Source organism: Daphnia pulicaria, chromosome 4 (assembly GCF_021234035.1).
Source record: "Daphnia pulicaria isolate SC F1-1A chromosome 4, SC_F0-13Bv2, whole genome shotgun sequence".
NCBI lineage: Eukaryota > Metazoa > Arthropoda > Branchiopoda > Diplostraca > Daphniidae > Daphnia > Daphnia pulicaria.
In genome coordinates this window covers 10,008,531-10,074,803 of record NC_060916.1, presented here as the reverse complement: position 1 = coordinate 10,074,803, position 66,273 = coordinate 10,008,531, and the positions used below count along the sequence as shown (strand labels likewise).

At 38.7% G+C, this 66,273-nt stretch overlaps 1 protein-coding gene and 1 long non-coding RNA gene across 3 annotated transcripts; both read left to right on the top strand.

The window, feature by feature from the left end:
- The first annotated feature begins 16,869 nt into the window (after positions 1-16,869).
- Positions 16,870-17,960, top strand: LOC124336769. Of its 2 annotated transcripts, none has more exons than XR_006917174.1 (4): positions 16,870-16,993; positions 17,204-17,397; positions 17,481-17,736; positions 17,808-17,960. It is a non-coding gene; the product is annotated as an uncharacterized LOC124336769 (long non-coding RNA). The 2 variants fall into 2 exon arrangements; XR_006917173.1 differs by having other exon boundaries at positions 17,065-17,397.
- Positions 17,961-49,600: 31,640 nt separating this feature from the next.
- On the top strand, positions 49,601-50,533 carry LOC124337684. Its single transcript, XM_046791721.1, has one exon. The coding sequence runs from the start codon at positions 49,601-49,603 to the stop codon at positions 50,531-50,533; it is 933 nt and encodes a 310-aa protein (XP_046647677.1).
- Positions 50,534-66,273: the final 15,740 nt, after the last annotated feature.

Genomic DNA, 66,273 nt, shown 5'->3' with positions numbered 1-66,273 from the left:
GCTTTTATACCTCGCGATTGATTGATTCTTCGTGCGTTTATTTTCCCTCTCCGAGCTCTCTCTCTCTCTGTGTGTGTGTCTGATTGTGTAAAGTTATAGTGGAGGGGGGGAACCACCCTCCACTAACTAGTTTTAATTTTTAAAAGAGGCCAAAGCCGGCCGGAACTTGTTTGTTTATATCGAAAGCGTTCGAGCTGGACATTTTACAAATTTATCCATCTCCCACCAAGTTTAGAAAGAAAATTAAAATGTTTCTGTTTGAATGATGGAAAACCAAACCTCGTGTATGGACTGTTTTCTCGCCAAATTCGTCGTCTGATCACAAATCCAATTTTACAAGAATGTAATGGAAATTCAATAATGAATTTTTTTTTATTATTTGTTTATATTTCACATTAGTTTTATCTACGTCAATGGACAATTTCTGTCAATCAAAGGCTTTAAAATAAAGTTTAAAAATAAAAAAAAGGTTATACATCGTCAGGCGTCAAATAACTACGCTTCCCACATACAACAATCTTCCACAGTTCATATACTGAACCAAATGATACAGATACAGTACGGTATATATAAAGAATAAAATCTAAGAAACCCTTGTAGCGTATATACACGTATTCCAGATTTCTGTTAGAGATGTTAAAAATGATAACACTATACAATCGAGAATAAATAACCGCCCACAACAAATTTATCGTACCCAAAGAAGCGTCGTCGTATAAGTGATGTTCATGTATTATTCGGACGTCATGAATTGAGAAACAAGCGCCGTTTTACCAACGCCAGCCGCACCTGTGTGGTTAATATATATTAGGTTTGTTAGAAAAACATAAAATGTGTCAAAACTATCGGTGTAGCACATATCCTTCCATAACTTGTATTTTCAGTTTCAGACACAAAGACAAAACTATAGTAAGGTGCAACGTTGTATCGTAGAGGGATTCAACTTTTAAACGAGATAAATAGAGTTACCTTTATGTAGCTTATTATTAACTATTTCAATTTTGAAGTCAATTTTACAATAGTAAAACTGAATTTTATAGTTTATACCTAGCATGACTATACGCGATACTTTGTGTTGTAAGTATCACAGCTCTCTTCTGACGAGACATAGCTCGAACCGCAACAAGATCCGCCAAAAGAACGCTCACCGCTCCGGCTCCTTCCGCTCCGACTGCTCAGCCTGCTCAATATTTTAATGAAAGCCAGCAGCACATAAGATTACGAGATGAACACGATTTGTGGTTCCAATAATCGACTAGACAGAGACATGTAGAAGTAGCCTACGATTAGCTTGGACCCCAACTAGATATGGCGTTCCGTATACTACAGATATTAGAAATATACTCCAGAATCCAAGTTAATGCGACAAATGCGTGGTACGGTAGTATATAGATATCTAATACCTTGAGAGCGTAACGCACTTATGACTTTCCACATCAGTCAAATTATTATTTTTTGTTTTGTTTTTTTCGTTTTTGTCATGCTCTTCCGTCCTCTCCGGTGTACATGTCAAGCCCAGCTTAGCGTAAAAACCAGTAAAAACTCGTTCTACTGCACACGTGAATACCGGCAACTCAAATCCTGGATGATCGACTTTTTTCTTACTAGCGAGATTATACTGTGTCCGCGTGTAATGTATAGGCTACTACTGTCGCACAGTTCTTTCGTCAATTAGCAAAATAGTTTCGTGTACATCATTAAAATCCCCCTCTTTTCTTTGTCGTTCATTGTCTCTCCCTTTTTTTTTCTTGGCAACTGGAAATTGAAGTAAAAAAATGTTTTCTAACTGTCTGTGTTTGTCACGGGTTAACTTTTAAACTTTTACTTTTGAGAAGAGTATTCATCATTTAATATTTTGTCAGGATTCCAGAATAACAAGTTTCCCATTTTTTTCACCCTGCTGGAAATTAATCATTCGGAATTATTGCTGCCGTCACCAGAGTATGTGCACGACGCAGACAGAAGGCACATTTCGAGTATATATCAAATGTAACCTTATATTTCAGTCTAAGTAGATATTCGGTACATAATAGGTGGCAAACTCGGTTGACGTCCCGGATGCGCTTGACATATAGGCCGCACACTTCCGCTTTTTCTTCCGTTTTTATTACACGTTTGCGTGCACCTCCATTCATCTCCGTGACTATATAGAAGAGGTTAGAGAGCTTCATATCAGGGACACCACTTGAATAATTCTCCAGCCCTGTCTAGTTGATGAATGGATTTTGGGGGGAAGCTTTTGTTTCCCATTACTGAACTCTCATCGAGACGTTCGCGAAGGGAATATAAGGCCCCAATTGGATGCTGCTGCGTTGTATATAATATAGATTTTTCCTCCTCTGAACCAACAATAATAGCGACGATCCCTTTAGGTTGGCCCTGTCTGCAGACTGTGTGTTGACTGTTGACGACTTGATGCATAGAGACACACAACCGATGCGAGCTAGCTGCTAGCCCGATGATCAAAAACATTGAATCCTTTTGCCTATACACATATCTACTTTAGAATAGCAACCCAGTAGGTTTTATTTTCCCTTTCCGAGCCCCGGCCGGAGATACACTTTATAACTGAGCAAGGGACGACTGTTGTCGTAGCAACGGCAAATCACGACCGAATGAGTCAAGTCATATACCTGTTGCACGCAATATAACATATCTACCAGCTGTGCGCTACGCGGCTCAATCTATTCAGGGAAAGCTAAGAAAAGAAGGACCAACCCATTGCCTTTCAAGCCTCAACTTCAAAGGTAGAAGGATCTTTTTGGCCCGTTCAAGCAACTGAGCCCAGATCCCTGTGAATTGTCGCCGTCGTCCTGGTTTGCCTACTTCCCCCTCCCCGTGCTTCTTGAAGATAAGATAAGATAAGATAAGTTACTTAACGTTTCTAGTCCCCATATAAAAATTTTTTGAGCTGAAAAATGAAATGGGGAAAATAAAATAAATAAGAAAGATGCTGAAGTGAGAAATGATTTCGGTTGATAAGGTGAAAATCGATAACAGATCAAAGACGTTAAAAAAAAGTAAAAAGAACCAACGTAGAAAAAAAAAACGAAGAAAAAAAATAATATTAAGGGAAGGATCACACATTTGATATATTTCTCATCTTTGGGCTGTAGGACCTTATAGCTTAGCTAAAAGTAGTCCTTGATGATCCGCACTGGTGCCCTTCTTTTCCCGTCTCCCCCTCCTCTCTTTCTCAATCTTTTTTACGGCCCTACACAAACGCTATATCTATAAGAACCGGGATCGATCCAAAATATTTCTGGCAGTGACGAACATTTTTTTTTCTTCCTTGTTTCCTTTTTTTCCCTTCTACCTTATTTTCCTTTTATTTTGTTTGAATTCTCTTCTCCTTCCAGGGAGAGTATGGGACTGCGTAGATATTATAAGGACAAGGTGATGTCGGGGAACAACTCAAGGAAGATTTGAGAGACCTATGGGGCCGGCAGACGAAACATGTCCGTCGAAGCCGTCGAAGCCTCGAAGGGGTGACGCTCATCTCCGCATCTCCCTTTTTTTTCTTTTAATTATTTTGGTGAAGTCCAAGAGTCATGATGATCAATAACGGGGCTGGTTTACAAAGGAAAGTAACGAGACCTTTCCTCTCGTTCTTTTACTAATTATCTGCCCTCTATGCCTGTTGCCTGGGCAAATGAATAGCTCTTTGTCCAGTAGACCGGGCGTTTGCACCAATATTTACCCAATTCCGCCCACTTCCCATTTCATTCATATTTGAACTGTGCAGTAGGCCTACGTAATAAGGTAAACTTGAATGGGAAATTTCTCTAGAAATTCCGTTGGATTGTATAATCAAATAATTCAGAAACTGTAAAGGGGCGGCGACGTAAAGAATTTAGCATAGAGTAAATGGTGTTTCTTTGATTGCTGGTCTATTGGCTGTCCCATAAATAATTGAATTCATCCTCGATCTTTCAACTAGACTCCACTTGCTTCTTGGCTGGAAAATCGGATTTCGGGTTTTTCCATACAAACAACAACGACAATTGCACAGATATCGATCTCTGCAGATGAAATGCACCGAGCACCAGATAACTGGAATGCCGAGGTCGATCTTGAAAGAAGATCCGCGTCACGTCTCGAGCCTCTCGCACTCGACGTGCTCAATAACCCTTTGAGGTTATAACCTCTTTCAAGACCTCTTTGGCGGGGTGGATGAAAAAGGAGGATCTGTGAACCACCAACGCCCTGAACCCATCGATTTTATTCTTGCAGTGTCGATCACGTTGACGCCCAGGTTGACGCGCACTTCACAGACAGAATATGGGGAGAAAGTCACCGGAGGTTTCAGGGAAATGTTATATGGATGACCGAGACTGAAATACGCAATAGAGTCCCTTTTCATTTTTTCTTATTTCTTATTCTTGTTTCCCCCTGAACCTTCGATTAACATATACATAGAGAAATTCATCTAGATTGGAAATTATATGTTGATGTTTATCAAAGCAAAAGCTCTCGGAGAGCTTATCAATGCAATCTTATTTTGGGTTTTCTAAAAAATCAATTGTTCTACTATAATTTTTGCAGGAGATAATTTTTCATATTCAGGAGGAATATTTACAGAATGTGAAGAAAAAAATAGGAACCAAGATTGCTGTTTCCATGTATACAGAGAAATCGCGCTTCCATTATAGCAGCAAATTCACGTGGTGTTTCTCTTTGCTATTCATAAGTGTTGCGCAATAGTGAAAGTCCTAATCAATTTTAGCCGGTTCTAAAAGTCTTTGGAATGCCGAGAGGATCTTATGCAAATTAGGCCACTTTGGCCTTTTTTTGCAGTTGAACGGCTAGGGCTAGGGAAACGCGACTTTTTTTAAAAATCGGCCTGCGTTAGCCTTATATCAGGTCTGATTTTCAATTTTTCCGCTCCCATCCCGTTGTTTTTTCGTTGGCGCGAGAGAAAACAAAGCGATGGGAGCAGAAAAAATGGAAATTCTACCTTTTCGTTTTTTAACTTAAAATTCAACTGAGATAATATAAATGAAAAAAATTGAAAATGAAAATTGAAGTTATCTCGTACTTTAACGTAATGCACCGAAAGACTTAATGAGATTTTTTGATTATTTATAAGTTTGGAAACATGACGAGTGTTTCCGCCCTTTTAACACGGCGGCTTACGGGCCAAAGTTTTCACCTTTTTTTCGCGATAACTCAGGTTTCAGTTATCGCAAAGAAAAACTAAAAATATACTCTTATAGAGGGAATAACAAGCTTTCACCATAATTTTTTTGAAATCATGGTGAGTAGCAGTTTGCCCGCAAATTATTAGATTTAAAGTTTAAAAACATCGGCGCTACCGCCCTATGTTTCCATGCTAAAGTGTGTGTAAGTTAAAAAATTGTCAAAAATTCAAATATAAATATTTACAAACGGTAGATGACATAGTCATCTACTTTTGGGCAAAGTTTCAAATCATTTAAGCAAAATGCTAATATTTGGAAATTTTTAAAAAATCACATTTTTGTTTCTTTCTGCGTCGCATGGAGCTTTTCCTGAACCGAGGGAAGAATAGAAGATGGAAAACCGCCAGACCCTTTTTTTCTTCCCTATTCTCTTCCCTCCATTCTTCCCCGGGGCTTGGACTTCGCCCCGGCGCCACGAAAATTATTCAACATTTTTTCATTAAAAAAATCGCCAAAATTAGCATATCATTTAAAAAAATTGAAACTTTGCCTAATTTTAGATGGCGTTATGGACCGTTTGTGCAAGTTTCAAGTCAAAATTTGTATATTTGAATTTTTGAATTTTTGGCAATTTTTCAACTTACACACACTTAAGCACAAAACAACAATTTTAGCGTTTTAAAAGCGCGGAAAAACTCGCCATGGTACGAGTAGGTGAGAGGGCGCAAATGGCAAGAAAATGGGAATCGTCAAAATCGGCCACTTTGGCCGGGTGTGTAGCAGAGTAGTCTACTTACAACATGGGGACTTATGGGACTACCCTCTTTGAAGCCCTACATTTGTGTGTTTAATTTTTGTTTTCAACTTGTAACATTTTTATGTGTAAAATAAATTTCTATGCAAAGTTCATGTAATTAATGAAAGGAAAAAAATGCCGAAGTATTTTTTTAAAAATAAAGAAAGTGGCGAAAGGGCCGCCACAAAGAAAAAAAAAGGGGGGGGGGTCTTCCTTGTCATTTTGGCGTAAGAATCAGGCACTGTGCGCAAAAAAAAAAAAAAAGTTGCAGTCACTGATTTTAAATGATCGGTGACCTCATCACAAGCAACCAATTCTTTTTCATCAAAATGGCATTTTGCTTTGGAAGTTTAAAGTGATTTTTAGTTGGGATCCCATTCTTTTCTGAGTAGAGAGGATCTTAGGAAGCCCAATTTCCTTATTTTTTTAATGTCTGTAAGTGCAGGGCAGGAGTAGGTATCTAATAAGTGAGCTTTGCTGCAGTAGTATATGTTGTAGGTGGACCATTCCTTATCTGGTGGATGGAGCCTGCCTCACGTTTTGAAGCTGTATGAATAGTGGCTGAGCATGAATATGGTGTTTCCTAATCGCACGAATTTTTTGCACTTGTAAGGGGTAGGGATAGATACTTGGATTTTGTAATTCATTGAGAAAATGTAGACTTTCTCCGAGATTGTAGTGGTGAAGGTAAGTATAACTGTTTCCGATGCGACTTTTAGGTCTGGCCAGCATTAGGAGGCGTCTAACGTGGTTAACATCGTCCTAGTAGGGCCTCTAAGATTTTGTCCTCGTGGTCACAGGTGTGAACATCAAAGATAACTACGTTTTTTGTGTCCACCGAGCATTTGGGGAATGAGCATTTAATTTTCCTGTATACCAGATCGTTGATGCCTAGGAGGGAAGTTTGTTGGGATTGTTGGGGTCGATCATTCTTCTTCTTGTATCTCTTGAACTCTCTCATATCCAGTGGCAGGAAAAGCGATCTGGCAATAAGGAAACAATTTCGCAATTTTTTTATTTTCTTTCGAAACAAAAATGTTTTAGCAGTAGCATCCACCGCAGTGGATGAGCCCATCCGAACGTGATCCAATTTCTATAGCTCCATCTATCATCGAGAGAGGGACAATATCTTAGCTTTAAAAGAATGTTGGTACGCAACTTTGTTTACACAGTTAGAACTTATAAGAAGGATGTAAAACGAAGGGATTGATTCGTGATTGACTCGGTAGGTAGAGTTTTTAAAATAATGTCATTTGGCATCCTTCAAAGTTGTACTCTTTTATAATCGGAAACAGTGTTTTACCTGAAATAGCAAAAATTTTAATCTTCAGTCTCGATGTATGTCACTGTGTACGCTTCATTTTAAGTATGAGAACAACAATTGCGTAAAAAAGTTGCAAACAACAATTACTGCATGCTGGAGTGAGAACAGTTTTCTGCTAACTTCCTTATCGATTTCCAATATCAATGGTGTGTTCTCATCATTTCTGTCTCAATTTTCTTAGGATATGTTACTACATGGTCAAAATAACCACTGACCACGTGACCGCGGATGTGAAGTCGGGCTGACTCAGCGTATGAAAGCAATCAATCATTTGAAAAGGTTTATGGAATGAAATTGTTGAGAAGTTTAGGTAAAATTTTCTCTAAAATTTTCATTGAACCTTAATTAATTTTATATACAGTACCCTAACAAAGTTTGGAAACACGGCGAGTGTTTCCGCGCTTCTAACACGGCGGCTTACGGGCCAATGTGTCTCCCTTTTTTTCGCGATAACTAACGTTTGAGTTATCGCAAAGCAAATTTTAAAAAATCATCTTGGTGAGGAAATAATTTCATTTCGACGGTGACATAAGGTCACCTTGGTTTCCCCTACTTTTTAAGACGACCCCCTGTAGACGTAAGGTTAGAAGAGTTTGGCCTAGTCCGGTGTGGGGGTCTCGCTGTTTTTACTTGTGTTGGGCACCGTCGTCGGTATGTAGTGACGGTAGTGCATGTACTTTTGAGGAGACTGGGCTCGTGCAATCATAGAGCCAGCTCCGTGAAACTGCAGCACTGGTCGGCTAAAGCAACGTGAAGCCCGCGATAACTCGTTCGTGACAATATAACTGAAAGATAATTGAGTTTTCCTAGCATACAATGACACCGGATCGATTTATGTTAGAACTATTCTGTTTTCCTATTGAGAGTTGTTTCAGAATTGGATAACTTGGGAAACAGGAACGTAGAGCAGCTAACAGGCTGTACATAAAAGATAGGGGAAGATAGTGTTCGGCGATAAACAGTAATAAATTAACTGCTATCGTAACATCTTGGCTGCCCAAGTTTGATCACGTATAATATATATCCATTTTTTCGTAAAGATATTATTTCTCTGATAGTAATTGTTTAGACCTAAGATTACAAGTCATTTTGCAATGTTTTTTCAGCACAGATTTTCTATTTTTCTTGAATTCGTTTCACATTTTAAAATTTGCAACGTAACTATTTCGACCACCATGAAATCTTCTTTTCAGCCAATCACTGAATTCGGGATTATCAAGCCATCCTTTGACAAAATTTTTTCATTATTTTTGCTTGGTTTTCACTGACATGGAGCGAACTTTCTTTTTCTTTTTTTAGAATGACTGGGACTGAGATGCTCGCCCGATGCCTGATAACTGCTTACTTCACATTTAATTTCGTTTCTACCTCCAATAGGCTTTCTTTCTTTTGGCGAAGCGTTCCCCAATAGTTGTTCAAATTTGGATATTTTGGTTTTCAATTAAACTGCAGTTGAAATTTCATCCGCTGGTTTTGAATTTTTATTCGATGCTTCTTGATTAGTTGGATCAATGGGAAATTTTTCAGTGTCTAATGTTTTTGCTTTCAGCTGAGCCATAACCTCTTTAAACTTTTTACTTTAACCTCTTTTACTTTTGTCTTCCCCAGTTAGAGAGTAACGGTTTCGTGTGGAACTGTCAATTTTGCAGTCTTCTCTTTTTCTTCGCTCGACGATGGTTCTTTCCTATCGCAAACTCGTGTTTGAACAACCAATTTCTTTTGGCCATCCAATTAAGATTGCTATTCATTTTTTTCGGTGACAAATGTGGTTTTGCAGCAGCTTGTTGAACTCGTGACTTCCTTGTCCATTTCTTCACTGGGCTATTCCATGTGTAAAGAGGAGAACGACGAGGCCACAATAGCCTAAGTTCCGTTTTTCTAGTCCGCACAACCTCACAAAATTCAGTAAAGTCTTAATTAGAAATAAAGAAATATTTAGAAAGATAATAATGCATTGTAACCATGGACCCTAAAAAAGTTACATACAAAAATCCCTTTAACCTAACAAACCAAGGGTCAGACACTGAAAAGAAAAAATTTCAGGACATTAGCATATTCTTGCTACATATGCATAGCACGTGTTCACACTAAAGAAACAGATTAATAAATTTGTACACTACCAATGAGAAAGATTCGCCCTGTTTTATCAATGGCGAGTATAATTTATAACCAAGGCAAATATAGCACACGTCTTAGATATACTATAAAGAATTCTTGATTGTTTTCAGGTCTTGCTGTGGTTAAATTCAACAATTTTTAAGATTATTTTGATCTCCTATTAGGAAATAATCAAATAATCATCTAGAGTACTTTGAAAGCTTGGATCTGAACCAATTTGTTTGGTTTTCAGTACTTTGCATATAAATAAAATTTCCCGTGACGAACTATGTGTGTTCGTGACAAAAATGATGGAAACCGTGCTCTTTTGGGGGTTTAAAAATTGGTACAAGTAATACCGACTCGCAATCAGATATTTAGCTGAATTTTTTTTAAAAGAAAAGTTGTAGATTCAACTACTGGTAGAAAAAAAGTTGAAAAAATAAAAAAAAATATTACACCTTTGTAAGAGGGCCCAATCAACAACGTGAACAATGATTTTCCAAAATAAGTTTGTTTAATGGGTCATGCACTGCTGGTGTCTATAAACAGAGTGAAGGACACATTAATTTTTTTTTATTTTGGAAATGCGTTATCAGATATGATATTTACCTCTTTATTGTTATTTCTAAGCGATTTTGCAAAAACGGAAAATAATGGCAGAAAAAGAGAGGCTGGGACACAATGTTGGTACTAGTTTGGATTGAACAAAAATGAAAAGTTCGGCTAGTATACATATTGAAGAATGGCTAAACATGATAACTTTGAGGACGAGTCTTAATATCACTCATCATTTGAGGCGACAAAAAAAAGTGGAAGCCATGGGCAGGAAATTGTATTGTTTTGGATTAGGATTTGAATTTCGTGCATTAGTCAGAAGTTTAAGAGGCACTTGGGTTTTAGAGTAAAATCATTTAGAGCAACGAGAATTTGGATGAATACGTAGATAATTCAGGGAGCAAAGTTATGTTATGGAAATGATTTAAAAAAATATTTGAAAAATAAGCAATATCAGAAATAAATCTTTTGTTTACATGTATCGCGCCGTAAATGGGGTATTATAACCATTTGAACTCTTCGACCGAGTGTTGTTGGTTGATGGTAACTTTAATTATGAGAGTATTAAGTATTGTTGTAGCTATGATATAGCAGCATCCAACATTAGGCTATGTTGTGCTATAATGTAATCCTGTTGAATCTAGTAAAAGCAAAAAAAAAATCATGGAGCAATACCAGTTTCAAAATCTTAATGTTATCGAGAAAACTTACTTTAATTAAAGGATTTCTTTATATTAAAATTCAGTAGTCTTACAATTCCAAAAATTGAAGTATTAGAATTTTATGGTCAGCACCCAATATCTGTTGACAAAGTGTCAACAATTTGTGTGTCAACTGTGTCTTTATATCCAATCTATTCACATCAATAAAATTCTCGTACGCTAAGATTTTTTTTCAAGAATCATAATTCCCCATTTGTTATTTTACCAAAGTTTGTAATCAAAACCGTGGATTCATCTTCCATGATGACGGAATTGTTTGGTTTTATTGAATTTTGATCTTTATTTATGAAACAATGCTTTCTCATATTGCATATCCCAATTGTCCTGTGGAGCAGGGGACCTTTAAAGTGCTCATGAATTAACTGAATGAAATCTGGATTTCGGCGTTAAGTTCTCTCAACAGGAGAATTGTTACGTCCTTCCATGATTCGATTAATAATCTGTTTTAAAGGCTTTCTACTTTTACTTTTCTTTACCTAGTTCTTAAGTTAACCCAGTAGAAGTGCAATAAAAGCAACTAAAATTTTTAAGAGCGTCCAATCGGCGAAATTCCTTCAACAAATGAAAAAATTATGATCGTTAGAAGTAATTAATTTATCACCATAAATGGGTGGACTTCGATTATTAAAATTAATCAAAAGAATATTATCATAATTGAGGTTTTCTTCTGTTTTTACACCGGTTTCACAAGATAAAATACGAATAGTCACGTGAAGGAGCATAAAATGGTTAAATAATACGCCAGGAATTCTTTTTCCAATGTTAGAGGTAAAACATACAACCAAACAAATAAAAAAAAATACCGTCGCCTTGAATCATGACAGTTCCCATAACTCCTTCTCTTCCTACTAAATTCTATTGGGATTATGTATTCAATAGTGACAAGCAAGCATGATATTTCAATATTTAAGTGGGAAGATTTTTTTTCATGCTTCTTTCTTTCATTATCCCACATATCAAGTAGTTGGTCATACATGCATTTAGCATGGATAGACAAGATGCATGGGATCAATGGAAACAGAATAAATTAAATCAATCGCTAGATTTTCCAAAATGGATAATCCATCATAATCCTCAACGAGATCACAATTTCGAATGGATTCATCTGTTCTGAGCAATGTGTCTACTTCTGGATATGTTACCCTCCCATCTTTCCCTCTTCCGTTAAAGAAATACTCTCTTTGAGTTTCAGATTTAACGCATGAATAGTAAGACCTAAAAGGTTTTACCCTTTTTATGAAAATGAGAGTGGGCGTATCACAACAGAATTCCAAAATCTCAAATTTGACGTGACTGTCCTTGTAATCACAACCATTTTCAGCCAAGTTAGTAATTTCAGTGTGAAAGCGGTTAATATAGTTGTTGGGGTGATCAGTCTTAGATTGCCATTGCCAAATCCATATCAATATAAAATCGCTTGGCACCATCTAATTTTAGGAAACCGAGACTTGGCCAAAATTGACTATATTCGTAATCTTGCTAGCATGCATTTCGTCACGTCCAAAAAACATTTAAACGGCAGCTTCGCGAGATTCAAAAGAAACATTTCAAAAGTCTGAAGAAGTTGCTTTTCCTTCCAGTATATCAAACTAAAAATACCACCTTGGCTTAATTTCAATTGTGTTAACTTTGTATGGGGTGTACCCAACAGAGTCTTGGAGAGAAAAGAAAAAATTTGATCTGTACGAAATACAGCCAAAAGCTTATTTACACTAATTCTGCAACCTTGGACTCGGCTCAATGAGAAATACGTTTTCTAAAAATCTGTTGCCTCTCTTCAACACAGAGTTTCTCATCCACACATTGAAGTTTAAAATCCCAATTAGTTAAATTTTCCCGATTGTCCGTGTTTCAATTATTTTGTTCCTCACCAGCTTTCCCTTCGGAATCTAGATATTAAATGCTGTCGTTATCGACGTTAGACGCATAACAATTCGCATCAACATCACTCTTAACTCGCTACGGTATGAACATTTCCCACAAAATGAACAGCTTCAGTTTGTAAAATATTTCCTCCAATTCGCCAGACATTACATTTACTTGTTCAGACACATTTTTCCGTCTTCGCCAGACGTTACATTTTATTGTTCAGAATTTTTTTCTCCGTCATCTTAGTAAGATCTAACTTATTTAATTTATCAGCAATATTTTCCCTGGGCCTACGAGCTCTTTCTCTGCCCATCAAACATTTTTGTCTTATAAATCATTTTTGTCTCACGCTTAGCAGTCATTGCTTCTCCTATCCCAATGGTACTACTAATCACACAGAAGATGTTGGTATGTCCATCGTGAACAGACAATAGGCATGTAAATAGGGGATTGCAGTACCTTATGACTGGGAAACTGGCCCAGTTGAAAAGAGCAGGGAAAAAAATACTTATAGCTGTTGAGTTGAGTATTACTGCTCGTTGATATTGAGGATACACTGCCTCTAGAGTACCTACCACTTTGAAACAAAATTTGCTTTACACTGACATGTAAATGACTGAACGTTTCATTAATACTTTCAATGTAAGCAGCTGCTTAACTGTTCCTTTGCCGATTAGGATACCAAAAATTTTCAAAACTTTGACTCAAGCTCTTCTCAGCTCTTAAGCCCCACGCTATCCTGCATCATGAAAAAGATGCAACAAACAAGCCACCAAATTCCATACAACCGTAAAATCGATTCCTGGAATATATAACTAAAACAAGATTCCAAGTTATACGTACCATGGCGATTGGCACAATGAGAAATTATTTCATAACAATTCAAGCAAGTTTCCACATCGTCTCCACACCTTCTTCGTAGATAAGTGTTAAAGCCACACCCTCAGACAGATACAATAATTCGTAAACCAAAAATTACAGCCCACTGTTCACTGAAATGTGCAAATTCTTATTAAGAAACGAATTACTTTCAGAAAGACTAAAATTTACTATTTTCGTCGTTTCAATGCTGAACATCACAAAGAAGTTTGAACAGTTAATCGGTTGGATCTTCAGCCATGAAATAACCTGCGACGTATTTTGCACAAATCTACTTGATGCTGTTGACATAGGAAAATTCACTTTTTCAATCACATTTTTCGGCCATTATCTGATCATAATCCCACCGTTGGGTTAGGATGTCCTAAATATTAGTCAGACTGTTCACCTTGATGTAAGTTGATGGAGATCAGTTTTCTATTTACGCTACACATCACTTAAGACTAGACACACGTTAGGCCTCTTTCGGGGTTTAAACTCATGGAAAGTGGCTGAAAAGGGACTGAAATACTGTAGCTTTCAAAGGTAACATTCCCCAGGTAACTCACTGTAGGGTCTTTCCAAGCGAAATCATCCAAAAGTGGTTGCACTCATCTAACCGATTTTGATGAAAATTTTACCAGTTGTTCTTGATGATAAGAAAAGATGGTCTACCGAGGGAAATTGAAAAATTTCCGTTGGTTCTACGTTTTGGCCGTTTTGGTTCTATTGATTTTTGAATTTTTTCGTTTTTTCAAATTGTGGGTTGTACAATATAAAAATTTCAGCTAGTTCAAACATCAAACTAAGGAATTTTTATTATTATATCTTGTGTTCAAGATTACCATATTTACTAACAAAGTTGACACAAATTCAATTTACTTTTTAAAATGATTTTCAAATATCGTGGCAAGTCTAGAAAGCTGAATTTTTTGGTATTGAAAGATCAATATTAGTACTAACTGTGCTCCAAAATTCGCGATGGTCATATTTTTTTTGTTTTATATGGATTTTTGGAAGGGGTGTAAAAAAATTTACTACTTAGATGTTTTTTGGTGTTTTATTTTTAACTTCTTACCCCTAAGTAAGTAAATATGGTTCCATAAATGAAAAAGAGTGGTTTCGCATTAGTACCACCCTTGAAAATCAAAATAATATCGGTTACTAGTTTTTTGCTTATCTGAGGAGTGCAGGTAAACTAGTTTCTTGTTGTCAATATGGCCGAAGAAAATATTTGTTCTATTGCGTTAATTCTTAATAAGAAAGATTGCAATTCTAAAAGGCTGGTTGATAATTATAGTGAGCGAAATGTGAGCGAACTGAGTCCAAGTGAAACAGAGTTGTTATTATTGAGGACCAGGTTGTCCAATACTGACAACTTAACGAAAATTTGTGAACACCACGAGCGAGACTTTTCATTAGACAACCAATCAAGCTTTATTGTGGTATGATTTTGAGAAGTTGTTGTAATCCATTTTATCTTCATGCTAGGAAACGTAAAGGTATGCTAAGTCACGTCAAATCATCTTCATGTTATGCTAAAAACATTCTTTCTTTAGCCTTGAAGGTTATTTCTCTGTCCCTATCTAGAAAAACAGCAGCCATTCCTCCACTCATTGTTGGTTACAAGTTGTGCATAGTCTGTTTTCAACATGCAATGAACTTGAATGTTACGAAGTGCCAAATTGATAAAGTTGCTGATAGTATGCATCTGCATCTTCTTTTGGTTCTAATGCTAAATTTTATTAAGTGAACAGAATGCAAATGATTCTGGAGAAAAGGTTGACGCACTGTGTGCAAGCCTTGGTCTGTCACCTTTGACAAAAAAATCCAAGCTTGATTTGGAACAAATAACTCATTTTGGAATTCGGTAATTGGCGAAAATATCAGATGCAGTAGCGAATGAACTTTCCGGCGCCCTACAAATTTTTCTTTCAAACGAGACTGGACAAAACTCAGAGGATTACTTTACATTGTTAACGGAGATAAAAACAAAATTCTTCTCGTCAACGAGCTTCACCAAAAGAAAAGAACTGATTACTTTAGCCCCCGCTTCCTGGTCTAGATCAATAGTAGCCGAAGAATTTCAATGATCTGAGTATCTTGTTCGTGGGGGCCGATCCATTCATTCAAAATTTGGCATCTTGCCCAAACTAAGTAAAAAGAAACCAGGCAACAAAATTTCTGAAGAAACCAAGCTGATGGTCATCTCATTTTGTGAAGAAAGCCCACGAATCTTCTCAGGTCTCAAGGATACAATTAAAATCATAAACAAAGACGGTGTCCGTCGCAAAGTTCAGAAAATGATGTTGACCGAAAACGTGAGCGAAATTCTTTGAGCTCCGCCCACGATGGTGTATTTTTGCTTGTGCGCCTGGTACGCATAACGTTTGTATTTGCATTTACTATTAGAATCCTAAGTTAATACTTGAAGGAATCGACTTGTCTGAAGGCTGAAAAGATCTACTGGAAATGTTGGTGTGTTCAATGGAAAATGATTTATGCAAGTATCATCAAAGCGATCACAGAGATCGATTCGTCAATTGTCGAAGTCCAGATATTTTGATTGAATTTCTCCTCAACAATATTTCCGAAGAATGTATTAATTGAGAAGAACAGGGTATTTGTATGGTAACCAGAACTCAACATGTAGAAGAATACGCAATCAAACTGGTCAGTCTGCTAAGAAACTTGCTACTCATCATCTTATCAATCTTCGCTAATCAGCTTATTTCAAGAAACTCAAACAAAATTTAAGCAATGAAGATTGTATCGTCATGCTAGATTTCACCGAAAATTATTCACTACTTATCCAAGACGAAGTTCAGTCGCATCACTGGACCGGCAAACAAGCAACTGTACACCCATTCGTCGTTTACTAAAGTCTTCAAGGGTGTTCAGCACAAAAGCTATTGTGTTTTGAGTGACCATTTAAAGCACGATGCGCAGTCTGTTCACACATTCTTATCCCTTTTAATTCTTAAATAAACCTCCTAGTCTGTGACCTAAAAATGATTCATTTTTTTATCGACGGCGCAGGAGCGCACTACAAGAATAAGTTAAATTTTGCGAACTTGTACCAATATTCTGAAGAAGATGGTAAGGTGGATTTTGAAGAGGAGGCTTCAGATGCCAAGGTGGAGGATGGCCCTCACGCTCAAATGAAAATTGGCGGTGTAAAATTGCCAATACTCCAATTCTAATTGGCGATACTATTGTAAAAAGTGCGGGACTGCTATGAAATTATCGAAAGTAGATAAGAAAATATACAAAAAACTAAAAAGAGACAAGAGATTTCGGATAAATGGCGCTGCAGCCGCTGCTTTCGCTCATGCCACTGCTGCAGCCACCGCTGCTGCTGCCACTTTTGCCACTTTTGCCGCTCATCTGCGGTTATCCCCTCCCTCGGCAGGTGGTTTATTTTAATTTATTATTTTTAAATTAAATTTTCATCAATTTAATTTCTAATTTGTAAATAGGTCTAAAAAAGGAGATAGACGGTGTTGTTCAGATTCTGGAATTACACGAGACGCTTGCTTTGCGATAAATGCAATGCTTCGCGTCCATTTATGTGTTGCCGCTGATCCTACCACATTGAAACTTGAGGTCATTGAGTTGGAGGGCATGTGTAAGTTAAAAATTTTATTTTAATTAAGTAATTAAAATTTTTGACCATGTGTTTTGTTTTTAAATTGTCAGCCCCCTACCCTAAATGTGTTACCTGTAAACTCCATTTCGCGCATAGTCGTGCCCAAAGTGACCCAAAGCAACGGCAGTCAGATTGAATTTTCTCATGTCTGATTATCATTTTAAAAACACACTTGTTTCTCGGTTCCAGTATTTGTAATTAAATCTACAAACTGCTAAAGCCGTGACAAGGATACATGCCATTGCGTGTAGTTTTAACCAAGATGTGGTCATAAGCCATAAAGTGGACACAAGCCATATCATTGTTTTTTTATCGGATTAAAATCCCAACATCCGTTTGGTCTGGAGGGGGTGCGCCCGTAGATGCGCCTAGAAGTGGTGGAGGTAGTTTTATTTTATTCAATTTATTTTAAGTAAAGTTTTAGTTTAATTATTTAATTTTAAATTAATTTTTGATTTTAAAATAGGCCCGAAAAAGAAAGATTGGCGGCTAGGGAAAAGGAATTTTTAATGGCGATCGAATTGCTGTAGTTGCGAAGCTCCGTGCCCTGAAAACGTTGATGATGATGCTACATTCAGCCTCATGGAATGGGACTCTTTGTATCCGAAAAGGATTTTTGAATTGCGTTCGTGTTTGGTTTTCTGTACATGCGGAGCTCCACGCCATGACCCTGTCAATGCAATTGATGATGCTACATCAGTCACCCTGATTGATGTGCTTGTGTAGGTTTTAAATTTTATTAAAATATATGGATTCAAATTTTTAACCCTGTGCATAATTTTTACTTTTTCAGTCACATCCGAATGCCTTACTTGTAAATGCCCTTCCCAAAATTTTCCCCATGGTGTGGACATGAGCCATAACGTAGAAACAAGTCACATCGTGGGTGTAAGTAAAGGCGTGGATACAAGTCACTGCGTGGGTTTAAACTGCAGTGTAGGCATAACAGCGGCGTGGGCCTTAGCCATTTGGACATTAGTCACAGCGTTAGGGTGTGGATACAAAACCATTGTGTGGATTTAGACTATTGTGTGGATAGATAAAAATGGCGTGCACAATAAGCCGTAGCATGAACACAATGTACAGCGTAGATTTAGGCCAGGGCGTGGACACAAGCCATTACGAGGACATAATCCATTACGTGGACATAAGCAATAACGTCAATTTCTATTAATTGATTGCGACTAATTTATCCTTTATAATTTCAGGGTTGAATATATTTGAGGAGGTTGAAACAAGCAATGTAGGGGAGACCGGGGCTATGTGGGACATGGGGCTACATGGGACATCGCAGTTTTGAGCATGTTCCCGTAATTTTTTTTAAATAATTTTTTTACTATATTTGAGCATTTACCATGCCCCATGTTGGGTAAAAAAATTATTTAAAAAAAATTACGGGAACATGCTCAAAACTGCGATGTCCCATGTAGCCCCATGTCCCACATAGCCCCGGTCTCCCCTACATGCTTCCTATTACGTTTGTGCAAGTCTTGGAACTTTTTTTTTCTTGGTTACATTACTAAAACTTGGGAGTAAGTTTAACTGTGTATTCAGTATTTGTATAGTTGTTTTAAATTTGAAAATTTTTTCTTCCATTTAATTTCAGTTGTGGTGAAAATTACCATTGAGCAGTTTGGGAAGTGGAATTCGCCAGGAAGAACTCTCCTGGAGAAGTCCACATCGTTGCAGCCACATCTATTGTAATGCAGGATTTGGGGGATAAAGGAATATCGTTTACTCAAAAGGAATCCAAGTTTGAAGGACCTTTCAAACCAACGTTGTAAGTTATTTTTTGTTTTATTATTTTGTTTGTTAACTTTCACAAAAACATTTTTCAGTACATCAGGCAGACGGATCCAGCAACACCACGCGAAGAAAGAAGAAAAGCGTTCTTGGAATTGTCTTGATCTCTTTTCCATTTACACACATATTACAATATGGAAGGAAGGCTGCAGCACGAGAATCTTGAAGTTAAAGTAAATGCCGGTCTTCCCAATGTGATCGTCAAAATTAAAATTGTATCCGACAGCACTGGGGTTTTTACTGCCCCCCTTCCCACCACCACCCTAACAAATTCAGCTTATCTTTCTTTTTTCTTTTTTGTAATGAAGTTGAGGTCTTCTAAAATAAATAAAAAGCAGTCGGCCTTAATTTTTTTGTTTGTTGTTTGTCTTATCGATTGCAGATTCAGAATTTCGAATATTAATTCTGTGTTTGTTATCATTATTCATGTCTGTTTTTTTTTAGGAAGGTAGCTACCACCCCAGTTCTGAAATGGATCATCGATTTCTTCGAAACATTCATAACTGTGCTGTTTCAGGCATGAATTGGGCGGCAGAGGACGTGGGACTGGCAGAGAGAGCGGTCGCTACAATAGGGCAGTTGTTTGATTTTATTTATTTATTAAAAATTATTTTTATTTCTAATTTCAATATAGGAAAATTAGGAAAGAGGAATTGGTCGTGCCGTGTCTGTGGCTTTGAAAACTTTAAAAGGCGTCCGCGTTAAAGGATTTCCAATATCCCAAATCATGGATTTCCTCCCGCTGATTCGCATCCAATGGAATGGGAGCCCATACGTAAGTTAATAACTTTTTGTAAATACATTAACTTAAATTTTAAACCCCGCACTTTATTTTTTCGGCTCCCCTGTATGCGACACATAAAAGCGTCGTTCACAAATTCTCCTGCCGCTGATATCGTTCTGAATTGTTCGTTTTCCTTGGTTTTAGAGCCGGATGGACTCTTACTACGCGAGTAACAACATGTTTTTCATCTCCTGGTAAGGCCGTTTTAAAACATACTTATTTTGTAAAAGTTGGACACAAGTCACGTCGTAAAAGAAAAAGAAAAGTAAGGAAATTATTGGATTTTAAATTTAGTTAAAAAATTTTTTTTTATTGAAAGATGTCATCCAACATTTCTCAAGTAGCCATCGAAAAGGTGTTTAGAACATCATGGGAAAAACAGTGGAAAAGGCAGTGGAAAAAAGTTGCGAAAAATGTGATAAACAACCCCAACTGGAGCATTCAAGGGATTTTTGGGTGTGTTGTGATCTGCCAAGCAAAATATTTTGGACGGCCGTTAAAAAAAAAACTTACGCGAAAGCTGTATGGAAGGCAAGGGAGGCAGCAGCAAACTCGTACACTGCCCGAGACCACTATCAACATCACACCAGCCTTTCCAAACAATCTGCAACGTAAGTATTTACAAACATTTTTTGTTATCTATTAAGCTTTTAATTTTTTTAATCATTTCGAGCTTTTCCCTCTCAGGGTGGTGGGCCCCCTGCGCCCATGGCAGTTCTTTGGGAAATTTTCTATATCCCTCTCCTATCTGGACATAAACCAGGGGGTGGACATAAATATTACGTGGATTTCACCCACGGTGTTTGCGTAAGCCATGGCGTTGGACAGAAGCTATAAAGTGGGTACAAAGTTAAAGCATGGATTTGAGTCAGGGTGTGGACACAACGATTACGTGGATTTAAACCACGGTATGAACAGAATAACCAACGGTTTGTTTTGTTTTTCCTAACCCGTTATATTTTAGATTTATGCATTTTTTTAAATTTTATATATTATTGCTTAGTTGTTGACTTCAAGAAGTCACAACTGTCACGTAAAAAATGTGTAACAATTCATGTCTTATGAGCTGTTATTTATTTTATTATTTATTTTTATCGTGAAACGTTGGGCTACCTACGTTACCTAACTATTGTGCATGAAGTTGAAAAGACCAGTTTCTAGTAGAGCGTAGTGAGAAGTTCAGTAAAAATTCAGTAAAAAGGTAAAAAGTGGGTATCTAACAAATACTTTAAAAAACACTTAGCACTCTTAGCTGCTATTTGAATCAGACCACCAATCAGGTTAGTATCCACCGCCAACGCTAGCGATAAGTGGCGCAACTCTAATTAAAGAAATAAAAAAATGTGTTAATTGATTGACTGATGAAGGGGGAAAAGATTTATACCCTCAATGGTATTTAGCAACAGTCTCCTGGCACCAAATGAATGGATTCCAAGGTTGTAAATATTGCCATATCAATATCATTTTGTAGAAAGAGACCTGAACAAACAAATAAACACAACAAAAATACAAACAGGTGATGACATTATGCAATAAAAAAAAATTACCGGTGTCCAGGGAGCGTCCCGACAGACTCCAGAAGCTGCGACAACTCACGAAAAGAATCATGATGGAATTCAGTGGCCGGATAATTTTCTAAAGGGTGTTTGCAATTTTGCATGCATCGCATATAAAGAGGGGGGAGGCTGAAAAAAAACACATAGTTAAAAATTAAAATTCATATACAGCAGCTACCTAAAGTTTCCGCACAGCTGAGAGAAGCTTATGGGAAAACGTGTTTTTTTTTTAAATTCGCCAAAAATCAAGTTTTCGTCGTACGAAAATGATTTTTGGACAGGGGTTTTTTCTTAGACTTAAGGTTTATAATATATATTTTTTGGGGATTTTTTAGTTCCCTTTTAAATTGGGAGTAAAAGTTTCCGCACAGTCCAGAGGGCAAGTAGTAAATGTTACTACTTTGGCTTTCATTTAAATGACGGAAAATAGGGCTAGGAAGGTTCATCAGGGCTTAAAAAAAAGAACATCGTTAGCTCTATAACCTCATCTATAATTTCGACCCCCATGCTACTTGGGAAATCACTTTAATTTCGATGTGAAAATGAAAAGTTTTCATTTCTCAGTTAGTTTCCCTTTGATCCCCTCTCCCGTAGTTGCCGGTTTTTCCAAATACCGAGATTTTAAATGTTTGGGCGTTTATGTTATTTTTTCACTTTTTGCCACCCGAAAAACCAACTAGAAAAATACACGCCGCCTTACGGATCGGCGCGAGGTGATCCCATACTTATGCAGGGGACTGTATAACACGGTTGAAAAATAACAAAATGAACACAATTGAAAATAACAGATAACAAATGTGGTTTAACACCAGTGTTCTTCCTCCATTTTGCACGATGTTTGTTTTCTAGTGTCTTTCCGGTATATTACACCACTGATGTATTATACAACAATACGAAACAAAAAAAATATAAACAATACGAAGTTGATACTGGTATAACACCTGTATCAAGTATCAACTTCGTATTGTTCAGTGTGTTAACCCCGTATACCTTGATAATATTTCTAGTCGATAATGGTTTCTGCCACCGATTTTTAATTATACCATTACCCCAGTTTTTACCATTGTAATTAATAGTGCGTCAAACTATCTTACAATCACTTTGTAATGTATTATCTGTATTCATACCTGGTGGCGCCATCACCACAACCTCTGTGTATTGTAGATTAGAACCAACTTGAGTGACATTTGTTTGCTACTTGATCACATAACTTGACTAAGTCTGGCAGACATTCCGTGTAATTCTACTTTTTGTTCCACCGTAGACATTCCGTGTTTTTCTACTTTTTGTTCCACCGTTAAAAAATTGGGTGCTACTGCGTGGTGTTCTTACTTAAGCTCTCCGGTGATGGATGAAAGACGTCCAAGAAAATGACATACATCGTCTATAGGTATTCAAATTGAACTTGAAGAACGATGACGAACAATTATGCCATCTTTCCTCGTCCCCTAAATTATGTGTATTTTCTCTAAAAGGAAGCTCAGCAAACACCATTAAACGTACCCCACCAAGAATTTACTAGAGAGAAGTAGCTGAAAAAACAGGAATGGCGCTGGTTACTTCCGGCATAGCCGATTGGAAGTATAGACTAGTTAAAAAAAAGTAATTGACTCTAAAAGTGACTCATCATCACTCCCACGATAGAAGGAGCTTCCTTTTGAATTGCAAGTAAAACCACCACCAACGTTGGAACATTGATAAAACGTAAGCACAACAGTTAGTTGTCTATGTGCTGTGTTTTGACGTTTGAAATCTTTAGAAGTGTTGAAATTGAAGACTTGAAGAGATGAAAGTTACCTACTTTTTTTCCACAGATCTCACAAAACTAAATCTAAGGGTAATTCATTTAAAGTAAATCTTTATGTCATTTCTCTCCTTCCCTCTACATTTCCTACATGTATCTATATGATGCACTTTACTACTTTTTATCGAAACTTTGATTTTGGTAAACAGTTCATCGTCATTAGAAAGTAGTGGTAATTCGGGATTCTGGAACGTCCCAATAACGTTAGATGTTGAGCCAATTTATGTCCAATTAGGTCAAATGTCCTACCCAGGATACATCTCTTTTACGTCCCTACCCGATATCCCTCGAACGTCTTAAAAACGTCCAATTTCTTCCTTATTTGAACAAATAAGGACTTTCCCTTATTTACCCCCCCTTCCCCAACAAATAAACACCTACCCTATTTAGGAACAGTAAATTCTCATGTTTCTTTCTTTTTCCCCTATTTATGATTTTATGTGCAAGTTTTCCTTTTATTTTTAAGTGTTATTATTAAAACAGTTTAAGACTTTGGCTTGCGTAGAATCGAACCCGGGGTGTTATGGCAGTGCGATACAGTTACAAAACTATTTATGTATCAAAATTGAGTTTGAGATATTTTTTAGTTAGATATGCTTGTTACGTCCAATTTTCACAATATTTGTGTATAATTGAAATATGAACTGTCAATCGCCACCCCCTATATTTAATGAATATACCTTGTGTTGTGCATCGGCACAATGATTTTTGGCAACAACGGAAAGAGAGGATGAGAGAAAAAAGGAAGCAGAGAAAAGGAATCGACAGCAAGAACGACAACCAACATATTGCTCTCTCCCTCTGTTCTTAGATGCTAACGTGCATACGTATAGCGAAATAAAGCCTTGTTTCTCATCTCACCGTTTATATTCATTCTCTGTGGCTCAAGTGGTTCGCATTTTGGTGCCGAAATACGGGATCAACCAGCTAGTGAAGGAAGTCAACGCTGGCTCAGCAACACATGCTTTCCTCCAGTAAGTCCCTCCTTAGACAAACACCCTATTTATGTAACCTATTCCCGGCTAATATATTCAACTCATCTATCTGAGTGACTATTGTTGCCGATCGAAGTCCTTTAACTACTTAGGCACTCATATTTAATCATTTCCCCTCTCTTGCTGTCACTTACAGCTGACAGAGCGTATCACCGATCCCAACTGTATCCAACCGAACATCGAACATTCAATACCGAGCATCCATAACCGAACATTGAACATCCAAAAATGAACATTCATAACTGAACACAGACCCAAAACCATCGACTAACGAACATCTAAGATTAAAGGGGTATTTAATTTCTGTCGTGTTTTCGTTCATAAATAATTCCGACTCTTATAGGAATGTGTATGCCATGTTAGCTGTCCAGTCAAGCTATCGATATTAAATGGAACAGGACTAAAGCAACCTGGCAAACGACAAGTATGTGTTGTTTGCCCAGCGAAAGGTGGCAAAGACATTTCAAACCAAACTCATAACTCGCACTGGCAACCTCTTGAAGAATAAGCCGAATGCCGACGATGTAAAAAATAGCATCTCCAAACTCGAAGAAGCCATAAGAGAAATAGTCGAATTCCATACAAACTACACCAGCTGGTTAAACTTATTAGAAGAAGAAACGGTAGCCACAACCACGTGGCTTAATGACGTGCAAGAGCCAACGAAGGCTGCCTTAACAGAATGAAGGCGAATCTTTCTGCCATCGAACAAAATTCATTCCGAAAAGAAAAGATCGCGTCCGGGCAGTGGAATGTGATCCAGCATAGGAGCCTCGCAGATGCAAGCGCATCATAAAACCCCAACTAACGTTCCCAACAGCAACCAACTGAAGCAAACTAGAAGAACAATTGCGGCAAGCCAGGTTGGATAACGAGCGCACGCTCGCATACATTTAAACAAAGAGGAGAATAAAATTTGAGCAAAATCCAAGCAGCGATTGATCAACGAGATGGCGTCACTCAAGAAAACCGTCAGCCAACACCTCGAACTTTTTTTTAAAAATTTGATTCAGTCAATACCTGCAAAAGTAGACATTCCTAACATCCAGTTCCTTGATCATCAGTTCAACTTGCAGCATTTAATCCAAAACTTGTCAAAATTTAACCTATTGTAAATTATCGATTACAATTTTTTAAAATTATTTTTACCATTTTCAATTTACTTGCACGCAAAGCAACGTATGTCCAATTTGGACATTGGGTGAAATACATGGGATTTACGCTAGAGCCCTCTCCTGGATTTTCCTCTAGTTCATTGGACATTCGTATAACAACCTCATCGGCATTAAGATGTGTGTCGGATGAGCGGCTTTCACTCGGACATCTGATGGCTGAAGTTTGCTGTGTGTGTAGTGAAGAGTGCACATTGAGCATTCAGGGACTATGGACAATCACCTCTATCGACCCAATTAAGGACTCAATGGGGCAAAGCAGACGCCAAAAGAAAAAGTTTATAACGGAAAAAAAAGAATGGTCATTTTCATTTCTACTGTTCCCAGAACCAACCACGACTATGATCGTTTATAAAAAAAAATTGAGGACAAAGGCACTAATGTCTCACCTGACGTCACGAATTTAATGAACGGCAACTTGATCGGCAGAGATTTTCCTCTAACAATTCACTAGCAACTCCACCCATTCAACATCCCCGCAAATAACCACATTGAAACAATAAATTCTTCCATCTATTCGAACGGTAAAACATCCTCAACAGCCCGGTGACGAAAGAAGCGGTTGAGAAATGCCTACCTAGGACCAAAAGCAAAGTGGTAGGAGTTATAGGTAAGGTTAGTAGGACCTCATCCACACCTCTACACCTCTTCAATACATTTCTAGCCAACGCATTCATCTCCCCTCAGTTGAAATAATCCATCATTATTCCTAAAACCAAGAAAACCAGCAGAAGATCCAGTCTCATATCCCCCAATATTACTAACATACTGCCTGTGCAAAGCAACGGAACGCCTACTATTAGATTGCATCCACTGGTTCTCGGAATACAAAGGACTGCTGAACTTATAACAAACTTGTTTCAGAAAGGGTTGCAACACCGCAGACAACATATCAAAGTTTAGCACGGCCAAGACGAAAAATGCAGACCGGGTGATCCACCGTTCGTTCCCATTCCTATTCACCTTCCTATTCAAAAACCTAGTCCGCATCAAAATGGAGTACGACCTTGAACGCAGCTTACGGAACACCAGCAAATCCGACCTGGAAAAAATCATCATCGTCTGCAGAGAAATCCACCACTACTCCTATACTACAAAATTATCTGCGTCTACTGAAATTTTCAAAGGAGAGATTCCGTCGTCGTATCCGAGAAAGGATGTTGAAGAAAGTATATTCTTTAGTTTTATCCACACGAACTCTTGTTACTTTTTCCAGTTTGTCTCAAAATTAGCGTTCTTCTTAAGCAGTTGGCACTGTGGTTGAGCTACCCTGACAAATTTCTTTATGAATCTTCTATAAAAGACGCTAGACCAAGGAAACTATGAAGTTGAGTCACACTTTTGGGTTACGAAAAATCTTTTACTGCGCTCACTTTCTTCGGATCAGGTTTTAGACCTTCACTATTTACCATATAGCCTAAATATGTGGTTTCTGTGGCCACATCAGCATTGCCAGTTCTAAGAAACAACGTTTTGGTAAAATCACCGTAAAATTATGTTTCCACGACAACAGTCGTCTGCTGTGTGATGTTCGAAGCAGGGTTGGACCACCAGGGACCCAAATCAAAAAAAAAGTATTCTGCTGTTTTTTCTAGAACTGGCAATCCTGGTTCTTAGGTCCAGTTCCCGAAATCTGGCAACTTTTTAGTAGGGGTACACTTATGTCTTCACTCTTATAACTAGTCGATGTTCCTTTTGGTCTGTGTCAACAGACCCATATCACAAAAATCTGATAACCATAAAATAATAAAACGAATAATAATGTTCATAATATTCATCTTTGAAGATCTCATATTTTGCTCATCCGGCATACTTAACTAGCCGGATATTCCAACTATTGCGACAACATACTATTTTATGTAAGATTTTTACCAAAATGAAAGAATCAAAATTAATTACACCATGAATTTTCGTGCAACGAATGGTCAGACAAATGAAAGGAGAGAGGAAGAGTCGATCACTATTTGCTACTGGTCTACCAGTCGAGTAAAAATATTTTGAAAATAACCTATTTTCTTTCCGTTAAACCCTGGAATATGTAGGCAAAAAATGGTAACCGGCGACTATTCTTTAGTCTTCGACGCCAACGTCGACATTCTTTTCATTGACTTATGTTTATCTTCAACAGCATTTTGTTGCCAGGTGTGACACTCTGGTCAGTGTCGGTATACTATAGATAAGGATTCCTTCTATATACGGACAAATCACTAAGTATAGCTTCATTAAGGTGTTGCTTTGTTGTTAACAGCGTTCAAACGATCATGAAGCGATGCAAGAGTAAGAGAAGTTCAAATAAAAATGAACTAATAGCTAGTCATCTGACATTTTCGTATAAAAAACCAAACAATACAAAGATTCAATTCATTTCCTACTCCTTTAGGTGAAACAAGCAATGTTGTTGTTTTTTCTAATAGTTGCTTCTGGGCATACCAAACCGAGAAATCTGGTTACTGAGGAACACAATATAAAATAAAATTTGATTCCGTGTATTCGTATGCGACATTCTTCGAATAAAAAAAATCATTACATCGTTTTATTTTTAAATTAAAGTAAAGAAGGGCTCCGGAGATAGAAAAAAATCGGATTAATGGTACGGCACTAAAAAATCTTGTACGCCTTAATACTAGGCTAGGCTTCTTAATCCATCATGAATTCCCACTGCGATTCAGATCCATGTGGTTTAAACTAATGATTTGACGTTAAAGTAACTGAATATGAATAATTTCTTCGAGATAGTTACATACCTGAGAATTCGGCATGTTAAAAAAAACAATGCGCTTTAATTTTCGAGTGTAGAAAAAAATAATAATAGGAACACAATGAATCATCGTCACCAAACGGATCTGTCGTCGTATCCGAGTTGTAATTGCACTAAAAGATCAATCAATAACCCTTAATATTGTTGAAATTAACCTTAGTCAAATCTATAGATGTCGCATTCAGGAAAATTAATTTCATCGTTGATGGCAGTCCACAGCTGATCACTTAATTTGGAATTGTAGAGATTTCTAGCTGCAGTACTCAAATTCTTATCGACTAAATTAATTTCTCACTAAAAAGGTTGAATTTGTTTAAGAAAGGCTATACGGTAACGCCATAATAAAAATTTATATACAATTGTAAATTGTTCGAACAAGCGAAGCTTTGAAGAATAATTGTGATTGTTGAAAATTAAGTGAATCATCAACTATTTAGTGTTGACCTTATTTATTCAGCTATTTTAAGCAAATTTGGAACTTAAGTGGTGGGCATATATCTCTGTAGACCTCAGATCTTTTAAGAAACGCACACCGTTTGACGGGAATATTAACTTCGAGTCTTGTTGTTCAGTCCGCCATTGTTGTTACGCTTTAGTCCAGTTCTGATTAGATCCAGGCCTATTGTCGGGTCTTTAATCGAATCAGAAAAATAAAATATAATTAATAGTCTGTCTTGGTGAGGGCGGGTGGGAGATAGATATAGTTGATGATTCACTTCATTTCCAACAATCACAATTATTGTAAATTTGTTCTCATCAACTATACAGTGTCTTCAAAGCACAGTATTTAGCAGAATACATAAAAATAAAAATAAAAACGGAAAATGTTATAAAAAAGAGAAAAAACAAAAAGAAATAGGGATAAACCAGTCTGACGATGAATCCATCAGGACCGCTGACTCTATAAGATTTGGATTAGTCGACGTTTCCCGGCGATAAAACTTTGAGAAAGTTGACTCGCTGGCCCAATGGCCTTGATTGAGGATCGCCTGAATAGAGACTCCGGCTGACGTTGCCTTTGATGCAGCCGCCCCTCTAGTGGAATGAGCCGAGAAGATACATGTGTTATGCCCGCTTCTTTCAGCTGGTCTTTGATCTAGCGGCCTATAGTAGAATCCGTCATTGGGCTATGAGGTTTATTGGAACCATTAAACACGCTTGAACTGTTGAGAGATGACCGAAGGCTGGTCGTTCTTTCTAAATAAGAGCGGAGGCATGCCAACGGACAAACAAGTTGGTTTTCCCACTCATCCAGCGAGTATCTCATGAGTAGACCGGAACGCTGGCTCTTCCGAAGGACCCCTAAGTTAAAAAATACTTTGTTGGCAGAGAAGGAAACGGAGTCAAGCTGGATGGAATTCAGCTTGGAACATCTGAGGAGTGTAGTTAACGCTAATAGAGTGACTGTTTTGCGGGCCAGTTGGATAATTGACATGGCCCTTCCGGCTGTGGAGATGAAATGATTGATGACTACGGCTGGGTCCCATGTAGCGTTGTATTTAGGAATCGGGGGCTTGCCTTGGTAGATGCCCTTCATCAGCTGGACTACTAGTGGATGCTTTTTGACATCCTTGAGGCCTGAAGCGGTTAAATTAAGGGTGGAAGATAACATAAATCTATGAACATTTTTTCGTGTTGTAACTCTTGTCCTCTTTAAACATTCCGACCAGGAAGCTTAGTACCTCCTTTACACCACTATACATGGGATCAGTATCCCGTCTATGGCACCAATCACACCAGTTGACCCACGCCGACTGATATGCAGCGTTGGTGTTCGCTCTTGGTGCGGATAATAACAACTCGACGACTTCACCCGGAAACCCTTGGTTTTTGAGGCATCCCCAGATAGCTTCCAGGCGACTAGTCGGATTGAATGGTTGGCTGTGAGCTGGTGACATTCCCCCAGCGGGGATGTCAGCAAATTTTTCTCCGGGTGTAGCATGCGTGGGGTGTCCGTCGCCAGTTTCAGCCAATCCGAAAACCAAGGTTGACTCGGCCAAAATGGTGTTATTAGAATTATTGTTGCTTTCTCCTGAACCAACTTCGTTAGGCAGCTCGCGATTAAGTTGAACGGGGGGAAGACGAAGGCTTTGAGAAACTTCCAATTCAATGAAAAGGCGTCCGTCATCCGTGCGTCCGGCTGAGGAAAACGGCTGACAAATCTTGGAGTTGCGCATTCCATGCGCTGGCGAATAGGTCTACCTCCGTCTTCCACGTCTGATGAATTTTTTGGAATGCGGATGTGGATTGTTTACAATCGCCTGCTGCTACGGGTTTGCGGGACTCTGCGTCGGCTACCAGATTCGGTGAGCCTGGGAGGTAGATGGCGTGATGATCGATTGACCTGGCTTCACACCATGAATATATCTCCAGGGCTGTTTCGCAAAGGCCACCTGACTTAAGGCCTCCCTGTTTGTTGATGTAGGATACTGCCGACGTATTATCTATGCTAATCTCGATTGATGTAAAAGATGCCGAGGTGGCGAAGCATTTAATTGCGTTAAAGGCTGCTTTCAATTCCAATTCATTAATGTGTCGGCCTGAATCGGTTGTGGTCCAAGGGCCACCGGTTCTCACGTTATCACTGACAGCTCCCCATCCGAAAAAGGGAGGCATCCGAGCATATAAAAATTGAGAGGGGAGGTGCGGTCAGTTTCCGCCCTGCCGAAAAGGATGCCTTCGACATCCACCAGTATAGGTCGCTTCTGGCTTTTTGCGAAAGAGGAAACCGATTTGAGAGGTCACCCTTAGCCGACTTTGAATGTTTTCAGTAGAAGGCCTGAAGATTTCTGCAGTGCGCCGGAGCGTAATTTACTGAATGAGCGGCCCAGTTTAGAATCCCTAGCAGTGAGGCTAAATCTTGGAGTGATGGAGAGTTTGACTTGTACGCAAGAGTACACATTTCCTTTAATTTGTCCACTTTCTTTGATGGGAGGGAGAAAGTCGGGAGGGAATTTGATTGGTAGGGATTTGATGGGATGGGAGGGAAGAGATCATATTAATGCCTAAGCCGATGTACTCGAGGGACTGAGTTGGCACCATTATTGACTTTTCTTCGTGAATAACAAAACCAAGTGATATGAAGAGGCGGAATACGGAATACCGACTTACGGCCTCTTCAGCTGATTCTTTGGAATGGCCTATGATCAATATGTCGTCGAGATAGATGACGAGACGCACGCCACGCTGTCTAAGGAAGCTAACGATAGGTTTCAGCAGTTTGGTGAACACCCCGGGTGCTGGACCAAGGCCAAATGGCATTAAATGAATTTTAAAAACTTCTCTCTCCATTTGAACTGACAGAGAAACCTTTGTTCCGGGCAGGGGGCAATGGTAAGGTAGGCGTCCTTCAAATCTATCTTTGCTAGCCAGTCCCCTTGCCTCACCACGTGACGCACGGTATTTACGCCCTCCATTTTAAAGTGTTGGTGTGGGATGAACTGATTTAAGCCCTTTAAATTTACAATCGGTCTCCATCCCCCGAAGATTTTGGTACAACAAAGAACCCGCTTATGAAACCGACACCGTCTGAAGGGTTGATGGCCCCTTTTTGAAGTAGAGAAGAAATCTAGGTGTCGCAAATCCCTAGTTATTGATCGTTCATTACTGCATTACGTGGGATCTTTTGTTTGGTGGGAGTGAAGATGAAAGCGAGACTGTGGCCGTGTTCAACCATACGCAAAACCCACGGGTCGGAGGTGATTTTAACCCAATTGTCAATGAAACGGGAGACTTGACCGCCAAAAGAGTGAGATGAATTTGTAATGTACCTGTCACGTTGAGTGGCGTAAGGGTAGGAATTTCTCGGCCGCTGTTGATTGGAAGTAGAGTCTCTAGCATGGCCCGGGTTGCGATCCTTGGTGGGTGGAAACTTCTTGTTGACCTTGGAGATGCCTTCGAGAGTAGATTGCGTCTTCGCTTCGTTAACTAGGTGACGTTAGAACTTCTGACCGAAGAGGTCTTCTCCTCCCGACCAGATATCGCTCGTATCCAGAAGATTCATGAACTCAGGGTAGACTTGGGCGAGGATGTTTTGCCGGCGAGATTTGATAATATCTCGAAAAAGTGTGGCTCAAAGCCGAGTTGCGATAAAATCGCTTTTCTTCCTCTTCTTTAAAATTGGTGCGGCTGGCTAGATACCAAAGAGGATTGATTAAATCCAAAATTTTGTAAGACAATTTCTTGAGCGTCTTCTCCGTCGGGTCTTTGTTGGTTTTAGTAGCGTTGGAATTCCTTGAAGCTTTCAGTCGTAGATAAATGGATTCATCCATTCAAGTGAGGTTGACGAGAAACTCGGACTTCAGTTTCAGGGTAGGTTTAAACGCCTCTCTGCAGGCTTTAATTTTTTTGTCCTTGATGCCTGTGACGATCCATTTGGCGAGTGAAGTGGACCCTGATTTGCAAAATTCGAATTTTCGAGTACTAATTTTTGAAAGGAAACCAGAATCTGAGCTAGACGAGTCGGTGGAAGACTCAGAACTTGAAGAGTTTGAGCTGTCAGAGCCTTAGCCTGACGACATTCTTGCTTGGGAGCTAAAAATGATCTGAGGTCTACAGAGATATACGCCCACCACTTTAGTTCCAAATTTGCTTAAAACGGCTGAGTAAACAAGGTCAACACTTTATACTTGATGAGAACGAGTTTAAAATAATATCCAACCAAGTGTTGCCACAATCGCGATTGAAAAATAATCGTGATTAAAATTTCGATCGAATATTTAATCGAAAATGAAATCTTCTTAAAATGATCTTAATCGCGTTCAGAAGGCCAAAAAATCATTTCTGAGAATTTTTTTTCAATCATTTAGTGACCCTAATTCCCTTCAAATGAGGGAGTTTTTGTACCTTTCCCCGTCTTTCTTATCTCTTTGTCATTTCGCACATATCACCCCTCTATATCTCTAAAAACCCTAACAAACTTTTCCCTTCTATTGATAGATGTCACTAAATGATCGAAAACAAAATGATCTAAAATTAATCGAAAATCAAATCTTTTCTTCAAAAATTTGATTTTCGATCATTTCTATACCGATGATCCCCTAGCGGAAATTATCGGAAGAGAAATGATTTTGTGGCAAGACTAATCCAACCTTCTTTTTCTTTGAGTCTTTGAGTCCCACGGCTTCCGTTTTGACTACATGGCCAAAGCAGCCAGCTCCAAGCTGAAATCCTAAATTTTCAATGAAAACCATGCCTATTATTCCTATTTTTAAGACATGAAAATTATAAATAAAAACGAACATTTTTTATTCTTTTTATGTTATTTCTTTCTTTCTTTACTTGTATCTTTTTGTGGTCTCATCCTTAACCCTGGTAAAGGCATTCAAAAAATCTTTTTCAAAATAAAATTAGCATTTTAGTAACCAAGATAAAACATTAAATTTAAAATTTACTTATATTTTGGTAATGCTCGGGATGTGACCAACAATAGCAATAGGAAAGGAAAATCTTTATGAACAACTGCGCTATAATTCGCGTCGGCGTCCCTACTAAGACATGAATGTTAAGATGACATTCCTAGTACGTACATTATTGGATATCGGATATTCTGTCAGTACATACATAGGATGTACAGTATACCGTCTCTAATCTCTATGTCCTGTCAATTTTATGCAGATTACATTCAAAACGTGTCCAAATCGGTACAGATACAGAAAAAAATACTGATGAAATCTTATAAAAACCAACCCAGAAGTATTTTTGGTAGGATATAAAGTAATTGCTAAATATTAAACAGGAAAGGTAATAACACAGCAGTATTATTAATTTCCAATAAATTTATTAAGATTATAAAACGGATAAAGGGAAATTGGAATGACAAAGTAGATAAATCGGGGAATCGTTATGATCAACGCCTATAAAAGATACTAGTTATCTTCATCTGTTTTGTCGTTCAGGTTTCCAGCGTGATCATTTTCCGTCCAGCAAGATCGAGTAAGATCGATTGTCGATACCGTCAGCCTTTTCACTGTTTTGGTACCTTCTATGACCATCTGCTACGCCATGGCTGTTCAGTCAACTAAACAACACCAATTCAGTTTTCTCTGAATGGGAAGCTTTATCCTTGTTTTTTGATTCAGTGGTCTGTAAGACTAAAGAGAGGCGCCATCCGGCCCGCAATTTCCGGAACGCTGCCTAGTTTTTCAATCCAACGATCCTGCTGTTCTATCCAAAATGTTTTCCTGCATCTCAGCCCTTTTTGTTTACGTTCACCAACATCCCCCAACTTCGCGTATTCCTTCGAATGTCAGGTCTCGGAGGTGGTCCAGCGGTGTATCGTCGATGTCGCCGTCTGTTTCGCCCATCCCCCTGCTAATGGCTCTGATTCGTCGAATGAGGTGATGGTGGGTGGATGATAATAAATCTGCGGACGCCTCGTCATCCGCGTGGGGTCTGCCACCGGTGATCGAGAGAGCGCGTCCAGGATCGCCTGCTCTTTGCCTTTTCTCCATAAAGTTTTGAAGATGTAGGGAGATAAGCGCTCCTTTAATCTTTGAAGTTTTTGATTTCAATGGCATCCAGGGTATAATTGTCGAGTATGGATACGAGCGCCTGGTGGTCGATCACAAGGGTGAACGACGGCAAACCTATAAGATATAGTTTGCTTTGCGGATGGCCCATTCTGCTGCGGACAGCTCCAGCTCTACGATAGCGTAGCGTGATTCCGTGGAAGTGCACCACCTCGAGTTGGCGTCGATCAGCTTCCAATGATCGTCGTGTTTTTGCAGTAAGGCATATCCCATACCTTTTTTTTGGGACGCGTCGACTTGAATGACGGTCTCACAATTCAACTCAATTAGGCGATGGCCTGTAATTTGCTGGGGTCCACTGTTACGCCCCCATGCTGGGTTTCATAGACGGCCCACACCAGCTTCTTCTGAGCGAATTTTAACTTGTCCGCGTTGAGAGTGATTTTCTCTGCACGGGTGGCCTGTAAAATCGCACACACACCCTCGATAGGCGACGGGAATGACCGATCGTAACGTAGGATGTCGTCCACCACTCTGACCGTGTTTTGTAGTGTGCCGAAGGTGGCGTCTGTCCGCCGATTATATTCATTCCACGATGAACAGAGGCCCATTGAGGCACGCAGAAACTTATAACGTCCCCAGGGCGTCATAAATGTGGTGAGATGCTGGCTCGCTGTGTGAAGGGGGATCTGAAAGTATCCATTGGTGGCGTCGAAGCTGCTGCAGAACATGGCTTCATTGTCGATTTCCGCCACCGCGTCCATCGGCTTGCGGGTCGGGTGTGTGGGACGGATATTATTTCTATTGAGTCTGGTGTGCTCTATAAAAATGCGGAGCTTGCCATTCAGTTTTGGAGCACCACTAACGACGCCACTCAATCCGTTGCTTTCGTGACGGGTGCTATAATGCCGGAAGTCTCCATGCCATCTAGGGTCTGCTTCACTTCGGCGCGGTCTGCAAATGCGATTGGACGGGCACCATTAACATAATACGGAATGGCGTCCGCCTTCAGCTGAATGATCATGTCCGGGCCCTCCATACGTAAAGCGTATCTCTTCCGATTGATCGAACACATCGGTAAAATGGTTAGTGATGGCCGATTTGATTGAGGCACACTGCTCCTCACTAGGGTCGTGTGGGATGTACACACTGCGGAGAAAATCACATATAGGTGGTGTTGCCTTTGGCGCGCGATGATCCAACGTGAGGTGCGATACGTGGGATTGGGAACGGGATATAGGTTGCGGGTATTGCTGGTGCAATATGTCCGGGGCGATACAGTCGATCCAGCTGATCAACATGCCCGTAATTTCGGGACATATGAACACCGTTACGGTGGCGATCCGGGAGCCGTATCGCAGGGCGACATCCAGTTGACCAATGGATAAGAGGGGAGTACATTTTTTTGTTAGCACATCGACAGTACGAAGCATGTTATGCGTTTACTCAAACAAGCATCAATAGAACATGCAAAGTCGGGGTACTGTGAAGAATTAAGACTATACAGTCATGCTTGAAAGTTTCTGGAGCAGTCAAATTGCTCTCTATATATAATTTTAATGATGGAAGATTTGCGAATTTGTGATTTTTAAAATGTCTTAACATGTTTAAACATGTTTCAGTCAAAGAGATAACATTATTGTAAACACAGAAAACCTGGTTTTGAAAACTTGTAACGACGTGTAATATCTAGTAATAATTAATCTGCATCAAACCAAGCAATCAGCACACTTTCAACTGATAATCCGACAAAAATATGAATCAACTCATGGTCAACTTCAAATGGTGATAACCCTCGAGCTGAAGCCATTCAATCTTCGAATTACGCCTATTGTTATAAATGGCCCATTAGTAGCACTCAGAACAACTCTTCAAAGTTCGCGGTCTTTAATTTGCAATTCTTTCTTTTTTTTCTTTTTTTTTCTTACATCATTTCTACGGCTCCACATTTTTTGCGCAAAACGGGCCTTATGAGGGGCGCGCTAGAGCAGCCTGATCCGGTTGGAACGAATGCAAGAAAAAACTGTGTTGGTGTGGGCCAGGGAGTAGGAGGTGCCGGTATGGAAGCAAATTCTGAATAATGAAACAATGAATTCAAATAATGTTTTCAAATTTGATTGTATATACCCACAGACAAAGTTTGTGAGGTACAAAACCGGGCATGATATCGTCTATACATCGTCTATATGTATATCATAATTATTTTTCCTGTTAGAAAATCAACAAATTTTAGTCAGGAGTTCTATAGCAGAAATGCGATTATCCAAATGTCTGAAATTCGGTCGTAGAAATTTCTTAAACTATTGGAACAATATTATGCAAAGAGTGTACAATTGGAACGAAGAATAGCAAAAAATAAGGCAGATAAGGTCAAAATCATTAAAGAATAAACTGTGGTTAATAAACCTCGCGAAGACCTTGTAAAGCAAAACATAAGTATATCCGAGAGATCCAGGCGAATCGACGTGTCGCGATGTCACGACTCGACCGAGTACGTTTATTACTGTCAATCTGACAAAACAAGCATCAAATTTGAAACTACGTGTTTATTTCGATTTTCTTATATTAAAAATGTAATTTTTAAGGACAATCTGCAGTTCAAAGCTCCCGAGAAATTCGGTGGGGAACATATTTAAATGAATAAAAAACGATAGGGTGAAAAAATATTTCCTTTAATTTATTGTGTAAATATTTATAGTTTTTATGAAAACCAAAAAATGAGCTTTGTTAATCAACTAATTTCCTACATTATAAAGTTTGTTTTAACTTATAATACCTTTTGGTTTAATTACAATATAATTTGTTTAACACACAGTATCATTGATCGTCATAACATTTACAAGACAGAATAAGTGTTGCAAGTTCTTTTAATCGGTTTGTTGCTAAGCTGACTTATAGGTGTGATGCAATCAAACATACTATAAATGATATTGGCGAGCTCCGACACCCTACAAAGCGAAGAAAGAGCCAGCAACATGGCTAACTTCATTGAGAGGTTCTTGAAAGTAAGATCACTATTTGGACCTAGGGAAATTAAGAATTCTATTACTGAATCTACTTCCCAGAAACTTAAATATCTAGAGATGGGGGCTTTCTTGTTGTACATCCCTCGCAATTATTTCACTACCAGTGGGTGCTTGCCGATCGCTGTGCTTGCAAATCGAAGCCTTCCAACTTTTGTTGCAGTTTTCTGACTTGAATCTATAATTGTGATTCTAACGACGACGAAATTTTGAAAGTCAAGTAAGGAAGACCGGGATATTTAGCATTTAGTATACGGGGTAAGACGCTCGTTTGGCTATTTTTTCGCCAAGGTAGCCGAGCCAAGGTACGTCAAGGTACGTTGGGACGTATCTTGGCTTGACTTTTCTGATTTAAGTGAGGTAAAAAGAGGAGAATTCTATTGAATGATATGACAACGTCCGCTGCATTTGTTTACTAAATAGCCATTTTTCGCCATTTTTTCTGTTCTAGTTGTTTTTACTGCGAAATTGGATATCGTGAACAACTTTATCAGTGAATTTTTTTACGAATTAGCTTATATTACGGACACTGAGGGTAGTTCAGACTCAAAGCAATAAGTGAGGAAATATCGAAGGAGCAAGTTGATCCCTTTTTCTAAGACTCGCAAGGACATCTTTATCCACTTTTAGTTTTCGATTGATGCAGCTTACTGGTATCAATCATTTGATTTGATTTTCATACATTCCCCGATAAATTAATGTCTAATTTTAATAGGTTTGATTTAATCGCTCTCACAACTCAACTAGATGCACAATCTAGAGGGCTTTTTGGGTGCGGAAAAAGTGCTTAAATTTCTGCACAGCGAGATTAGAATGAGCACCACAAAGGCATCGTGGTTAGAGAGAGATTTCGAGGCCACTCACTGCCATTATACCCAGCCAGTAGCAGCATCTGAAGCTCGAGCTCGTCAGATGGGCAGTGCAAAAAGAAAAAGAATTGCTCAAAACTTATTTGCCCAATGTTCTTTTTGTGTTGCTGATCTTGCCAATCATTCATTGTATTTACACACACACTGCGGACAAAATAAAATAATGAGATTCAAATGTTGTCATGAGGATCAATAAGTTGTCTTGAAAATAACTTCAAGTTTTCTTGAAAAATATTAAACAAAGTTTGTTCGTCTGCTATGATACCTTTCTGCCATAAAAGCACTGTTTCTATTGGTCCACCAAACTCCTCCTTCTTCTTTTGCCAAGTCGAGTTTTAATTTTTAACTTAGCTAAGTCAGCATCGTTTTTGGGTTCAGAATTTAACTTAGACTTTCAATTTCATGTTCAAACTTGAAGTAAAATACTTGACTTGGCCAAGTCAAATTCGTTCGGTTAAGTCAAGATTTTTTTTTCAAAGTCAAGTGAGAAGTTTGAACTTTTCTCAATAGCAATCCCAATGAGAATTCTAAATATTCCCATCAATAAATCTGTAAAATGTAACAAATTTTTTCAATTACAGGGAGTTATGACACCGATGATTTAACTGTTGTTGCTAACAACGCTGTTCTGCAACAACAAATCGTTTTGGCCATCATTGAACGGTCTGATCAACCAACCGAAGAAGTTATATCAAATGAAACGTTAATGGAATCGTGTGAGAATAATCAACTCGTGGCTACGCATTATTCTGAAGATCAGTATTACGTCATGGAGAAAAGTGGTTCCTCAGCGGGAAGCCCAATACCCCGTACTACATTGACGAGATAGGAAATTGAATGTGGGCCTGCCATCAATATGGACAAAGGAAAAACGAAGAAAAATAGTAAAGTCGCCGAACGGGCACTTCAACATACAAGTAGTTCATCAATCAGCATACCAAGCACACCATTAACATCACACTCGTCGCCAGAACCACAGGACACATTTAATGTTTTGAAACAAAAAAGAGATTCCTCAAACCTTCGTCAAGTGATGAAGAAAACCAAATACTCCCTTTGTGATTTGGGAGAAACTTCTGCCCAGAGTCGACTGACTGAACAACGATTGAAAATCATCGGCCATGGATATTCGTGAAACGCTGAAAGATCCAGTTTTAAGGGATGAACTCCCTGAGGATTTGGTTGATTTATGGTACAATTTGAAAGAAAATGTATAAGTCTACAGTTTGAGTATTGTAATTACAATATGTTTAATGGATTCATGGCAATATTAACAATTAACGAGAAAATATCTGTCTTGCCACTCCGTCTCTTTTAATATGTCCCTAACGTCGTAATTCCGCTTCTTTATTTGTAGGATTTCCAATCGGTCTTGCGTGTAATCCCTGCATTTCTTCTTCATCTGCATGCGCTCCAAGTCTTCATCAAGTGGCATATTTAAGTCAATAGCCAAATTATGCAAGACACAACAAGCAACAATCACCCAAGATACTTTTGTGTGACTCATTCGATTTTTTAGAGTGCAATACATGGAATATTTTTTTTTTTGAATACCAAATGATCGTTCAATAGTGCAGCGCGTTGTTTTTTGAGCCCGGTTAAATCTTATCATATATCCATCTACTGGATCAGTATAAGGGACAAACAGAAATGGATTATTCGAGTATCCACTATCACCTAACAAAATGCTGCTGCCAAAAAAAACGATTAAATTTTTTTCCCGATTGTACTGCCCTTAAAAATAGATGAATCGTGACACGATCCAGGTTTTGTAGCACAAACATTCAAATATTTGTGACGGGCATCACAGATTGCTTGAACATTGATTGAATGGTAGTTTTTACGATTCGCATATGCTTTTTCGTGCAATATTGGACGTTGATTCCGAAAATGAGTTCCGTCAATGGAACCAATTTTGCCTGGAATACGGGCTATTTCTGCATACTCGCGTTTTAACTATATATTTAACAAAATTTTACTAACATATTAACTTTAAAATTTTAAATGTTTTCTCACGTCATTAAGGTTATCGGGGAATCGAATATGATTCGGTGATATAAGGCATAAGGCTAGGGATACTGCAAAAATGGACCGTGAAACAGACGATTGGCTGTATCGAAGAACATTTCCTACTACAGTTTGGAATGTTCCACTTAAATAATTGTAATGCAATCAGTACCATGTCAAGTGGAAGTAAATTCCTCTTTGCTGCTGTCTTTCTTTTCGGTAAAATGTATGTTACCAGTGCTATTAAATAAAACAGTTATGGTAGGAATATTCCATATACAACAATTCATGTTCAATTTATACCTGTTAAATATTCTATTGAAGGTCTATCGAATCTAAATGTCCTCATTAACTTTTCCGCGAAATAACTTAAAATATCTTTCCGTGTTTGGTAAAATGGGATAAGACGGTGTTTTCTTGCACTGCGTTCTTCGTCTCGTTCTGAATTAGCAATTTCTGTTGAGGAATCGTCAACATTGTCTGTTATATTAGCTAAATCTTCTAAAAACTCATCAATTACGTCAGTATGATCCGCTATTGTGTAAACAAAAACAATAACACTGCCCATTTCCCCCACAACTTAAACAAACTTGAGCTATAAGTCAGTTTCAAGGCACTTAGGAAGGTACCTTGAGTGTTCGGAGAATTAACTAAGTTTGGGGACTCGAATTTTGCGTTTTCAAGTCAAAGTTTTCAACTTGACTTTAGATTTTTGTGCTCGGAATCCTACTTGGATGAAAATCTGAAAAAACTTTCAAGTCAAGTCGGAAAACCACCTAAGTCAAGAATTTTGAATTAATGTTGAGGCAAAAAGAGAAAGAGGTGGCAGTTTTCAGTATCCCAAGCGTGAGAAAAATGTTTAAAGGATCTCTTAGAATGTAATTTATAATTTAATAAACCAATAAATATGACGCATTTACTCTTACGTGGCCATATGCAACGGCATGAAATGTCATTAATTGATAGAGAGTACTGGGACTATATGATCCGAAGGTAGCGTCGATATATGGATTTCCCTAACGTTCCGAAGACCAGATAAAATGCCAGGACGGATAATATCAGGACATAATCATCTTCACGTGTCACCATGTCCCGATAAAAGACGCAATGTCCTCTTAACGTATTCTTTATAAATAGAAATAAAAAAATATATATAAATTAGAATATCCATAGAATATAATACAACATTTTATATTGAATATAATATTTCAAAATAAAAGCTGTATAATGCATACCGATAAATGGGAAAGTCCATTATGAAATCATTGGCTTCTTTAATTGTAAGAGGATTCGGTGGACTACTACGGCGTTGAAGAGAAGACTGAATTTTCAAATACGGGACGTCCTTTACAATTCATCCCTAATTTAAAAAAATTACAGAATGGAATTTAAAAAAGGATAATTTTTTAAAAAATTCAAATATATTGAACGAAATGAATGCTACCTTTCCAATTCTTCGTCGTAAATTTCCTTAATAGCAGCAGAGTTCATTTTCCAACCGTACCTTTATTTCTTGAAAAAGCATCTTTTGATGAATGATTGCCTTATGGTTAGCATGAAGGGGTGGTGTTTCCGTGGGAACGAAAATTCCGTTCCGTGTTTCCGTAAAAAGCTAGGTAATCTTATAAAAGAAATTTCAAGATGGTGCTCTTGCGAATAAAAAAAAACCTTTATTGAAGTTGGAGACTCTGAACCTCGTGCAACGCAAAATGAAAAGCACGCTCTTTACGATGCACGCGACAGTAAGTTAGGTATAGATTATATCGATAGGCTAAGGTAGGCCTATTGATAAGGGATACAGTACCCACGCCAGGTATTGGATCACCACGGTTCAAATGTGGTGTCTTAATCCGCGTGAGATAGGCCTTACGGTCTTTAGGGATTACTTACCATCTTGTATAATAAAGATTATCTTGATTTATCGTAGCGTTCAGCAATCACAATTTTCACCAAATGTCATGCTTCGACTGCGTCCCGGTACATACAAATCACAAACATAATCTCGAATAAGTCTTTGAGCTAAATCAAAAACTTTCAATGTTTCAAAAAAATTTTAAAAATCGCCATCTTTATCCACTGCATCATTTCAGAGTACTTGTTCTATTTCGGCAAAATCTGTCATTTTACTCAGCCCATCTTGAAGATATCCATTAAGATCGGTATATCCTCGGAATCGACCGATGTGTTACTCCACCATTATCATCATATACAGTACGATAACCATTTACGTTCATGTAGCAATAGGAACATCATCAGTGCGGAAAACTTTCAATTTGAATGGATAATTAGTGTCAAGCATCTGCTTCACATCTTCTACTTCTTTATTAATCGCTTCTAATTTAGCATCAGAAACACGAAATTTTTGTTTTAAATCATCCTTTACAGTTTCATTTTGTTCCAACAATTCCGCAAATGTACGTTTACGAACAGCCATTTTAAGTTGTTATATAGTATTATAATAGAACTACTTCGTGTGCGAAAGACCAGCCACCAAGACATTCATCAATGGTAAAAAATGGCAATCTGATAAAGCTGAGTATATGCAAATTATCTGAAAAACGTTTCAGACAAAAAGATGCTACCTCAGCCGAGAGAAAGATAAACAAGTCTTTTATAAAACTTATAGATTAATAATTACAAAGCACGGAACAGATCAATTCAAAGAGAGGCACCTTATGGTGTTAAAAAACAATTTTGCAAAGAACTAAGATGAGATGGACTGTCCTAATTCAGATGGGCAATATTGAAGTTCAAAGTAGAATCATTGGCCCCGTTGGCATTGGACACACAGCGTGGAAGCAAGTATATTAACGTTTAGTAGCAATTATCACTACTAAAAAATTGAACTTCCTTTAGAAACATGCGCTAGTTCGTTTGAATCTTTTGTCCAACGCTACACTAGTTAACCTAAAAGAAATATTTGATGTCTGTCACATTTCGATCAGATATAATTGTTATCCACGATTTTGGATCCTAATTATAACCTTTTTTCTGATTACTATCTTGCGATGCGAGCTATCATCAAGAATATTCTGAAAGTTGCAACACATATGGCTCAAATTCATTCTCTTAAAACCCCGTTCCAGGCTACGAAGCTGCACACGAGCCCGTCGTCCAAAAAATTTGCCACTTTGTCATCTCCTTCTGGGGAAAATACACACAGGGATCTGCTGTGCTATGTTCTAACCAAACTTTAAGAGGAAGTAATTAAATTGTGTGTCCCGCACTTGTGGAGCTTTATTCCAGTTCATAGATAGATTTCCAAAGGCTTTGGATGATCCATTTAGATCTCTTCATTGAGAAGAAAAGCTGTTATTATGTTCAGTTGGAGCATCTACAGATCTAAAGCAGTTTCGAGCACGACTCTGAGAACCGTATACTTCACGACTGGGGCGAAAGTCTCTTAATAATCTACTACACCATATTTCTGTGTGTAGCAGAAGTAGTTGGTCCAATTTTTCAAAGTGGGGTTTCATTCGGCAGTTCGATTCTGGCATCGCCAGCACAAAGCCTTTTGTCTAAAATAAAAATAAACAAAACAAACAAATCAGACAGAAAAACTCGGTTTTCTAAAAGACTTGGGCAAAATACTTCCATATTGGTAAAACTGTTTTTCCATTTCATTTGCTTTTTGAGCTACGTAGGTCACCCCTAGTTCTTTACACTTAAAACCCTTGAGAACCCCTCGAAAATACCCTTGGTGGCTTTTTTTACTATCAATCAGTGTAAGGGCTGTTCCCAGTTGAGATTTCAGAGTAGCATAAGTGTTTTTTGTGTCCTTCCAGTTTCTCGAAAAACTGTTTAGTTCTCACAGGAAAATCCACAGTTTTTTCAATGAGGCATGATAAGCTATTGACGGGGATGGGATTGTTTTCAAAAGTTGAATCTTCAACTATACTTGACCATTTCGGTCAGCTATTCATTTCCAGCTTGATGTTATCGTTTAAGCTACAGCATGGTAGACCTGCACAAACATGGGTTTCTTTGCTTGTTGGATAAAAAAAATAATGAGTTGCTACAATAAAAATTCATTATTACCGTATATATTTGCATCAGTGAGTGGGATAATATCCTATTATACATAACCATATTTCACTAAAACTTTTCCGGCTCCTCCATCTTGGGCCTCACACAATCCTTCTTCAATCTCATGGTGGTTATTCTACGTTTCTCTGTCTACCACGTTCCATTGAAACGCTTTCTTCGATCTCGTTCTCTGGCGGAGATTGTTCATTATCGAGTTCACTGTCATCCAAATATTGTTCTACCCTCTTTTTGCAAGGACTGAAGGGTAGACAAGAGAGAACCTTCTTCTTCCCGAAACATATCACAGTCAGACTTCCTTATACTTGAAGTTTAAACTACAAATCAAATGAAAAGTTGTAATTACAATTCTATAGTTCACAAGATTGCACATTGAACATTTGAAATTGGTAGCTTCAAATTTTCTCTTGTTTGATTGTGTCCCTCTCAGGTGGCAGATACCCCTGTAACAGAATCTGTTATAGCTCTTTTACATAGGAAAACATACTAAAACAGATCAGTAACAGACCAGAACAGAATTAGGGCTGATTTTCAATGATGTTTTGTCAATGCAAATCACACATGTATAATACCTTCTTTTGAAAGGGTATTATACATAGATTGAATTTCTCCATGTATAACTGGTTCCTCTCAGATATGAGACGTAACTGTTTTAAAAATGTCTACCTCTATGATCCGCATACCTCCCACAGGTTATAGATAAAAATCTGTGGTTTGGATCCATTGATTTGGTTCATAGAGCATGCATAACGGCCATCACCTAGCTAAAAAAGAGCAGTAAAACAGTTTTGCAACAACTCTGAGACAAAGAATTGACAAAAAATGGGGGGGAAATTCTAATGATTCTTGCTTTACAAAATATGGTTTCCGTATTAATAAACCGACTCTGTGAGACCAAAACCGGGTTTTTATATTTTTCGAAAGTCGTCACTATGGGTTTAGAAATATAACAAATGTATACATACCACTAAAAATTTTAACCTACGTCAATTATTACCGTGTTTCAATAATTGGTTTCTGAGACGAGATAATAGCGATTAAATAATAGGAAACATCTGAAAAATCTATTTGGTTTTTGACCATGTAGGCCATGATTATCTTATAGCTGTATCTAGCGGTGGAAATAACAGCGTTTTCCCTTCTTTTCCTTAAGTGTCCATTGGGATGACCATATCCTTCTCGATAGCCGGGTTTTTGAAAGAGTACTCCTGTCCATAATTTTAGTGAAATATTGATTGTTGATATAAAATGGAGGAGTGCATTTCTTCTGAAGAAGGAAAAACTTCTGCTGTTCGACATCTGTTTTGACATCATCATTGAAAGTCGAACCACATTCACTGTGGCGAACTACGACGGTACGAGTTCTTCAGTTCCAAAAGTAGAAACGAAGGTAGTTATTTTTCTTTTCATTTTAACTTAAGTAAATTGGCACTTAAGTATTCTTGTTTAAAGCTGATAAGTTTATATATTATTTATAGCCAGACATGCGGTTAAATGACCAGACATTGAAAGGCAACTATCCAATGATTGGGCATCCATGTTCTGGACTAATCAAAAAGGTCTTTGTGGAAATCAAGTGAAATCTTAAACATGTTACAAGAAAATTGGGAATTAGACACCGAATTCAGGAGTTTCATGTATCCAAGACCAGATTTTCACATTAGCGGCATTAAAGCATAAAAACAGGAGGATTCTCGTTTTCAACGCGACGAGTGCTCGTCTTAATTGTGCCGATGCACGACAACCGTATATCATTTAAATCGAAGACGTTGATGCTAATATCTCTTAAATAGGAGTACGATACTACGGAATTTTTTAGTTTTACATTTTCAATGCTTTGAACAGGTCCCACCGAGTGGCCCAACTGGTTGTTCGGTCGTAGCTAGTTCTTCCCAAATCCCGAATGGGGACTGGGAAAAGGACGGTCATCTAAAACTGGCTGTCCTGAAGGAGAGGGAGGTTTAGGATTCGTTACAGTAGGGCAGAAGTTCGAACGATGTCCAAAGTTGAATGACCCGTTTACAATGGTCATTTGCCATCTGTTGTTGTACCCAACATTTCGTCTATGTGTGGGTACCCCAAGGACTTCCCCAAGTCTTCGGAGGCAGTGCTTCTTCCAATTACACCGCATCGGTCGCAGTGGCCGCATCAGACGCTATCTGACCGATGATCAAAATTGGAAGTAAATAAGCACCGAAAACAAAAGGCGCCTGGCTGCGTAACGAAGCTCTAATTGAGGCACGTTACTCAGAGAGAACCTCGAGATACAGACTACTGAGGGCATTCACCTCAGGTGATTGGTCGGGTGTCAGTGTTCTATATGAGACGCATTGAAATTATTTTGGTGACTACTATTCTTCCCTCAAGGTGTGGAAGAAGCGATATTTAAGTGGTTTGGTTGTGTAGTGTAGCTCTGACCAAAAAAAACTGTTTCGCTTGATCAACAATCATATGCGTAAGAGTGGGGATCCTCTTCTTCCTGATCATTCGTCGAAGAGTGAACTGCCTAATGACTTTCTCAAGTTCTTCTCACCCAAGGTGGCAACGATTGCGTCATCCCTTGACAGTGTAACAAAAAATCTTCCTCCACCTACCTCCAGTGATCCTGTATTTCTCAAGGGCCGTTCTGTGAAACACTGCTTGGCATCATTCGCTCGAATTTCACTGGGAAAGGTGAAGGCACTCATCAAACAGTCTCCATGCTCATTTGTCTCCTTGGTCAATTTCCAACTCTTCTACTTGGGAAGGTCGAGGGCGTGTTAACTCGACCAATTTCATCAATTATCAACTCTTGTCTTTATCTTCTGGTGTCTTCCCGGGTTAACTTGCGTCTGCATTTATAACACCTCTTAAAAAAACGCAGTCTAACCCAAAGCTCTTTAATCACTACAGATCTGTCTGCAACACTGCTTATCTCGTTAAGCAAATGGAACGTCAAATCGCCAGTAAACTCTCTTATCACCTGTCTTCAAACAACATCCTCGACGAAGGTCAGTCAATTATCGTCCGCCTCATCCACTTAAACTGCACTTCTTTCACTCTTCAATGACTATTTGATGACCGTTGAAGCTGGATTGTGATGGACCTGATCTGATATTCCTTGACCTTAGTGCTGCGTTTGATGCAGTCGATCATGAGATTCTTCTTGAGTGACTCTTGAATCACTGCGGTGTGACTGAAACCGCCGCCAATTGGTTTCGCTCCTGTCTCACTGGTCCCACTCAGGTTATCTGCATGAAAGGTGAACTATCCGGGAGCTCAACCCTCCTCACAGGCGTCACCCAAGGAGCTGTTTTGGGCCCTATTGCCTACCTCATCTACGCCAACCCACTACCTTCAGTTATTTGAAGTGATCACCTTTGTACTGGTAATGACGTAGGTAAATTTTATGATGACACTCGATGCCGCATCATCCGCTGCCTTCTCCTCGGTGCTATTGAGTATGAGGAAGCTCGTCGCAAACTTTCTCGATCTTTCTAGAATGCTGACAACTGGTTCACTAGTAGAGAATGATGGCGAACGCTGGTAAAACTAGCTTTCTCTACACTCCTTCTCCTCAGTGCTGAGATTTGGTCAAGTGTGAGCTACTTCTGGTCGGCACCACCCTGATTCAACCATCCGACACCATCCTAAACTGGTTTTGTCATTCACCGTCATCTTCGTCTCTCCCAGTAAATCTCTTCTCTTCGGAGGCAGTGCTTCTTCCAACTACACCGCATCGGCCGCAGACGCTATCTGAACGATGATTATACAAAAATTCTTGTTCACGCCCTGGTTTTGTCAAGACTTGACTACTGCAACTCACTTTTCGTTGATCTTCTCAAAAAGGACATCCAACGCCTTCAAGTAATTAAAAACGCCGCCGCTCGTCTCATCTTTTGCAAGAAAACATCTGATGACGCAACGGTAAAAAAGCTGCATTGACTTCACATTGCTCAACGTATTGTCAATAAATTAATTGTACTCACATATCGTTGTCTTCACGGTCAAGCCCCCTCTTACTTGTCTCGTCACTGTTCCATATTTGCCCGGTCGTGCTTTGAGGTCTGATAACCATGGTCGTATTTTCGTCCCCCCAAAACCTTAACTTGTCAACTATGGTCAGAAAGCTTTTTTTCAGGCTGCGCCTAGACTGTGGAATGATTTTCACGTATCGATCCGTCTTGCCAATAACTTTCCCGTGTTTGAGAGTCTACTGAAGACACACTTATGTGCCGCTGCTTATCTCTGATTATTTCATGTCTAATTGTGTGGTGTCGAAAGAACGTCATTTGATCTTTCATTATGGAAAATGCGCTATCAAATGTATAGAACAGAATAGAATGGTACCTAGGTTTCTAGATTAGATTAGGTTAGGTTAGGTTTTTGCTATAATTAAAATACTTAATCAGTTGTCGAAATGACCAGATGTTTCGCGATCACAAAAGATGCTAACCGCGATGAGATCTTGCGTCTCCTGGCTTTGTTTTATTTGTTTAGTGTTTTCATATTGCGGAATATGACGTGTTATGACAGAATATTTGAGTAAAAATTGCTGAATTTTAATTCAAGAAAAACAGAGTGAACGAAATCTCTACGTCCATTTAATACTGAACTAAAATTTCACCTTCACACTAAGCCTCCTTTCTTGGCCTTGTTTTGGATGCCAACATAAGGTGGGGGATCCACATGCAAACCAAGTTTATTTCCGCCAAGAGGTAAATTATGGCTGTCAGCAGTTGCCTACGACTGTCTTTCGGATTTGATGGCAAACAACTAAAATTCCTCTTTTCCTCCACTGTAGAGCGCATTTTTAGTTACGGTTGCTCAGTCTAGGTTTACTTCTCCTCCTGTCGAAGAATTCTCACCAATCAAGAATAAGTTTTAATGTTTTGTCCTTTGCACCATGAAAAGACGAGTCGAAGCCAAATTGTTTGGTCCAGACAAGTCTGATCGTGTTGGACCCTTTGGGCTATTGAGTGCATCATGCTTTCCCCTTACCCCTTTTTACTGAGTTCTTGATGTCTAAAGTGTTCGTCAGTAGCTAAGTTTTCGTGGAACCAGAAAGGTTGCAGAAAACAGCTGTCTCAAAGAATTTTCAAGTCTTTTCAAGTTAATGTTAGGAAATGTCCGACATTTTTGGTGCCGTAACCAGGATACCTGGTCCTCGTTTTTTGTTCACGTTGGCGTTACGGAAGGTAACGGTTCCAAACGACCTGATTGAGACAGGCAAATCTCAAATCTTAGCGTGTTGGCGTCATCACGCATCATTGGTAGTCATCTTTAATTGGAACCATCATTCTGAAAAATTGTAAGTCTAAAATGGTGGACCTATCACGATTGCAAGCCTTGAGGGATGGTGGAAGGGTTGTCGCAGCCCGATTGATTCAAAGACTCGAAGCTATATTTGCAGATGGAGACATGGGACAAACTCGAAAGATTCACGAACTTGAGAGCAAGTTGGTTGCCCTAAAAGCCCGTTATGATATGCTGGAAGATATGGATCAACAGATTCAGAATGCCTTTAGCGAAGAAGATGTGCAACAAGAAAAGGAAGCAACAGATGCAGAAAATGCCACAATTCAAGACGTTGGATATCTTTGTCGTTATAGAATCAATACATTGCGCCGCGCAAATCCAGAAATTGATCATCACCCTCCAGCACTAAGTGTTCCTTCTAAAGCGACGAGCCGCCCAAAAATCGCCTTGTCGTGCTTTAATGGCGATATTCTTCAGTGGCAGCAGTTCTGGCAAGCGTTTGTTGCGGAGATTGAAAGCGACGATTCACTAGCAGGCATCAACAAGTTTACCTTTCTGTTGGGCCAACTAGACCCAAACGTTTTATCTTCAGTAGCAGGTTTGACTCCATACAAAGAAAATTATGCAGTCCTAGTGGACCTTCTTAAAGAGCGATATAGAAGAAAATCAAAGGTGGTCGCAGCTTATATGAGAGCCTTATATAACCTGCAGAAACCGGAAGCTAATCTAAAAGGACTTCGTAGCTTCTACGACCAGATCGAGTCGTATGTCCGTTGCCTAGAGTCTCTGGAAAAACCCCCGGATACCTACGGCGACCTGTTGGTGTGCATTCTTCTAGATAAGCTCCCAGCCGATGTACGGAAGAACGTAGCTCGCCAGCACGACAAAGACGAATTGACGCTGGACCAATTTACGCTGGACCAATTGAGAAACGTTCTAAAGGGAGAAATACGACTCATGGAGGCGGGACAGATTTCAACATTGCCGCCAAGTTAACCGACAAGCAGCGGTAATAATAAAATAAATAATAAAAAGCAATAAAATAATGGCGCGGATGGAGACGGTGAAAGAAGAAGAAGAGGAGTAATTCCGGCCGGGTGTATGTCGGAGAATTCCAACCAATCAAGAATAAGTTTTAATGTATTGTCCTTTGCACCATGAAAAGACGAATCAAAGCCCAACTGTTTGGTCCAGACAAGTCTGAGCGTGTCGGACCCCTCGGGCTATTGAGCGCATCATGTTTTCCCCTTACCCCTTTTTACTGAGTTCTTGATGTCTGAAGTGTTCGCCAGTAGCTAAGTTTTCGTGGAACGAGAAAGGTTGCAGAATACAGCTTTCTCAAAGAATTTTCAAGTCTTTTCAAGTTAATGTTAGGAAATATCCGACACCTTCTCGTTTCAATGCAAAATGTGTGCATTATTATTACATGTGCAAAATTATTACCTGCACGAAACAGCCCCAACCTAATCTCTTAATTTCAAACCTGCTTCCTTTGACCTCAGAATTTTTGAAATAGCCACACTGCGTATCCTCTCGAGTTCGAGTGAGTTGTGCTTCTCCAACTCATAGCAAAATTTCATTCATCAGCGCCCGCCCTTTCTGAGCAAAGGCCACTCACTGTCTCGCATCAGTTTCCCTCTTAATACCAACTATCCACCATGGGACATTCTTCTCTACAACTCTCTACAACTCTTTTTTGTACAGTTGTTCCTCTTCATCTGCGTGTTCTTGGAATTCTCCATTGCTCTTTTCGTGTCTACCACAAGCGTGGTGCACTTGGCTTCTGCGTTGTGTTCACCAACTCGAGTGCTGTGCTTGAAATTCTTAATCTCTTGCTTCCTCCATCTATATCTTTCCGCACCGATATGAGCCTTGTTTTTCGATAGCCTTGGAGAAAGTGAGAAAATATAGGTAGTCCTTCACTGCGTGTGAGATCTCTGTTTCTAGGAAGCTTGTCTTCCTGCAGCCGGCGTCAGTGCTCAGTCCGACTTGAGCGTGCATTGTGGCCCTGTTACTGTCCAAGTCTTTACGGCCTTAAGTGCTAGATACTGGGCCTAATCCCCCTCTCCATTCTCAACTATACCTGCAACGGGATGCTGACGTTCACCCGACAAAACTTTTTATCGACATCGATGCGACGCACCTTCAACAGGTTGCGAGATAACCCCGACAAATTTGCGAGATTACTTCGACAATAAATGCGAGACTACTTCAACAGTAAATGCGAAAGTACTGCGAACATATCAGGTATGTGCAACTCTATTCAATGCATATGTTGACAATTCAGTATTTAAATTTTTTTATTTCTTAGATACTAGGCTTATCATTTAGACATATCTGGGTTCATAAAATCATATAAAATTCAAATAAGCGCAGTCATATTTTGAAAATGAAGTTGACAACTAGCACACTGACAGAGAGGGATAGAAATTGTCATACAGCCGGAGGAAAGAGAATAATTACATGGATTAAGGGTGAATTGTTGTGGGTTAGTTGCGTCATCGTGTGTTTAGAGTACGTACAAAGACGGGAGAGTGATGTGGTGAAGTTCTTTAAGTGTCTGCAGAAGTTGTTCGGGGCTGAGAAACAGCGAAATCGTTAAAACGAGTCGGCCTTCTACAGATGCGCTTGGAGCGGCTACTGTCAACAACTTCGATGTCGAGTCGTCTCATCGAAAGGTTATTCGAAGAAGTAAAAGTGATTGGCTCAATAGTCGTGGAATTAGCAACGGGTTCAGCAGCCGTTGACGTTGCAGTGATGGCGAGTCGATTAGCGTTTCGTTGAGTTTGTGGAGGTGCTACTGGCGCCTCCGTTGATGTAAAAGAATTCTCTTGCTGCACGGCTTGCTGTGACAAAGCAAGAGCTTCTAGAGCTATTCATAAGAACAAATTTTTAAATATTCAAACACATCAATATAAAGATTTACCTTGGGTTGCTGCTGGTATTGCTCTAGTAGATTTAGGCTTTGCTGCTCCAGCTTGAAGTCGTTGCTGCCCTTGTAAATCTCTGTTCGTGCCGGAGCTCTAGTGGTGTCGAAGGTTGGACGCGGCAATGTCTATTAGAAGATAAGCAAAGAAATTAAGTCTAACTAAACATCTCAAAAACAATATCCTATGTTACCGATCCAATCCGGTTCAAAGAAGTCAGAGGCCAATTCCAGAAAAAGAACACGGCTTATTGTTTTTTCATCTAACTTGTCCCAAAGCTTGATCAATTTTCTATCGACTGTACGATAAGAAGCAGATTTATCACGGAATAAACTCAAACCACCACTTAGTCCATCCAAATCTCGCTCAGTACAATCATTGGCTTCAATAAAATAAAAACCTGTAAGAAAATAGTTTCTTTTGTTAGCCTATTTATTGAATATTTTTCTTACTCATGAATTCGAAGAAACCAGAATAAGCAACTAAATAGCGCTCGTTGAACCAACGGTTCCAGCATTCGATGACGTTGTTTGTTCGATGGTTGTCACGATAGACGCTGCATGTTACCGGTTCAACTTCAAGAAGCCAATAGTTCGTGTAGTAAGCATAGAGAAATTTGGCAGCATCTTGGACGTCTTGAGTTTGGTTTGATAGTTCACCCGCAAATTTTCTTCTCATATCCTGTCCAAACGTATCGATATAAATCAAAATCATATTGACAATGTTTGTTGAGAGTATCCACAATCTCTGTGTATCTCTCTGGGATACCAGGATGGTTTTTCTTTCGAGCAACTTTCATGTGCGCTTCCCAAGCGCAGCGTCAAAAGTCAACGTGACATTGGTGCTAAAAAACAGGAAGAAATAACTAACTAAAAGTTATGACTATAAAAAATACATGCTAAATGCCGTTGACAGACTTCTTCGAAATGATTTCTTCTTGCGTCCAAGACGTTCCAGAGCCAAACGAACACATTCGTTGACTGCAACAATCCGGTGCAATTATTGCGTTTCTGGTAACAATAGCCAAAAATTTATTTATAAGAAATAAAGTTGCAAGTTAAAAAAAATCGGGAAAACATACCAGGGCTATTATTGTGATCCCGTCCAGTTTTGTAGCAAACGCCGTCAACGCATTTCATTCTGCTACCACAAGAAAGTATCCCGAAATGTCGACATTTAAAATACATTATTTTCTTTCTCTTAGGTAGAAGAAAAACACAAATCATTACATACAGTTCATATAGAAAAGTATAAAAAAAAATTTACCTTCCACGACGCATAAAATCATTTGTAAGTCTTGGCTTTAGTACTGAAAAGGTTAGAATCCCCAGAAGAACAACCAATTCGAGTTCGTCAGTCGAATAAAAACTAAATTTTCTGCATCCAGACAAAAATTTGTTGAAAGCAAGTTAATGAAATCTGAATGCTGTTGCTCGCCTGTCTTTATGTTTTACCTGGCTGCAATTTGTTAAAATTGTGAAGCTATTTTGCATTTCATTTAGAATAAAATTGCTAAATCGTTACTATCTTTCTGATAGACCCCCTCCTTTTTTGTGCATTGCTTAAGTTTTCTGTCGAATAAGACGATATTTCAATGAAATTTTGAATGGAATATTACAAAAAACTGTTGTGTTCAACCTCAACATTCAAAATTGTTTAGATAACACATTTTAACAGCATTTGATCAGCTTTTTGCAACACTTGTGCAACCTACGAAATGTAAATACTAACGATTATTATTGTAAAAGAGTAACAGTCGATGTATTAAGCCATTCCAACAACACCTGGATCCATAACGATGACATCTTTTCACTACTTATCTATTGTCGAGAATATTCATATTTCCCATATTAATTGATTTCCCTACGGAAAGCTAGAATATCGTTTCTAAATCGGAACAATTTTGGCTTTTGCCATTCGTATGCTGTGGAAGGTCGAACGCATTTGTCCTAGTTGGGACACTGATAAAATATAAGGGACAAAGAATCCAAACTTAAAAAAGAATTTTTGTGTTATTTCACAGTTTGGTTCTTTTTAACTGGATGGAATACGTTTCGAACTTTTAGTACTATCGAATAAAACATTATTTTACTGTTTTCACTGTTGTGTTTTTTGTTGAAATTATTTTAAATTCTTAAAAAAATAGGATTTATTTTTTAATTTGGCATTTGATAAATTCAAACCTTCCTTTGTTGGGGGATAAAGCTCATATTTAGGAAGCCTTTCTATTGTGCTGCCAAAGAAGTTGTGTTTTAAAGTTGTTGAATTTCGTCTTTGAACTTCTTTGAAATAGGTAAAATGTTTGCTTAGTGTGAATTTTTTGTTGTTGGACATGATCAACCGCGTTGGATATTGCTTGATTTCGGAGAGTTTGATTATTTATCAAGAAGAGTTTGACATCGTTAGCTCACATTTTCAATTGATATTGCCCGAATGTATCAAAGATCTTGTCACCAATCGCTTGACTCTATTGGTGGCTTTCTGTTTCATCTATCCGATTTATTCTGAGACGAAAATGGACATCTCTCTAGCGCTAAACGAAGTTTCATCTTCTCGCCCGTCATTTTGGTATCACGTTGCCAACAACGATCTGCCTGAGGGTACCTGTGATTCCCACGTGTCCATCTCGATGAAATCGTTGATCCGTTTCATTACATAGATTCTTTTTCTGTACTTTGATAATCCTCGATCCAAGTGTGCTCAATCAAATCAAATCAAAATTATGATTTCTGTTTTACTTCTCGTACATGGAAATGATTGCATCGAAATGAAATCGAGATATTATTATTATTTAAGTGTTGTTGTTGACCACACCCAGTTTAGATGAGGCAAGTTCAATGACTTCCCGAAAGTGGTTTCGTGCGGCTTATTCTGTTGTCATTGGGAAAAAAAGGGTGAAGTCTATTAACGATCGAGATCCGTAGGCGATGTTCGAGGAAAACGGGAAATCAAAGAACAAAACAAAAAAGAAAACTATTCAAGGCTATATCACGGCAATGCCAAATGCGGTAAAAAGAACAAAGCGTGACGAGTCTTTGGACGATGTTATTTTTCAAATTTGGATGTTCAACAAAGATGGAGCTTTGGCTATGGTGTGATGATTGCTGGGTATTCAATTTCTTTGTTCAGGATTAGTTCAAGATTAGTTTTACATTTATGGTAAATTAAGCTCTTGATTTCTGCTTTTTCTTCGCTCATATTATTTAGCTGTGGATTGTTTGTAGGGAAATTTTTTTGGACACAAGATTGGTTGAGCACTATAGAAATAATATTTATCATTTTAGAGTAATCAACAAAGTTTGAATGAATTTGTAATTAAATCTTAAATGAGTGACCTGTTTTTATGTAAATTTCTGTTTCAACAATAGGTATCAGATAATGTTGCCATAGAATATTTGGATTAACTTTTGAAACAATATAAATTAGCTTTAAATTCATACTGTGTTTCCATCGATGCTGAAGATTAATTTCATTTCACTTTGGTTACAGGTTTTTTTTCCTATAGTTGCTGTCCAATGTGATATGTCGTTGCAGCTAATGCTGGTAAAAGATCTTTTTCTTCAAGTTCACCCATAACGAACTACTATATCAACCCTTGTAATTGACAACCTATAAACCTGGACAAAGAGTCCAAACTTAAAAAAGAATCTTTGTGTTTTTTCACAGTTTGGTACTTTTTCACTGGATGGAATATGTTTCGAAGTTTTAGTCCTATCCAATAAAACATCATTTTACTGTTTTCACTGTTGTGTTTTTTTTTAATTATTAAAAATTCTTTAAAAAAATAAGGATTGATATTTTAATTTGGCATTTGAAAAAATTTGAACCTTCCTCCGTTTGGGGATTGTTTAAAGGATAGGGTTTGAATCTTTTCACTTTGGAATTGGTTCACAGGTAAAAAGTTTATATTTTATTATATTATTATAAAAAGAGATTTTTTATTCCAGTTTTCTGAGTTTTTCTGATGATATTTGAATAAGAAATATAATTGTACATATTGGTAAATTCGGTTTTTAAAAGGGGCCATGTCATTAAAATTCAATTGGTAACCCATCTATTCCAGAGAATTTCCTTCATGTATTTTTATTGCGCCCTACACTTCATGCTCTGTTTTATTTATTTTTTTTTAAACCTCATCTATCTTCGCGTGATCATGTGTATGGTCACTGTCGGGGTCGCATGTGGGTTCTCAAGTTTTAAAAACAAAAAATTAATTCGATAGACTCGTTGATTACGGTGGAGATAGTAATATAAAAAACAAGAGCGAATAACTGGCAGATCATACTTGTGTTGATGTTTCGATGCTACAGATCTAACTGGGTCCAACATATCGCTGCGTACGCAATGAGTGGTGCGGCCAGTTCTATTGTTATTAAAAACATTGCTGTCAAGGCAATAAAAGCTTTGAAAAAGAAAGGGGCAATTGTGAACAATGTTTTTTGTGGTGGTCTCCACCTTCTTAAGGAGTACATAGACTCTTTGGCGTATCTGGAGAAATGGAACAAAACAAATATTATATTAAACATCCTACCGACCCTGACGAAAAATTATATTTTCTTTTTTTATGTCCCCCACATTATGAAGTGTATTAGAAATCACATTTTCACGCCCTAATATGTGCAGTTAATAATTATGAATATGTTTTTTTCTAAAACTATCTTGTAAAATTTTAAATTTCTTACGGTTTCAAGGAGAAATCCAATTTCATCACTTCAAGAATCTCGATAATGCTGAAGAGAAATATCGACAAGGAATATTCCCGAAGTTAAAATGACGAAGTAAAATCGGCTGCTTGGATGTTTCCTGATAAGGAGTGTTGCATATACCCTATACCCTAACCAGAAAAAAAAATTGCACCTACTTCTCCTCCCCCCCCCCCCCCAAAAAAAAAAGTTACCACAATTTAACAAGGGGTCTTAAGGGACTACGACTTTCAATATGAAGGGATTATGCTACCTAGCAGGAAATAAATGTGTTAAACTTCAAAGCTTGCTCTATTATTGGGTATAATTTGCTGTGAAATTCCATAACTACCAAGCTTATAAAAAATAAATAACCTTGAATACGAATGTGCAGAACACAGTTTCTTGTTGTTAGTGCAGCCTCATAACCCAATTTAGCCTTGAATTTTTGGGCAAGACAAGGGGTTACGGAGATGGCGGCGTTGATCAAATGGCTGCACTACTGACAAAATATGAAGGCGCACATTCCCAGAAAGCTTGTTGATTTATACATGGGGCTTAGGGTGTTCCGTTTAACAGAAATTTTCGAATTTTGATGACGCTCTTCTATTTTGGGGTGTTCATAGCAATAAAAAAAACTTGTTAAAAAAATGGCGACGATCAAATCAAAATTAGACCTCTCAGCGGGAAAAAAACGTGAAAAAGCGTGAAAAACATTTTAAATTCTATATCTTATTATACCGATACAATTTTTATAGTGCTCATCAATAATATTAATTAACACTATATATCACCTGGAATAAATACTCTTGGTCAGTTACTTTTACCACCTTTTGAGTTTTACCACCAGTTACTTTTACCAGCTGGTACTATCTCGATCAAAATATAATTTATCCCAAAATATAGAGCGGGTTTTGAATTAAACATTTATATTTTTTACCTTGGAATACGTAGCTTCAGACTTACGGCGCGTTTTTTTTCGCCGATAATCGGCTGCTAGCGATAATCGCTGAAAAATAATCGGCGATTAAATTTCCGTGGGAAAAATTTTATTTATCTTAAGTTTTTGTCGGTTATTTTTCCGATTGTTTTTTACCTCCATCTAGCGCTAAAAAATAAACTTAATGGGAAAATTTGACGAACAATATACACTCTGTGAACAATATACACTCTGTAAGTGGGTACTATTTCAATGTTGAGTTTATCATCCTTGGGTATAACACTTCTGAGACATAAAAATCTTTTATAAAAGACAACACACATTTCTTTTAGTCATTTCCAATATGTAAATGGTCGAATAAGACTTCACGAGATTTTCATATCTGCCTTAAAGATTCTGTATTTGTAAGCCAATAAATGGATATGACCATAAACAAAAGTCTATCATTTTTTATGATGAGGAAGATCCTCATTTAAAGCTTTTAAACACGCGCATTAGCTTTAAAGGTAATTGGTCTAGAATTATCATTGAAATGTCAAGGAAATACGATGTGAAAAACCCCTTTGAATTTTTTGCAATCTGGCAATTCTTAAATATGTGCTGAGTCATGGACTACTGTAACTAAAGGACGGGACTCTTCGCCTATCTCGCCGTGTTAAAGCTAGTCGGGTGGGGTTTGTTCAGAAGAAAATTAATGGAGAACATCGAAAAAATGCAGTTTTTTTTCGCTGATTCCAACTGTGTTTATAAAACTTAGTACAAAAATCTAATTAATAAAGTATTATAATTTTACTTTCAGGAGTAGGGGTAAAAAGACAAAATACCGGTGCCATCTAGCAACCAAGCACTCTAAGCTCTTCGGAATATACGCTACAAGGTGAAAGATAGTTAGGCAGCTATGTCAGAAGACTAGAGATAAGAGAGTGGTCTCTCTTACTCTAGACATGTATCTGCTTGCAAACTCAAAGAGCTTAGGGTACTTGGTTCATAGATGGCACCGGTGTTTTTTTTTTTCAAATTTTCCGTAAAGTAATTTGCAATATCTCTATAACCGTACATATTAGGTGTAGGAACATTAGGTAAAACAATACATATTTTTTAATTTCGATTCTTATTCTTCCGGAAAAAAGTTTACATTGCCGACATAGGAAAGGCCGAAGAGTCCCGTCCTTTAGTTAAAGTAGTCCATGGCTGAGTTCGTTTGTGTTAAGTGATGCGTAGAAATGTCCGGTAGAGGGCCGCCAAAGACGAAGAAAGAAGCTCTCATTCCGGCTAGCACCGGCATCTAGAGAGGTTCTCTTTCTTGGCTGCGCATGTGTCATTTTTGACGTATGTAACCAGGTATCATACAACTTTGGCCCCGAATCAGTGAACTCCAAGGGAGGATATCTCCTCTTCGGATAATGTTAAAAACATTTCGAGGTCGATATGGTTGCTTGAAAATAGCTCTAAGAAAGAGAAAATTAATGTATAAATGGCTTTCGTAATAACTAATTTTAAATTTTAATATAAAAAAATTTTGCTTATCGGCAAATTTTTCAAGACCTACAGTATCCAGGACACCTGTCAGGTTTCGCGAAGATTCGATGTTGAATCTTGTGCGGAAAAAGACTCTTCGGGCGATAATTGGTGTTTTGGCCCCCGAAGAGACCTCTGATGGATCTGCATCGGTTGATGGATAGGAACATGACTGTTCCCATTTCATCCGGTCGTCATCGGAAACGCCCCGGGGTGCTCCGCACTTGTAGCACACAGTGCGCCAGACGAAATTCCATATGCCGCACGGAACACACATTTTGTCCCCGACTAAAAAATAAAAAAAAAATAATTATTTAAAATTTTATGGTAATTGATTAAAAATTACCGCGTCCGCCTCTTCCACCACCGCCGCCCCCACCGCCGCCCCCACCGCCGCCCCCACCGCCATCTAAGCTGTCACGGCCGGCACCGCCACGGCAGCCGCCACCACGGCCGCCAACGCCACTGCCAACAGATCCTTTTCCTACTGACCCACCTCCGAATCCTTTAGGCTTAAAGGGACGGGTATCTTTACCATAACCCGTGACCGAGTCTCCATCAATCGCTTCGATGAAAAAAATGCTGGGTTTCATAGACGGCCCACACCAGCTTCTTCTGAGCGAATTTAAACTTGTCCGCGTTGAGAATGATTTTCTCTGCACGCATGGCCTGTAAAATCGCTCACAGGACGCCCTCGATAGGCGAAGGGAATGACCGATCTTAACGTAGGATGTCGTCCACTACTCTGACCGTGTTTTGTAGTGTGCCAAAGGCGGCGTCGGCCCGTATATATTCATCGCACGGTGAACAGAGGCCCATTGAGGCACGCAGAAACTTATAACGTCCCCAGGGCGTCATAAATGTGGTGAGATGCTGGCTCGCTGTGTGGAGGGGGATCTGAAAGTATCCATTGGTGGCGTCGAAGCTGCTGCAGAACATGGCTTCATTGACGATTTCCGCCACCGCGTCCCTCGGCTTGCGGGTCGGGTGTGTGGGACGGACAACATGTCTATTGAGTCTGGTGTGCTCTATAAAAATGCGGAGCTTGCCATTCAGTTTTCGGAGCACCACTAACGACGCCACTCAATCCGTTGCTTCCTTGACGGGTGCTATAATGCCGGCAGTCTCCATGCCATCTAAGGTCTGCTTCACTTCGGCGTGGTCTGCAAATGCGATTGGACAACAACATATAACGCCCCAAAAGTACACGCATGGCCCTTGACGACCACGAATCGAATCATCGACGTGGGTAACATGCAGCAATATACTGGATGCCATCTTCACCAGAATATCTGCATTCAAAATTGCACAATGAAGTCAGTAGTGTTTAATTATACAAAAATACGAAAATGCTTACATATAGCGACAATGAATAAAGTATTTTAGCTTAAAAATTGTAGGACAACGACCCGTGACCGTCTTCATCCCTACTCAACACTAGATAGTCTAGAGCTATTCAAACGTTTATATTTCGAAAATCGAGATATTTGGACATGCAGGGAACAGTGTTGCCAATTTGAAAACGAACATATTATACTTTTTTATTGCACTGAACCACTGATTTAAAAACTAATTGAATAGACTAATCATTTTTATATTAAATATTGACTCTATGTAACAATTTTTAAATTTAATTGAAAACTTTTAGCCTGAACCTTACTGGTAACCTCTAGTCAACATTTTGCCTGAATCGCTGAATCACGTCAAACAGTGTGTGATGATGCCTGAATACACGAATCGGAAAAAAATATTAAAAAAAAGGTGTGTAAATTTTAAATTGTTTTGCTATGTGAAAAAAGTATTTCATAAGTTTATACCTTGTTTTTGCCCTAACCTAACCATTACAATCAGCTATACTTTCGAGCGACAATTTTATCTCCCGAACGAGGCCTAGTCCGCTGGGCGTCTTTTTCGAGCAGTCTTTTTCGAGCTTTTTTACTACAGCTGCCGTCTTCCGCTTCATTGTTTACAACTTCACCACCATGGAGTTGGCCCCGTGAGTCCTCGAGAGTCGAGACATTCATCTTGTTCATGATTTTGAGTTGATTCATATATATTTTTTGGGTCGGTTGGTCTGTCCTTGACAAACAGTGTGACCGACATGGTTTATTTCATCTGGTGAAACCCTTTTTGTTGTTATTGTTGTTGGTCAGGCTCAAGCTCGCGAGTGTCTCTTCGAGAAACTGTTTCTGATCTACCCCGGAGAGTCGGCTCCTGCCCAGGATATCGACGCTTACCTGGAACAAGACGAAGAGTCAGCCGAGGTAAAACACCACTCTTTTATTTTCCTCCTGAATTTATAGTTATTCATCAAGAGTCTCGTGGCTGGGTTCCTTTTTTGGGGTTGGGGGTTTGGAGTCGGTTTCCCCTCCTCGCAATGGCCTCCTTTTGCCCCAAACTTTTTTTTTGTCTTGTTTTCTTTAACTTTCTTGTTATCTTTTTTTGAAAAACAGGTTTAAATTGCATGCTGAAGTTGGTGCTGCTCCACGAAATACCCTAAAATCCTATCCGTCGTAGATCAGGTCGCGAAGGTTCTTTTCGTAGACTACGGAAATGAACAAGAAACACCAATTTCACAGTTGAAGCGGATGGTCCGTCCCGCGCTTCATGTAGTGTCCTCAGTCGGTAAATTCAATATCTTTCTTTCCTACTTGATGCACCAAATCTTACACGTAATTTTCTTGAATACTTATTGGCACTCGACATTAAAGGGAGTCAAGAAGATGACTTGACTATCTTATTTATAAGAAGTGGAAACAGGATTTAAAAATAACAATGAATACATAGACAGAACCGGCTGCTACAGTGGTTACACCGCATTGAATATCCCAAGGAGGAAGGGGGGAAAGGACAGGCAGGAGAAGTTGTAGAGAAATCACACCAATACGAAGGACGAAGGAGGAGGACCTTGTGCTAAACTAACTTGTGTTGAGGTGGGATCCCGGATGGTACAGGTAGTAGATGTAGTAGCAGCAAAAGTGGGGGAGGGGAATAAAATTGCAGACTCATCCAACACCGTGGAGGAAAGGATGAACCCATGAATAAAATTTCCTTTTTTTTCGTTTCCAGGCATCAAATTTTCATTAGCTGAATTCTCTCTTTGTTTTTTTTACATGAGATTTTCTTACTTCCTTTCCGATTCTGTTTTCTCTATTCTCCGCTGTCAGCTAGACTCTTGTACATATAAAAGTTTCCCAAAGAGGGGGGGGGGGGTAAAGTAGGAAGTAGGATAGGATGCTATAGAGGATCATGACTTGCCCGTTGCCCCCAATCTCGTTATTTTTATTTTTTTCTCAATGAATGTTTTTTTTTTCTTTCCCCCAGAAACCCAAATGAAGAAGAAGAAAAAACTACTTTTTAATCACATCGAAAGTGTCAGAGGAGGTAAGAAGATAGAACTCTCCCAATTCTCCTGAATTATTGAATTGAAGAAGAAAAAAAAACAAACCGAAGGAAAACATGACTGTCCCAACAACACAAGGACACCGGCATCATTCCACATCTACCGATAAAAATCCTTCTTTTGTTGCTTCGCTTCTTACTACGAATGTCATTTATGAAAATAATTAAAAAAGGAACACGTAAAAAAATTCCCGACAAGTTCTTCTTCCTAATTGGAATCACCACAATTCGAGAGATAAGACCAAAATCCACACATTACATCACATTACGACATTTTTTTGAAAACAACAGCACACAAACATTTACATTCACAAGACCAGCAACATAAACATTTCTACATATGCTATTCCTGGAAAAACAAATCGGCGAGTCCAACATGTACCAAATTCACCGAATCTCGTTTAGGTCGAGGTTTGAGTAAACTCATTTTTGGAAGGGTGGGTAGTTTCACTGGCTTGCGGAATAAATCGGCCAAATGTTGTCCAACAATCTTCAATCAAGAGTTTACAAAATGTTAACACAAGTGTCAAAATTTCATTAAATGTTAAATTACCTGGCTAGTCATTTTGCGAAAAAATGAATGCCCTAAACATTGTCAGAAACGGTGGTTTCCTTTGAAGGGAGGGGGCGTCGTTGCGGAGGGGAATGTCGTTCTTAAAAGTCATAAATTAGAAGAGAGAGGATCAAGGATCAATTGATTATATCTTGAAAATAAAAAATTATTTGAAGGAAATTATTCAACAGAAAACTGCATTTTTTGAAATCAATACAATATTTGTGTGTTTTTATTTGCTTACCATGTTAAACATGATTGTATCAAATCGTATAAAGTCAGAAAACACCTTTTTTTTCTCAAATGTAATTGACCATGCTATATGATATGGTCGATATGTAGGCCATCCGCCCATGTCCAGAGGGTCGCCATGTATCGCCCTCTCTCTAGTTATGACTAGAAAATACACCTCAACGTGTTACATGGAGGAGATGAAAGAACTTGTAGGTCTGAATTACATTTTAGATAAAATTTTTAAGGGAATTGCGAGTAGTGTTCAGAGTCTGTCACTAGGCACTTGGAAGGTGGAAACCGTCAGAAGTGAATGGCGACGACCCGGAGGGCATGTTTCTTGAATTGCTGGGGTTCGGGTCTAAGGTCCTGTATCTATCCTCCTGGATCATGCTAAGTGAGGGAGGAACACGGACCCTACCAGTAAGGTACCTAGAGAGCGATGTTGCGATAGTGTGGGGTAATGTTGTGAGAGTGTGGGAAATTGTTATGTAGAGATTGTAGAGATCTAGTAAGCGCACAGTGAGCAGCGGGAAGGGTAACGCTTTTTGGGCGCATTTAAGATATGGGGATCGTTTTAACGCACGGTAAGCAATGAAATGTTCAGTGCGTGCAAAAACCGCCGTATTGTAGTAGCCGGTTAACAGTGGTTGCCCAAAACAATCGTTGGCGATGGCAGCATTCAGTAAAAAACTGGAGTGTTTATTTAGTACAGTGAAACCGAGTCTGGAGGAAGTAAAAGGCCACCTCCTGGAACTCACATCCCAGAGCGAGCAGTGGACTCTTGCGACGTTGGGGAAACCAACGCTACCGGCAAAGGAGGATCGGAGGAACCGGCTGGACTAGATGATGGAAAGACTGCTTGGGGGATAGCGACAAAGACGCCGAAAAACCCACCTCAGTAGGTTGGAAGACCGGCAACAACAAACAAGGGCTAGCCTAACAGGGACAAAGTAGACGTCCAGTTAATATGAGATGGACTCCGGACGGGAGGCGTTTCTGTCCTAGAAGCCGACAATCGGGGCGACGGAAACGATAGAGTGGGACCAGTCAGCTATACTGATTGACTTGGTTGAAACGAAAGACGGAAAAAAGGAAAATGCATGGCAGGTACTGAAGATCGACATAAAATGAATGGTGGGAGTCAGAGTGTTGGAAACTGTGAAATTAATTAACCAATTAAGACACCATACAGCCTCTTTACTTGAATTTATTGGAAAGAAATAGTTTGACCAGGTGAGATTATCCAACGACAAGCTACACACACTAATATGGGGCATAACAGATAAGAAGCCTCGTCGGTCGTCGTTATCCACAAACATTCCAACACAACCCTCAATTACGAGACACGTCAATCAGATTTCATTTAAACAAGGGACATGAAAATAACACATTCCAATGTTTTTTTTTAATGCTGATAGTTTCGTCCAGGTTTTTAGTTAGAGCATCTACCAGCTGATTTTAATTTGGTACAACTGAATGTTGATTTCCTGATGTGTCTGCATTTCTCGTATGTGATGAAATTTCATTTAAATGTGCTTGGTTCTATGATGGGACTGATTGTTGACCGATCAAATTGCTGACTGCTTATCACAGAAGAGAGGGGTTGGACCTTTCTGTTCGCTTCCGATTTCAAACAAAAGAGTCTTTGCCAGACAATCTTTTTTGCAGCCAAGTTAGCTGAAATATAATCAGACTTTTCAATTGACAATGCCACACATTTCTGCTTTTGGCTGCTCCACGGTACGGGAACTCCATTGAAGATAAAGATGTTTCCAGTGGTCGATCTCCGATCGTCTCCATCTCCAGCAAAATTAGAGTCGGAAAAAGCACGAAGCAGGTCGTTTTCTTCTCCTCCAGGTCATTTTCTGTTTCTTTCAAGCATGCTATGGTCCGCTTCACAACCTCTCAACGGCTGCGATTTGGTTTACTGGAAAATTTGGCGACCAGTCCCACCGCAACAGATATGTCTGGTCGAGTGCATATTGCAGCAAACAATAAAGACCTAACTGCTTCCTTGTATGGAAATTCTTCGACCACGGATGTGATGGAATATTCCTTTTCTAGATGAGAGTATGGATCCACCGGAACAGAATAAAGGGGCTTGCTCATTCTATTTTAAAGCGATTTTTTAAAATGTTTTTAGATACGACTGCTGAAATATATAGATCATATTATTTTATCTGTCTTGAGCGATCTCAAATCCAACATAATGTAAAATGATCTGGATGTAATTTCAAATTTATCTGACAGACATTTAACAATGTCCCATAGTCTGAACTGCCGAATTACACAGCAACCCATCGTCCACCCGGATTGCCATTATGATGAAGTCATCGCCATATTTTTGAAAGTATACACAGGAGTTCTCGTTGCATTTAGTGAATTCATACTGAATTCTAAGCCCTCGAAGCTTGTTTCATCCAAACAAACTTTTCTTCAGTAGACAAACATAGTTTTAATCATTTCTTTCGAATTAAACT

Bases quoted from the DNA above. Each gene is read 5' to 3' on its own strand.
- LOC124337684 (XM_046791721.1), top strand. From the start codon at position 49,601: ATGGTGGACCTATCACGATTGCAAGCCTTGAGGGATGGTGGAAGGGTT.